Source organism: Magallana gigas, chromosome 1 (genome assembly GCF_963853765.1).
Source record: "Magallana gigas chromosome 1, xbMagGiga1.1, whole genome shotgun sequence".
NCBI classification, from domain to species: domain Eukaryota; kingdom Metazoa; phylum Mollusca; class Bivalvia; order Ostreida; family Ostreidae; genus Magallana; species Magallana gigas.
In genome coordinates, this window is record NC_088853.1 from 72,408,657 (window position 1) to 72,480,745 (window position 72,089).

The 72,089-nt window shown below is 34.7% G+C and overlaps 1 long non-coding RNA gene across 1 annotated transcript; it reads left to right on the forward strand.

Moving 5' to 3' along the window:
• The first annotated feature begins 28,931 nt into the window (after window positions 1–28,931).
• LOC136274128 (uncharacterized) lies at window positions 28,932–57,108 on the forward strand. Its single transcript, XR_010712423.1, has 6 exons — window positions 28,932–29,023; window positions 37,383–37,550; window positions 52,297–52,470; window positions 54,391–54,503; window positions 54,841–54,973; window positions 56,647–57,108. It is a non-coding gene; the product is annotated as an uncharacterized lncRNA (long non-coding RNA).
• The last annotated feature ends 14,981 nt before the right edge of the window (window positions 57,109–72,089 follow it).

The window sequence follows — 72,089 nt, forward strand, 5'->3', positions numbered from 1 at the left end:
TTACTTTCTCTCACATTCACTGTTTAACATACTCTTGCTCTTTCTCTCACTCTCACTCTCTCTCCAAAATATCTACTTTCTCTTATTCTTTTTCTAATTCCCTTTTTCTCAGCAACATGTACTCTTGCTCTCTTTGTCTTACTAACTTTGACATTCTTCATTAATCTCTCTCTCTCTCTCTCTCTCTCTCTCTCTCTCATAGACATTAATATTTTCAGACATTCACTGCTAGGGAAATACAAGTGCTCTTTCTTTCAGTCTTTCCCACATATGTATGCCAGCTTTCTGTGTATATTTCTCCCCCTTGCAGACTTATGTACTTTCTCTCTTTCTTTTCCTCTCTCATGCGCTCTTACAACTTTCCCTCATAACATTTATTAACCATGTAATTGCTGCTAAATATACATGCTCTTGCTCTTCTTTATCTTTTTTCTTTTTATCTCTTTCACTTTTTCCCATCAACATTTACTTTCTCTTTTTTCTTGTTATCTTCTCTCTCTCTCTCTCTCTCTCTCTCTCTCTCTCTCTCTCTCTCTCTCTCTCTCTCTCTCTCTCTTCACCTTTTCTTCCTCTGCTAAACATTTACTCTTGCTACTCACTTTTACTTCTTCTTTGCTTCACCAGCACTTTTGCTCTTTCTCTCTTTCACTTCTGTTTTTTAAACATGTTCTCTTTATATTTGCACTTGATCTCTCGCTCGCTCTCTCTCTCCTCTCTCTTTCTCTCTCTCTCTCTCTCTCTCTCTCTCTCTCTCTCTCTCTCAAAGATTTACTTTGCCTCTCCTACACATGTACTCTAATTCTCTGTGTTATATCACCATTCTCTCTCCATCCCTCTGCTAAACATGCACTTTTGTTTTTAGTCTACTGAGGAATCATTAGAATTCGTGGTGTCTCAATTTCCATGGTATTTGTGCGTAGCCCTCCCCCACATATTTAAATCCTGAATGTAAACAAAGTTATCTTTGATACTAAAACAGTAGGCTACACATCTACGAAATTACATCCCCGCGAATGAGCAAAAAAATCACAATCCATGAAAATTGGCGGCCACGAATTTAAATGATTCTACAGTATCTCTCTTTCTATTTCTCATTCCCTTTTTTGCAACAGGTTCATGAACTCTTGCTCTGTCTCACTAACATGAACTCTCTCTCTCTCTTTCTCTCTCTCTCTCTCTCTCTCTCTCTCTCTCTCTCTCAGATATTTACTATTTTCAGACATTCTCTGCTAAAGAAATACAAGTGCTATTCTAGTCTTTCCCACATGTATGCCAGCTTTCTGTGTCTATTTTTCTCTCATGGAGACGTATGTACATACTCTCTCTCTCTCTTTCTACTTTCTATCATTTGCTGTTAAACATGTGCTGTTGCTTTTTCTCTCACACTCTCTTCACCTCACTCCCTCTCCGTAATATGTACTTTCTCCTTCTCTCTTTCATTTACTTTTGTAAGGAACATACACTGTTGCTCTCTTTGTCTCTCTATCTCTGACATTCTTTATTAAACATTCTCTCTTTCTCTTTCTTTCAGACATTTACTATTTTCAGGCATTCTCTGCTAAGGAAATACATGTGTTCTTTCTTCCAGTCTTTCCATATTTTCCATATTTACTTTGCCTCTCCAACACATTTACTCTCTTTCTCTGTGTTATACCACCATTCTCTCTTCATCCCTCTGCTTAACATACACTTTTGTTTTTAGTCTCTCTCTCTCTCTCTTTAGCTAAACTCTTGTACTCTTACTGCTCTGTCTTTTACTTCTTTAATATATTTAAAATGGGAGCTTTCAAAATTAAATATGAGGTCATTTATATTAACTGCTGGCTTATGACATATCATTGGTTATCCCTCTTACCCTGGTTGATTATTTGAATCTCTCCAAGGAAGATAATCAGACATTATCCCAGCCCTGAAATTACCACAAGAATAAGTTTTTCTTGTTTACATATCAACTATCAAATGGGGATGAGGGCAATAGTTATATTGTCAGTCCATTGATAAAAAATAGATGTAGTCCTCGACCTAGGCCTTCGGGCAACAGTTCTTACCCCAGGACTGACGCAATGACTACTGACATCATACCCTTTTAAGAGATGAATGTCTATGAATGACACACGACAACAAACTTGTGATAGCAATAGGTCTCCTGAGTGACTCAGGTGACCTAAAAATACAGAGTTTAGCTACATAATAATAGTGATAACACATGACTACTAACCACATATAGTCTTTCTTTAGTCAATTAGTTTACTGCATCCCAATACACAATGAACCTGTAAAGAGATCACAAAATATTACATACTGGTATATTTTAGATAAATATTTCAGTGCCAATTTCATATTAATTTCCACTTTTCGAAATCCGATATTTTAATAAGTAATAAAGGTCAACATTAATTTATGAATGTATTAACATAAACACTGAAGTTGATATTGTCCTTAAGTTCAACCTCAATACTGTAGATTCCTAATTAATAGCGAGAAATTAATAGACCATCTCACGGATTTCAAAATTTTCCTCTTGTTTTATGAGCAGATGTAAACAAAATGGAACTATGATAAAGATTTGGCGTTCACAATTTTTTACTCTTACAATTTGATGCAAAACGGTTCATTTGCGAAATTAAATATGCAAAATAAGGAATTTACAGTATATCATGCACACAGTGTTATAATAATTATATACATGTAACTTTATTGTTTAGCATCTTCGCTAGCCAAGGATTTTCAGTCCACTTTGCTCCCCGTAAACACTTGGCGGATTTCATTACGAAAACTCAGTGATGTGATGGCGTTACTTGAGTTGCGCCCCTTGCATATTTACATTTTAATCAAATTAAACAACGGGTTATATTACTTATATATATATATATATATATATATATATATATATATATATATATATATATATATATATATACGACAATCCTGTATAAGGTCAACACTGCGTCGGATAATCATAGCATCAATGTCGACCTGGAAGAATGTCAACACATCGGTGTTGACATTGTTCCGCACCCTTCTGGTTTGGTATGATCTGCTTACTGAATGTCGTTTTTCTTGTTATTATTCGAAAGATTGACATTTAATTGTAAAAAAAACTTTGCTTTGGCTTCTTTAAACTTATCTGCTTTCGTGTTTTTATCTTTGGAAGGAGGGTACCCTCATAGGAAGTATATATCGCCACCTTGATAATCATAGTGAGAATGTCGACACGCATGTTTTTTGACTTTCTTTTAATAATTCTAACTATATAAGAATAAAGGAATGAGTGCATACGTTTAAGCAGTAAAGAATTGATATAACCTGAAGATATCACAATGATTTTTTCAGTAGTGTTTAAAAGACTTCGGAATTTCTATTTTAACAGGCTCTAAAACCGGCATTCAAACTGTATATACATTTTGTGACGTCAGGCGGTTTATTTAGCTGGAAAACAATGGCGGACTAGGCTAGTTCGCTTCAGGAGAATTTTTGTTGTTTTCATGAATTGTGCAAGTTCAATGGAGTATTTTAAGGTTACTTTTTGTTCATTGGTGTTGTTAACGTAAGTATCTTCATTACTTGTATTCTTGTGATCATGCTTTTAGCCATATTATTCGTACTTTCGGTAGGTAATACCTCCTTTGTTTACACATGAACTACACGCTAGAAAGTAACAGTTATTTTTCTGGGTTAGATTTTCTCTTTATCACCACTGTTCCTCATTTGAATCTGCTGTTAAAAAAAAAAAAAAAAAAAAAAAAAAAAAAACTTAGTATGAAATTGTGTACCGTGAATTACATCGATTTGCGTCGTTTAATTAATTTTAAAATATAATATGTGTGTCAATAGCATACTTTGTTTACCAATAATATTGGAATGGAAATAGTTGAAGTTGTCATACAAATAACAAAACACAAGAGATCTAAAATAGGATTTTTACCGATCAATATTTTCTGATTTTGCAATTTTGTTTGAATACAAGAATGTATTTCAGATGCAAGAAAATTATTCGATGCACTGTCCTAGGTACAGAAAAATTATCATTTTCATGTGACAATTATCTTTAAGGACCAAAGAACGGTTCAATTTTTTCTTTACTTGTCATACATTTATCTATCGTCTTAATTTGCCAAATATATGAAATATAAACCCTCAGCTTTTAATATTTCACGTCTAATTTTCAAGAATATGAACCATTTAAAATATTCCATACATGCATTTTGCGTGAAATCAATATGATATAAAAACATTAAATGGATTGTTTTGTGATAAATATACTCTCACAAGACGTGTTTATTTTGTTATTCATTGTAAAAGAAATATCTTCAATTAATATTAAAACATAGGTGAATGTAAGTTTTTTTCTTCATTTACAGTTTTTACAAAAATATAATGACGTTCTTAACAGAATAAGTTTTCATTCGCAAAAACGTAGTCTATTTTTTGAAAAAACTAAAAATGTTCATTCAATGAGAGGAGAAAAAAATTCTGGGTTTTTTTTTTTTTTTTACTTTTTGTTGTTGAAGCAGGGTGTTGCTGAAAATTTTAAGTCAAGTTTTTTTTTATTGGGTATAACTGATTTAATTTTGATTATTTAAAATCGGAGTTTGATTATTTAAAATCGGAGTATAGATACCCACTAAATCTAACCAGAAACTAGGAATAGTACATGTTCTTAATTCCTGTTTTTAAAATGTAAACAAACGAGTTGCAGTCCTTGTAAATGGAATGCCGTAGTCTAAAAATAACCTGTAAACAAAGTGGCAAACCACGTGAATTATCTTCCCTTCACCATTCTTAGCACACATGTTTTGGCCGGTGAAAATAATGTGGCATGTACAACATTTTTCTGGGTTTTCTTTATTATGGCAAGTAAAATATCCAAATTCCTTTAAAAAAAAAAAGGCGAGGAAACTTCAAATACATTTAAAGCCGTCACAAAACCAATATTCACTAAATGTTTATCATCACCATAACCACCATAATCACCAGAAGGACTTCAGCAAAAATTAATTGCTTAAGAGAAATATTGTGATGACTGGGGTATGCAAGTTAATTCTAATAAAACCAAAGTTATCATATTTAACAAAGCCGGGAGAACAATAAAACATAAATTTTTGCTTCAAAATTTTCAATATTGAATGTGTACCAAGTTACAAATACTTATAGGCATTCATTTCACAGCTTCAGGGACTTTCTCACTGGCTAAGGTTGAGTTACACAAAAAGGGATTGTAAGATTATTTCAAACTACGGAAAGATTTCCTGAGTCTAAACCCCGGGATATCCACTAGCTTAAATGTATTTGACCACACTATAAAGCCAGTTTTACTTGATGGCTTTGAAATATGGGGAATCTTTAATGTCAATAACATAAAAATAAAACAGTCTAATGATATATTGATACAACAGTGTTATAACAACTTAATAGCTGAAACTTTACATCTCAAATTTTGTAAAACCATATTGGGTTTGAATACGAAAAGTATGAACCATGCTTCACATAGCTAAACAGTCTTAATATTCAAAATATTATGACATATTCTAATCAATCTGTAGACTGCGGATATCAGCGCATATACTTATCATTGATTTGGGCAGATATAATCACACACCTAGAACAGAAAGAATATGTAAAAAGTGTACACTTAATAGAATTGAAGATAAAGAACATTTTCTTATCCAATGCAGCAAAGTTACAAAGGAAAGAGAGGAACTTCTTATTTCATTTCATCTAAAGCAAAACATTTTACTAGTTTGCAAGCATTGCCTTAATTTGTATTTCCTGGTCAAATATTGGTTTTTAACTTTTTAATCATATGATAAACTATTTCATATTTGTATGTACATTTGTATTTTGACATATTTATGTATGGTGTTAAACATAAATATACAGAGGACATTGTATTGAGTGTATAGAAACATACATATATATATATATATATATATATACTAATAAAATGTTTATGTCTGTCCTAGCTCTTTCAATCATCCAACTCTTTCCCTCTTGCACATGTTTATTGAATGTTTAATGTACATTGGATGCTGTATGTACAATCTTCATGTTGCCCCTTGAGGGCCTTAATTGGTAAATAAAGAAATTAAAATTGTTTTGTACGATTTTTATACCGTACGAATTCTATACCGGGAATCATGTATGTAGAAAATTAAATATTTTTAAAAAACATTTCTGTCCGGTTTCTTGCATATTGATTTCTGGTTGTTTTTTTAATTTTAAAAAACCCTATTTTATTTCAGATAGTTGATCCTGTCATATGGTGTGGCTATTGATTGAAGTACTTGATGAGTCTTGAAATTAAGCAAGCTGATTTTGTACTACAGTCTGTTGCTACTGAGTTTTCCAACACCAGAAATGAGTTCCAATTCCTGATTTTGATACATTCGATGACCAACGGATTTTTTGAACTTGTTTTATTAAAAAAGGTGAAGGCACATTTTTGCACCTGAATAAATTCTTCATTATTACAGTTCAATTTTTTCTGTAATATATTGTTCTGAGATATCATTTTTAAGAAGACTAAAGATAAACCAGCAGACATATTCACAAAACTTTCCTAAGTTGTGACTTAAGAGTGTTACTCACATATGACTTAGATAAAAAGTTAGAAAAATCCTTAGATCAGCTTAAGACATACCTTATGATGTAGATCGACGGTATCCTATAAAAACCTTATCAAAAAAATCATTTTATAATATTATATTCAGTACTTTAATTTAAGAGACTTTTATGGGGAAAAATCACTATGAATTTGACAGAAAAAAATTAATTAACACGAAAAAAAAACCAGTATATTTCAATTTGTATACATTTTTAAAATAAAAGTATCTATTGAGATTTACAAGGAAATTAGTAGCTAGTAAAACATGAGAATATAATACAATCCAATGATTATTTTAACAAGAAATTTTCCTGAAATTAGACACTCTTACCATACGGGTAATACACGAGAAAGCACCTTTTCATAGAATTCATGGGGGGGGGGGAGTAATAAAATCACTTTTAATTTGCAATGAATAGAATATTAATGTTAGTTACAAGTATGATTATAAAAAAATTGGTATTAATCTACCTCAAAAATACATTACACAATTCAATTTCAATTCTTTATTTCTTTAATCTTTACATTTTACTAGTATCAGTATAACATATGTATAACATGAGGTGGTAGTGTATTTACAGGAGAACTTGTGCACGTACCAATAATAACATATACTATACTATATATACCGGTTGAGAATACAAAACAAAAGACTAACAATTATGTAATACAAATAGCATTCTTTTAGAGATGAATTTGCCAAGATCTTTAACATTTTCAGTATTAAAAGTTGAATTAATTTAAACATAGAAGGTTTTTTTAATAATAATATTCTTTCATGTATAATATGCGCAATGTTCTGTTTAAAGGACAAAGAAATATAAAATGGAATTCATCTTCAACACTTGTTTTGCAATGTGGAAAAAATCTATTTTCTCTATTTGTGATATTATATCTGCCAGTTTCAATAGCGAGGCGATGTGACGATAGTCGTAATTGAATTATATATTTCTGTAATTTAATGGGAATAGGTTTTCCTAAATAGTATTGAAGATGCATATCATCGATAAGATATTTGTAAAAGGAACACTTTTTCAAATTTTCAGCATTTGCAAAAATATCTTGTTTGGCCTGATCAAAAATTCGTTGTTATACAAGTAGTAAAATACCATTGTTTATTTTTTGGTTAGTCCATATATAAAAGAAACCGGGGTCAATGAGAATTTCCTTTACATCGAAAACCCAGTTTTTATAACCGTGTTCTTCACAATTAATATAGATAACTTCGTAGCAATGTCTAATTATACAATTGTCAATAATTAGACATTTTTCCAAAACATAATAATGTTAAACATTCTATAATGTACAAGGGGCACATGGCCTAATCCAGCATATAAATAAGCAGTATTTGTATTTTTCTTAACTCCGAGAATTTGTTTATAGAAATTCTGTATGAAGTTTTTCGATATTGCAACCTATATTATTTCCCCATATTTCTGAACAATAATTAACAATTCCGCCAATAAAACATCCCCCGTATATTTTTTCTAAGCGCAAACAATGCTTTTCTACCTTGTTCAGAAAATTGTTTTTTCAGCTTTAGTAAAGTTGTTGTTAAAGTTGAAAAGTATTCCTAAGTAAGTGAATTGATTTACAATTTCTCAAACATCATTACCAATGTGCCACCACTCACTATCTTTTACTCTGTCGTTGTTTCTGAAAAACACAATTTTTCTACTTAATTCATCAAACAAAGCTGCAAGTCTCTTCCAATTATTTTTCAGGAATAAAATGAAAATGTGAAAATCATCTTGCATGGCTTATACTAATTAAAGTAAATTAACTCTTTAGCAAAAAATATTTTCATAATTTATTGGTCAATTTGCAAAGCAATAAATGTAACATACTTTTATCAGTGTCATGATTAAATAGATGAACAATTTTCATTTTCGCCACACAGAGACAATATTTGTAAATAAAACAAAAAACAAATTGATTAATTCATGAACTCACAGTAAGGCACGTAGCAACGGGGGAGGGGGGGGGGTGGTGGTCCTTCTTTTTATTTTTGTCAATGTACTTTTTTGTTATATTCATTATTAGAAAAATATACGTACAATGCTAATATGCTGTATAATTTTAAAAAGTATCTATAAAAGGGTTGTTAGGTTCAGAGAATAAAGATTTGATCGCCCTATTCTGCCGATCTTTACAAATAACATCAAAAAACACCAATAGTTCGTGAAATCGTGATTTAGACTAATGCTGATCTAAAGCTAGGACGACGAAATGCAGGTTCCTGAATTTAGGAGAGCTTAGAGAAACTGATTTAAAACTAAGACTAACGTTTGTTAAGAGCATGGTCCTAGGATAGATTCATGAACATGTCTGCATATTCTTGATAGCTATATATTAACTCTTCTACTACCATATCATAATGGTCCGCTAGTGTGTCATATGGAGTGTTATAATATTTATGAAATAGATCCCCGAGATCTCATTACCAATTTGCCCACACCTGGCGGTGTCCTTGCCAAGGTGTTACTGAAAAGTATCTTCCTCTACATGGGGAGTAGCCTATGTCTTAATCTGTATAGAAAGAGGAAGCAGAAAGACAGCTTCCATTTGAGTATCTTTTATTCAGATACAACATTTTAACAATAGATATTCATATTAATTACAATGAAGTTTATCAACATTAATATTCAATACAAAAATCTCTGAAAATCAAATATTAGTTGAACCCCATGGATCTCTTAACATTACTTGTGAGAATGCGCACAGGTGTAATAATCTTAGCTGTAAAAAAAAAAAGGAGACTACTGGAGAGCTGTGTTTTCCTCACCTCCATTTTATACGCACGGACATTCGTATCCTAATAAGTAAATGCGTCCATACTAATGATTTGACGCAACGTAGTCAGCGATAGACGTTTATTTTTATTTTATGACCCAGCGTTAACAAACTCATCACAGCACTTCATTTTACATTTCTTAATGAGCAAAAACAATTATACGCTATCTATATAACGCGTGTTCTTTAACCAATTTCTATACAATTTCCGTTATGATAACTACATGAAGCTATAGCATTGTCACAGGACTTCCAATTTAGCTTCTACTGAATCATTATTTTAAAACGGGATGAGAATCTTTAGTTAAAAGGTGGGAATTTGCTAAGTAAATCTTGTGCAACAATATCTCATATACATTGCTGAATGTTTTCGAAAAGATACCAATTTCTGGATAACGGGTCTTCCAACAATTTTTTGGAATTGCCATGGGTACCAATTGCGCCCCATTGTTAGCAAAACTATTTTTATATTCATATGAAGCAGAATTTGTACACGAGAAGAAGAAATAACTTGCTGTGTCCTTCAACTCGAAATTTGTGTAAATCGATATACCCCAGTAAACTCTCCATACAGTACTTTTTATCAAGATACAATTCCTAGAACTAAATCTGATTCATATTGAAAAAAATCTTTAATATTTTAGATGCTATTTACTTATAAAAATAATTTGCAACTGATATTTAAAAATCAACATCTTTTTGTCAGTTTTGAAGAAACATTTCTAGTAATAGCAATAATACAAAGGTTCCGAAATATCTTCTTCATGACAACGGGAAAAAAAAATATAATTCATACAAAATGAAATAAGACACAGTTGTTCAGTAAATGTTTATTTACGCATGCTACCTAAACTGTGTTTGGGAAAGGAAAGAAGATACGTACGAATCACTTTCATGCTTGTTTGTTTCTTTTGTTTTTTGGGGTTTTTTTTTGTAATTAGAGAATCTTCATAATTGGGTTTTAAAATCTTTATTATGGATACAGTGATCATGTTCATAAAAGTATCTTAAGATATTAAAAATGTCTTAGGATATATCTTATGACATAATTTTGATAAATTTCTTTTTTTCTTAAATAAGATATCAACAAAATATAATGTGAAGTGAAATCAAACTACTCAAATTTCAAATAGTATTGTGTCTATCATAGATATATTGAATATTCAGCTACTCTATAAAATGTGGCATTTGATCTACCAATGACGTTTAGTCATTTTATGCGCGCCGATTTCGTATTAACATTACATTTACGTATACATTCAGTGAATATGCTCCCTAAAAAGTATTTTTTCCACTCAGTTTAGATATCAACGTGGCATTCTCACCTTATACTTGGAATCGAAGTTCTATGGTCTGAGACATAATGTTAAACACTCCTTCTAGTAGTTATTAGATACAAAATCCAACCTTTGTAACTTCAGAGTTGGGGAAGGGAGGGGATTTCTAAAGAACTTGAAGAGGAACCGTCTTGGAGTTAAAGAGGAAACATTCGATTTCAAGCTTTCAAGTTTTTGTCTTGATATATGTACATGTTATGATATTTGTTACGTGATCATTAATTTTAAATTGTGTCCAACTGACCGCTATTCATCAAATAAATATAGATTAATTGTTATATTAATATACGAATTTTCTCTCCCGATTAGATATTAATATTGATACTCATATTATTATCATTTTACTGATACATTGAATCAGATAAAAAATGTTTATTTAGATCTTGAGTGATTCATAAAAACTGAAAATCTTCTGAAATTTTTCTGAGATTTTGCTCTTAATAATACATAATCCATGTGCAAACATAGATGGGGTGTGGAGTCGGGTCGGTTAAAATTCAAACCAATTAAAATCAATAGGTAGAATTACAAAAAATAGGTCTTTGAACCATCCACCCCACTCCCAGAAAACAAATTCAAATATGATGCATCCCATATATACTCTCTCTCTCTCTCTCTCTCTCTCTCTCTCTCTCTCTCTCTCTCTCTCTCTCTCTCTCTCTCTCTCTTGCAACCACTATTGAAATAATTATTTCCATTACAGATGAAAATGAATTTCATTATAAGTATCACTTTTGAACCACTATCCATAGGTGCTAGGCCTCCGACCGTTACTGCAGTAGCCGTCATTCAATACGGCGATGACCAGATAAAAAATGTTTATTTAGATCTTGAGTGATTCATAAAACTGAAAATCTTCTGAAATTTTCAAAACAGATTTTGCACTCAATAATACATTAGCCATGTGCAAACATAGATGGGGTGTGGAGTCGGGTCGTTTAAAATTCAAACCAATTACAATCACTAGGTAGAGTTACTAAAAATAGGTCTTTGAACCACCCACCCCACTCCCAGAAAGCAAATTCAAATATGATGCATCCCATACACTCTCTCTCTCTCTCTCTCTCTCTCTCTCTCTCTCTCTCTCTCTCTCTCTCTGTGCAACTACTATTGAAATAATTATTTCCGTTACAGATGAGAATGAATTTCATTATAAGTATCACTTTTGAAGCACTATTCATAGGTGTTAAGCCTCCGACCGTTACTGCAGTAGCCGTCATTCAATATGGCGATGACCACAAAAGGCATAACATTTTCAAGACGATAACTTGCTAAGCAGAAATATTAGAACACGTTTTTCGCCGTTGACGAATTGAAAATATGAAGTGATGACAGGTCATTAGTACTTACATATTGAGTTTTATCGACGTTTAAAATGTGACGATGGCAGAAACTATACCATTTGATGACGGTAATGAACTACTGATTGATTAACAAAAGGATTGTTTGCAACTGCCTAAATGATTGTATTGATACCATTATTGTTGCAGTTGAATATATATTTTTTATTGGAGATAAAGTTACATTACATCAATTATTATTATTGATATTCAATTTCAATACGGGGAGCAATTGTGATACATCAAGTAAAATTAAGCAGACAGCCGCTATAGTAATATATTACATACAGGAACAATAATAGAGTTCAAGTCTTATTATAAGCGCATTTATAATAGTTTACATTTTCTTTAAACACATTAGCACACTGTATGTTTAAACCCCATCCCCCTCACCAACCAAACCGATGGAAACAGTATGCATATGTATTGGAATTCAATAAATATGTTTTACATGTATGTCAATTTTTCAACTTTGAATTCAATTATATTGAGTAAACTACTAGTATATATACGGTAAGAGTTAAACATGCCAACAAATCTGAACAGAATTCCACAATCATTATGAATACAAGTAAATTAAATTATTAACACTTTTAAACATGTGACCAGGTTCATAAAAGATCTTAAGATCTATCTGAAGGCTTGTCATGGGATTTGTCTTAAGACATATCTTATTACCACGCTTAGAAAGGATGTAAACTGAAGCTATTCTAAATTAAAATATCTTAGATAAACTGTATCCTTTTTAAAATGAAAATATCAACAAAATATGTGAACAATTAATGTGATTCTCAATCATAAACATACTTGAATATTAAGCAAATACATTTTCAAAGATCCCTAGTGTGGTATTTGATTCACTAATGCTCTATTTTGTATCACTCATTACATATTTATCATTCTCATTTATGTGACTCGATTTTGAAATATCACTGTCGCTCAAGTTAAGATCGTTCTTTCTTAAAGTGAAGGGATAATATTATACATGTTTTGCAGTACATGTAAATGATTTTGGAAGTTTCCTTCCAATTCATATATAATAAAAAAAATATTTTTTTCATTTCATTTTTTTTTTTTTTTTGCTATTGAAGTAGACAAAGGAAAAAAATGAAAATATATATTTTTGATGTAATAAAACTCCATCATTTAGAGACTAAAGTTTTTGCCATTTGTCAATATTTTTTAATCAAGGATTGATAAAACTTGTCGCAATGTTAGCATTAACTAGCGTTACTAAAACTTACCTATGATAGAAACTAAGCCAAAAACGATATTGTGTGAATAAAGTTTCATTCGAATATATCTTTTTTGTAGGTATTTAAATATATGATCAGTCTTTACTGTATGACATTTGCGTTGTTAAAAAAATCGCCATCTTCCGATTCTTTTCACTGTAATATGAATATGGGTTAACAAGTGTTACCGCTTTTTCTCTGCGTAAACAATACACTCTGAATAATCCTATCCTATCTATCCATTGGGTAGTTATATAGCTTAATTTTTGGCGATATTCAAAGTTAATAAAGATATGATGTAAAGAAAAACAATAAAATATATGACTTTTTGTTAACAAGTGTTACCGTGAACAAGCGTTGTTTTCTTTTATTTTCGAAACGAATATTACTAATCGAGAATTTCAAATATCTAGGCACCCATGACGTAACAGTAAAGTAAAAACCACTAGTAAGAAAAAAATTACCACAACAGCAGCATTTTTGAAAGATCACAACATTTGATACTTAAAGTTTTTATCTTCATGTGCACTAGTACATTCGAGTATCGATCATATGACGTATATGACTTTTTTTTTTGACAATGCCCATACAAGTATTAAGAACATGAGTATACCACTCATTATAACGGCACCCATTAAAAGCTGTATATATAATTTCTTTTTGGTAAAAATATGCACTGACTCTAAGAGCAATGGTAACAGATTATAAGGAGCTTTGTTATGTATAAAGAAGTTATAATACAACGCCCGTTACCGCCTTTATTACACAAAGATACAGTTTTAAGTTATTTCTTTATCGTGTAGATCTTTTTCATTGTTTAAATATGTAAAGACACATTTCAGTATTTATCTTGTATAATGATTTATAAGCAATTTATTCAACATGAAAAGTTTATTGAATGAAATTATTGGTCACGGTGTATGTGCGGTTCTATATGGAAGAGAGAGGGGTCCGGATCCCACCTGAAAATTATATATACCGTACAAAATAAATTTATCGAAAATAGGCCCCTTCCCCCAGCAAACGAAGATAATCCTCGGATTCCCCTCTTAAAAAAATCTATATTAATATTCTTAAAGCAGTAAAACCTTTCCTAATTTAATTTAACATGATTTTTTTCCTCAGCGGTACTTTACACAGCAGAAATGCAACCGCCGGTATTGGGAAAAATCAAGGGCAAAAATAATAAAATGAGAGAGGAAAAGTAAATTTTATATGTTTTACATTTTTTGTCAATGAACGTTATTATTAGGAATATTGAATAACCTATTGAAGATATACCTAAATAGTATCATATAGAGGAATATAGTTTGAAGTTTCATCTAACATCCATTACTTTATCTTTTCATTTTGCACCACTCAGACATATATATGTTTCTCACATTAAAGTAACAATCTTTGAAATGGGTCTTTGTATGTAAGCAAATTTGCTTCAATTTCCATGCGTGCTGGGCATTCAATTTTTTTGCAGTTTTATAAAAAGTGTCCTCGAATTTAAAATTTTTAGCAAAAGACTGCTCTATAATTTGAAAGATATATAGAATTAGTGAATTTTTAAACTATTTATTTTTTTATTGCTGAAAAAAACCACAGCTTTTATAAGATTAACATCCGTTACTGTGATTTCACCCCCACACCCCACACCCCCAATGCAAAGAATCTGAGCTAGATTTGTAAATAAAAAAAATTATGTGGGGAATATTTTAAGAAAAAGTATCATAGATGATGTTCTTTTGAAAAACCAAATTATTAAAACAATCTGGCAAACTTACTTTATTAACAACGTAACCAGTGTAATGGAGTAGCAATTCTGAGAATGACTGTTATACGTTTTGTAAAAAGGTGTGTCCCTTTTTGTATTTAAATTTTATCTCCCATTTCAAAAATCAGCAAGGCTTGGTCACCTTATTTAGAATCCAAATCCTCCGAGACCCGAGACAGAGTTTCAAAACCTCCTACAAGTAATGATAACATACACATTTAAACTCTTGTAACTTTATATATTATATTATATTATATGCCGATCATGTATAATTCGCCGCATATTATTATTTTAATAAAATACAAATTACAAAAACGGCTCATTTAGATCTACATGTAAATATATAAGATGGAAAACTTTCTTGAAATATAGAAAACGGATTTTATACCTAAGGATATAACATGAGCCATGTGTGGATTGGCGGAGAATCACATATTCAGTTTAATGAAAATAGGCCTCGCACCCTCCCAAAAAGCAAAGTAAATATTATTAGATGTTATCCCTGGTTACCAACCACCCTCCTCCCGCAAATATTTCCGCATATATTCCATTCATATGTTGTTTGTATTATATTTAGACTCAAATACAAGTAAAGAAAAATGTATACATGTAGGTAGGTGTATTCAGTGAACCCATCAACTGTATCTCCCAATAACATCCAAATGCATGTACATCTAGATTTATTGTTTGTGTGCTTATTTATATCCCAAAGTAATATGACATGATGTATATATTAGTTCATCTTAGTTTTGGAAGTGCTGGTTCACAATCTACATATTTACTGTTGAGTTTATTGAGAATAAGATAGCTGGTGGGATGTCTTAAATAAAGTGGATTAAATATAAAGGTTTACATAATATTTTGTTCTGATATACGACGCAAAAAAGCACTTTTCCTGAATTAATGCCTAAATGTATAAACTGTTACTGCATTATTTATTTTAATGCAGTTTACATTTCTACACAGATTTGATTTGAACATATTTTATTGTGTAATTACACAACAGGATTGGAAACAAGTTCTACTCTGCTGATTGCAACAGTATAATTTTTGCTATTTCTTGTGTGATATTTTGAAACATTTTTGGTTACAGGAGGAATAATGTTGCTCAAGTACTCAGGTACTTGATTTGTTTGAATTTTAAACATGGTTATTAATTTAGCCTTATTACGTCGACTAACAAGAGGTTCCCAGCCAGTTTTTGTGTAGAGAGATTCTGTAGGTGCTAAAATGGGTAACCCAGTAACTATCCTTGAAGCACTTAACTGAACTTTTTCTAATCTCTCCATGTCAAACATATTACAACCGCCCCATACTACAGAAGAATATTCAAGAACTGGTCTAATGAATGTGATATACATTTTTTAATAAATTTGTTCTACCTTATAAAGTAAACTTTAGTTTTTTCTACACAGGAAATAAATGTCAAAGTTAAAACTCTTTGTTAAAAATATGATTGTACTTTTTATAAATGATTTTACTAATGCTTATTTACTTATTTATTAAACCTTCATTTGATTTAATTATTCAATTTATTCAAATTATAGTAGCTGACACCAGTCTCCGAAGTAACTGACATCTTTTTCTTAACTTCGTGTTAGTATTCAACATCGTCCACTTATAAACACCGCTTGCATTGGATTTAAGTTAAATGTAAGAACATGCTATCGCTTCATATTTCACTAAAAATGTGTCCTTTCTGATATATTTCATTTTATCAAATAAAATATACAACATGACTACTTCAGAATATATCAGAAAGGACAAATTTATGTACAAAAAGAACGAAAATAACTAGAAAGCAATAAAAATATCAATAATTAGCAAATTATCAACATGAGAACTTCGTGTCTTTTTGGTCATCGTCATGTTGGAAGACGGTAGCTGAAGTAACGGTCAGTCCTCAATACCAGTAACTATTAAATTTCACAACCTGTGTTGTCTATAATTCAATTTTAAAATTCATGAGAAGTGTTTTTTTTCTTACAAACTTACTTATTTCAGTTTGGTATAAATATCTTTATAACAAGCTAATTATTTTGTGTTAATAGAGGCTAAATATCTTTTATACAAGTTATCTATTTAGTTTTGATCAAGCACTCATTTCATGTCAGCCTAAATAACCAGTTCGGTCACACATTTGTCAATTCTCTTCCATCCTGTTTGATGACTGCCTCAAACATCTATGCTAGTCTTTTTAATTTTGAATTTTTAGTTTGTCGGTGTTGTATCATATTTTAAAAGAATAATTACGAGGGTTGATCCAAAAGTAATGTCACAGATGCAATAAAATCGTCAAAAATCGACAAAAAACTTGTGCTTTAAGATATCTACCTAATTCAGTTCAGATCTAAAAAAAACTACTGCATTATGATAAATATTTCTGAAGCAACTAATTACTCTTTTTGTAATCGATGGGGTAATATGATGGATATTATTTAATGTGCGATCAGTTTGTCGATCTCTCTTCAAGAAGTCATGAACGAAGCTTTATGATACAGCTCATAACGTAAGAACCTAGTTTTAACTTTCCTTCAGAGCGAATACCTTCTTTCTATTAACGTGACATATGCTTTTATTAAATATTGGAACCACTTTAAGGGAACCCTTTTCATTCGCTCTCAATTTTAGATTGATATGTCAGTTCCAGTACATTTTCTAATGATTTCTATCCATCGAAGCAAAGAATGCCTCGTATCACTATTCACATGTCGAGTATTTTTATTCCTTGATATAGAGACAAAGGGCATTGTGTATATGTCCGAAATGGACGGTAACGGTCCTTAAATTTTTAAAACAGTTAGGAAAAGTATATGAGATATCTGTTTCAAAATATTGTGTTGTTTTTGGTCTTTTTCAAATTTTGGAAGCATGTAGTTTATGCATAAATACAAACCTTAAAAAATACGTAAATTCATGACGCGTCGATGTCACGTATATATCATCCTACAAAGTGTTAAGTGTTCAATGAAATTTAATCAAAATTTTACTTTAAATCAGAATTTTGATAAGGAAAGTTTTGATGTATCATTTTATACAATACAGCGCTAGCGCGAAACGTGGTGCATAGTGTCACGGTGTGAAATTCAATCTTTCGGACTATATTTAATTATTGTGTAAATTAACTTTTTCGGACTTTGTGTTAATTGCTACAAAAACTTTTTATCTATTTCGACAACTGTTTTATAAACGTTATAAATTCCGCGCAGCATTAATCCCACCTGAGGCACAATCAGTGATGGACAGCTAATCTTTTAATTGACTTCTGTTTATGTTTATTGACACTTAAGATTCTTTCATCTTATTAATCCTTTTATGTACATGCTGCTAAAATGTCCCGAGTTACTCAATAGCTGTTTGATAATTGATTTACTTACATCTGTACTTATTATGTTAATCCTTCATTGTGTTGTTCCATCGTTCATTATATATTATTCTGAATTGTAATATATGGTCAGTTGGAATCGGACCTTCGGTGCTGATGCATACCAAACTCACGTAAAAGTATATTTCATGTAAAGTTTATATAAAAGTCTAAATCTAAAACGCGTGTTGGCTTCTCTGAGGTTTCATGAGGCAGGGTCCAACAACAAGAGAAAAAGCTCACGGTTGGCCCAGTGTTAGTCCTGTACGAGAGAGAGCGCCCCGTAATATTGCGTAGTATGACATTACTTTTGGATCAACCCTTGTTCATATGGAAATGGACGTATCATCTTATACAATACAGCGTCAGCGTGAAACGTGGTGCATAGTATGACATTACTTTTGGCTCATTTCTTGTACATATGGAAATCTATTAATATACAGAAAAAACATTCTTAAAAGTATGGCACGTCATTATGGTCTTTCATGGTAATTCACATATTTTATATCAAAGTCCAGGCTTTTTAACATCATCGATGCCTGGTTTTTCAAGAAAAGTGGATCACGTAGATTTATTACCTTGTCACATCGGTCATTTGCAAAATTGTTTTGTTTAAAACCATTCGGATTGTGTATATAAGTACTCTGAAGTGGATATTATAAAGATGCTTGAGTTTCTGAAAGACAACATCTATGAAGTTTTTGGAAATCAAGTCTTCCAACAATCTGTTTGAATTCCCATGGGTACTAATTTCGCCCTATTGTTAGCAGACCTATTTTTGTATTCATATGAAGCAGAATTTATTCAAAAACGTGTACGTGGAAAAATAAAACACTCACCGTGGTCTTCAACTCAGCATTCAGGTATATCGACAATTAGTTGTCATATCAGTTGTTACTTCCATACTTGCATCGACTCAATATATTCCAAAGATTTTGAAACAAAAGATACCACAGAGTTTGCATCACCTGTTTCATAATTGGATATTTTACTGGAAAAGGACATTTAATTGATGGTAACCTAACAACAAAACTTAATGAAAAACGTGATGTCTTCAATTTTTCTATAGTCATGCAACTTTCCTTACTTATTATGAACAGTTTCTAAGGCGAGGCAAGATACTGACAAACAAGTTGATAAAACATGGCTATCAACAATCTCGTTTGAAGTCATCTTTTCGTAAGTTCTATGGTCGATACAACGACCTTGTCAGCAAATACAATCTTCCACTTGGTTGCAGGCTGACTGACGTTTTTCATACTTTTGTTAGGCCATAATTGAAAAACCTTTCAACGGATTTTTCTGTTTTTCTCGATTGCAACAAAAAGCAACCGGTGGGTGTGATCGGTCAGAAGAGGATGCTCACTCCTCCATTGTACCTGACACTACCTCTATTTTTTAAGATTTCCGTGTTTCCTCTGCTCCTGTCTTGTACTTTTCCTTTGAACTTTTGATTTTGAACATTGTTCGTTATCACCACATGTCATTTCTTAGGTATAAAGCAATGAGTCTACATTTTCAAGTATTGTTATTTATTAACGTGAAAATAACATGTTTTCCATATATATGGTGTTTATTTGTTCATTTTTTGGACAGTGAGTGGTTCGCATGCCATAAACACAGCATAAACACAATATGACCTAACAATTTATTAACGATCCTAACTTTTCCTACACGATCTATGCAGCCGGCATGGACAATACAAGGTCCAGTCTCCAACTGATGATGAATGTGAATAACGACCACTTTATAGGCAAGACATACATGAGTGAATAAAGAGAGTTACTCTTGCCATAATAGATAATTAATTAAAAGGATTACTAAGGATTTAGTATTGCTTTCACAACAGGTGGCACGTTAATGTCTGGCGGTCAAGGTCTAAGTGATCAAGATGAAACTTTTCAATCACCAATTATTAAACATCATCAAAACGACTTCCTCCAAATCATATACCACATTCCAATCAACACTATATAGCTGAAAGGTCTTTTCATTTCTAAAGAACAACAGTTTTGTTGAATTTCACAAATCAATAACAAAAAGGTCCTGTTTTCAACACATTGAATTGTGTGTTAAGGTCGGTCGCGCGTTTGAAATTTTGAGCCCCCTACGCAGGGTATTGCTCATTACTGTCGTAAAACGCAATAGCAGAGTAAAGTGTGCAAATATACGGTTATCATGCAACGTTTTTGTTTTAAAAAGATTGCTTATCATAATTTTTTTTAGTGAAATGAATCCTTAGAATAATGTTCAGGGTCCGGTTTTTCGAAAGGTAGTTAAATTTAACACTGTGTGAAGGATAACAACGTGATAAATCCTAATCAAATGATTAGCTATCGCAGTGGTTAAATTCTGTTGATCAAAAGAAATTTAACGCATTGGTTAGCTAACGCTGTGTTAACTGAGTTAACCACTTGGCAATCACTTGGTTACCCATCATTCAATTTTACTGCCTATATATGAAGAAAAAGATTTTGCTTTGGGATTTCAATAAGTTTGAATTTAGTGAAATATTATTAATATAATTATATGTTGAACATCTATATAATTTCAGGGTTCCATCTTATAAAGTCTGCAATTTTCCAAATCCTTTCTTTTCTTGTTGTCTATATAACACTGTTAAAGTACAATGTAATAGCTTCAAAATACCATTATAAATTCCTTTCAATATGTAAATTGATAAGGTACAAGTATCATAAAACACAGTCCAAGGCTAAAAAAATGTTTCTGATAAATTTATAGGTTTTACCTTACACTAACATTCTATGAAAAGACATCCTGTCCCAGAATAAGAAAGCTTATGCAATTCTTAAAAAAAGTATACCCCATATTGCCAATTCCATTGAGGTTTAAGAAATATATATATGGTCATTTAAGTGAATCCACCATTTCCACTTTACTCTATTTAACATAGATTCATATAGTTCTTCTTTAGCAAAACATATTTACTTAATCTTTTAGAGGTCAATTGTTGTTCAATCTCTTGTAATAAGAAACCTTATTCAGTACTGCATGTATCTACATGATATTTTCATTATAAAAGCACCACATCACTTAGAAATACCCTTGCATGTATACCATTCCTTCCATGTATTGTTTTTCATTAAAAGCAGTGGGTTGACATCTTTCACCTAATATTATGAAACTTGTGGCAAATTCCTTGTGTCAGTTCTCATACATATCTAAAAACAATTATCACAGACACTAAAAATTGACCTATTTTGATAAATTGGATGAATTGAAGCATTTTTAGTGACAAATATACATGCCGTTCTGCATGTAATTTCTTGTTTTTATAAAAAATTAAGCTTAACAGTCATATTTCATGAAAATCTTATCTAATATTCTGGTTTCTAATTCTCCTCCCTTTTCAACCATTAAAAAAAATTTAGACTTACCAGTGTGATGCCTGCCTTTAATAAAAAAAAATCAAACACACCGGGGTAGCTGGAGACGGATAAGAAATCAACGAAAAATGTTAAAATGTTACATGTTTTTCTACTTATTTGATGCATAAATACAATACAAAGGTAAAAATAGTGTTGCTTCTTGTTCATTTCAAAAGTAGTTAATTTAGCAGATGTTATTTTAATTTATGTAAAATGTACATTACATATCCTACATATAATGTAAATTGAGACAATTGGAAGGAGTGGGTGATTTTTCAACTATGTAAATATATATATAAAATTTCATTTGGACAGGAAGGAGCTAAAAAATTGGATTTTTTTTTTTTTTACATTTTTGTATTATAACAGAGGCTTACTAGTATTAATGCATATTTTTATACAAGGACATTATAGACAAAACATAAAAAATAAATGTATTAAATATTTAATCTAACATGGGTAATTAAAGACTACTATTTGTTGTTAAAAAAACCACAACAATATAACATTTACACCTAAAACTGTGATAAACAAAAATTGAGTCATCTATATGTAACATTCTGTATATACTTTAGTTTATTTATTGAGTATTTCATATTTGGATGAAAATCTCAACTTTTATATTATAAAAGTACAAATATAAACTAACCAACAAACAAGAGAGAGAGAGAGAGAGAGAGAGAGAGAGAGAGAGAGAGAGAGAGTGTGCAAAGGCGTATATTCGTATTGTTTTACATACTTTAATGATTATCATTTCCAGTTTATGGTACTTTAAACAATTTCATAATAAGAACATGTTAGACATGTTAATAGCCCACTTTCTTTTTCTTTGGCACATAGCGTTAGGGAGGGTCCAACCCCCCAACCCCGCCCCCCCCCCTCCACCCCCACTTTTTCTTGCAGCAAACAAAATTGTTCCTAAATTAACCTTAAGGTATCTCACTCCTCATGTTTTGATTTCATTGCGCAGATGATCATTATATTTAAAATGAATATGATTTTATTTATTTAATCATCACAGATAGATTATTTTTTCATAATTACACAACATTCATAAAGAAAATCCATTTGAATTCAAGAAACAAACAAGTTTTTTGGGGAACTATTTTTTCGTGCAGAAGGTTTTTTAGACGAAAATGACAGAAACAAGCAATTTTATGAATTTTCAATATACTTTTCTTTTTATTATACTTTAATCATTATTCACATTTTTAACATTTGATAGGTTTGTAACATATTTTATAGGTTCTGTGTGACATGTACAAAATCAAATCTTGAGAATGTGATAGCCGTTTAGCATAAAATCATGCATATATATAGAACATGTCTGAATTTTTTTAGGCCAAATTTTGCGAGAATTTTACCTTTGAAGCCCTATATCTAAAATTTGACATCACTGACCCCCATGTTATATCATGTCAAAATGATACTGAATACATATTTAGGCAAACTGGATTAATCTTATAAAATTCTTGATATTCAAAAAGTTTTTATTTCAAATCCAATTGTAACTATTAAAGAAATTGTCTATTTTAAGTGCAAAAAGGTCACAAAAAAATTAATTCAGCTTATTACAAATTTTTTTTCGTAATCCCTCTATTCAGTGTGACCATTGTGCATAATTAAAAACAATATTTGAAGAAATAAGTTTGCTTAATCAAAAATACTGACAACAAATCCTAATCAGGATGAAATTGCATTTTAGGTGCAAAAAGGTCAAATTAAATGGGCCATAACTCAGAGGGATGGATACTGATCCCCCATTATCTTTGTATTTTTAAAGTTTGTTTTGTCTACAGATTTCAATGATATACTTCTCAAGAAAATCTTGATACAACAACATTGAGGAGTGGGTTACCTTAAAAGATTGAAATATTAATAGCGATATTTAAAATTGGAGTCATTTATATACCAGCTCCCCTTCCCCCTCCCTGGATTTGGGGGGAATTTTACAGGTGAGATCTTTTTTTATTTTTAGAGTACTAGGCATACTGGCCCCCCACCACCACCACACACACACACACGGATTAGGATTTTCATGATTTTGGGAAATAGGTGTCTTTGTTTTTTTTTGTTTTTGATTTTTTTGCTTGTCAAGATTTTTGATGATTAGTCTAGCCCCCCCCTCCCCCCCCCCTTTCAATTTGTTTCCCTTTTAAGTTAACCTTTTACTGGAAAAAATATAGGACAAGGTATAATTGAAACATTCTCCCTGAGACTAACGATTAACTACCCTATTGATGTGTTCCATTCCATAAACACATCTTAAAAAAATATCTCATACACTGCCAGTTTCCATGTACTATCCGTGTCCTCCTCATAAGCAGATGGGAGTTTAGACTTAGAGGGAAAATGTTAAAATCCTATCTGATTCAAATTAAATTTTAAGTTTTTTGGTCAATTTTCATTTCTAATAAGCACAATTTCTCTGCATTGGAAAAGTGATCAAGATGACCTTACTTTACATTACCAACTATTACACATCATCAAAATTTATTCCTCAGAAATGACATCACATTCCAATCAACACTAGATAGCTGGCAGGTCTCTTCATTAATCCTAAAAGGAACTGTGTCTATCAAATTATACAATTTAATCATTACAAACTCATCTTATTAAGATGAATAACACAAATCGACTATCAAATATCATTATATTATATCACATTGAATTGTATGTTAAGGACCATTTAATTAATGGCTTTTTTCTTATAAATGGCATGCAAAATCCCATTTTGAATTTATATTTTAGCAATGAGTGGTTTACAGGCGATTCACACACAGAGTGTTGCATTCTTTTAATGAACACATTTTGGAAACTATCTCATACACTGCCTATTGCCATGCACTAGCCGTGTGCGCACGTGCAGATGGGAGCTTGGAGGGAAAATAAACGTTTAAGTCCCATCAGATTCAACGTTTTCATTTTTTTTTAGTCAAATCTTTCAGATTCTTTATTTCTTATAAGCACAATTTCTCTGCATTGGAAATGTGATGAAGATGACATTTTACATTTACCAATCATTACACATCATCAAAATTTCTTCCTCTTAACCAGATACCAAAGAAAATTGCGTCTATAATGTTATAAGATTTAATCATTACAAACTCATCAGAATAAGATGAATTTCACAATGTGACTATAAAAATATCATATTTTATCACATTGGATCATTCTCTCCTGTTTTTTTTTCTTCATAAAAATGACATGCAAAATCCCATTTTGTGTTCATGTTTTAGTGATGAATGGTTTTCAGGCGATTAACTATACCCAGAGTGTTTAATTCCATGAACACATCTTGGTGGAAACTACATGTATCTCATACACTGATTTTTTAAATGCTATATCTGTGTGCTCATGTGCAGATGGGAGTTTGCAGGAAAAATGATTAAGTCCTTTAGAGTTTTGGGGTAATTCTTTCATATTCCTTATTTCTAATAAGCACTATTCCTCTGCTATTGCAAAAGTGATCAAGAACACTTTACATTCATCAATCATTACACATCATCGAAATTTATTCTTTAAAATCACATACCACATTGTGATCAACACTAAATAGCTGGCATGTCTCTTCATTAATCCTAAAGGGAACTGTGTCTATCAAATTATGGGATTTAATCATTACAAACCCATAACAATAAGATGAATTTTTCAAATCACCAATAAAAAAAGTCATGTTTTAACACATAAGATTGAGTGTTGAGGATCAATTTCTAATATGTTTTTTCATATATGGAATGGCATAACAGATCCCATCTTGAATTCATATTTTAACAATGAGTAGTTTTGGGCTATTAACTACCCTAAGTGCATTCCATTCCATAAACACATCATAGAAAATATCTCATACACTGCCTGTTTCCATGCACTATCCATGCATGTGCTCAGAGAGAGAGAGAGAGAGAGAGAGAGAGAGAGAGAGAGAGAGAGAGAGAGAGAGAGAGAGATACATGCACTTATATTTATAAAAATAATGAGATATATAAACAGTGATAAATTAGGTTATATTTTGATTCTGTTTAGGTGTGTTAATAAACCTGAATGGTACGTCTTTATTTTTTTAGTTTCTTGTTCTTAATGATATATTAATCCGAGATTCCATATGACCTTGATTGCTAATTTAATTCAGTCAGGATAAATCAAATGCAGATTAATTAATGGTTATATATAAACATGTATTTATTCATTTTCATTAAATAATTTATGTACTACATCATTATTTTTTTAAACTTGATCCTTTGTCATATTTTACAATAGTTTTCTTTGAACTTTCATTTCATTTTGAACAGATCTATTTTATAATGTAACATGAAATTTCTTTATGTAATAGCTAGCTGAATAAATTCGGAGAGGGGGGGGTGGTCCATGAACTCTCTGGTGTGATAGCAAGCCTAGTTGGGGAGTTAAAACCACATTGGAATGTCATGCCAGAGCTGAGTCAGATTAGAAATATGATACTCCAGTGAAACACATATGCAGCATTTATCAAGCCTGGGACAGAGAAACAAGTGAAGAAAAGGGGCCCAAGAGAGGATGAGGTTAAATTAAAAATCACATGAAATGAAAAAATATAAAGAGAGAGAGAGATCAAATCATACAGAATAAATTTTAAAAAAGTCATTTAAAGCTTTTTTTACACAGGGTTAAGACATTATACAGACATGTACTGAGAGAGAGAGAGAGAGAGAGAGAGAGAGAGAGATAAAGACATGTACATAAAAAAGATATATATATATATATAAATACAGAGTGGGATAGAGAGAGAATGAGAATTTTAAAGAAAGGGGAATAAAATAAGTGATAAAAAGTTAAAAGATACAGATAAATAACATTGACAGAAACATCTGTCAAAGAAAAAGATATGATAAACTGTCAGATTAACAGACATTTAGCAAGAAAACAGTGGAGAGAGAGAGAGAGAGAGAGAGAGAGAGAGAGAGAGAGAGAGAGAGAGAGAATGAGAGATATTGATTGGAGACCAAAAAAAGCTCATGCAGAAGCTCAGAAAGAGAGATAGAGTGATAGAGAATGAAACACAGAGATAAAGAGAGAGAGAAAGCAAATAAGAGAGAGAAAGAGAGAGAAGTTATAAAAATAGAAAAAAATATGAAAGTCAGAGAGACAGAAAGATCAGACAGATGAAAAGCAGATAGAGAGCGGTTTTTATATGTATATACATAAGGAGAGAGAGAGAGATAGAGAGAGAGAGAGAGAGAGAGAGAGAGAGACAGACAGACAGACAGACAGATAGACAGACAGACAGACAGACAGACAATGAGAGAGACAGAAAATTAGAGATTGATTGGAGACCAAAAAAGCAGATACAGGGCCCGGGAGAGAGAATGAAACAGAGAGATAGAAAGACAGAGAGAGAGAGAGAGAGAGAGAGAGAGAGAGAGAGAGAGAGATTATAGAAATAGGAAAAACATGAAAAACAGAGACAGAAAGATCAAACAAAAGCAGAGCAGTATAAAAAATAGAGAGAGAGGTTTTGAGATAAATGTATATAAATTAGTAGAGGAGAGACAGCTTTTCATTACAGACAGGGGGACTTGAACCAATTCATGCCTAATTTTAATCAAAATTAAATTTACATCCTGTGGTATTGAATACATCAATATACTTATGAAATAATTAAAAAAACAAGTCTGGATAGATGCATTTAAAGCATGGGTTGACCTGCATAATACAATAGAGTCTGGTGTACCTGCAGACTCACCTTTATTTTATTTAACCCTTTGATCCATATTGGAGGGAAATCTTTTTTTAATAAACAACTACTATTTAAGGAATGAATTCAATATGTATTTGTTTTATACGATATAATATGGTTTGGGGCAGTTTACGCTTTATAAACCGCGAAGCGGTTTATAAAAACGCGTAAACTGTTTCAAACCATTTTATATCGTATAAAACTAATAAATATTGAATTCATTGCTTATAATTTAATTTTTTACTCTTAATTGTAGATAAAAACAGTCATTTGACCTTTAAAATGACGTAAAATTGTACAAAATTCAAACGTAACGTCAGGCGTATTGATACGTTTTTGACGTTAGTCTTACTATGACGTAGGCAACATTCTTTATACGATATAAAATAATTTTTTAGCCAATCAGAAAGCGCGTTACAACCAGAATTAAATTATTTGACAATAATATTAGTTTAGATATATATCAATGATATCATTGAAGAAGATGGTACTTTTTTAGTTTTGATAAGTTTTGTGATATTTATTTAAGGAATGAATTCAATATTTATTTGTTTTATACGATATAAAATGGTTTGGGGCAGTTTACGCTTTATAAACCGCGAAGCGGTTTATAAAAAAGCGTAAACTGTTTCAAACCATTTTATATCGTATAAAACAAATAAATATTGAATTCATTGCTTATAATTTAATTTTTTTATTCTTCATTGTAGATAAAAACGGTCATTTGACCCTTAAAATGACGTAAAATTGTACAAAATTCAAACGTAACGTCAAGCGGATTGATATGTTTTTGACGTTAGTCTTACTATGACGTAGGCAACATTCTTTATACGATATAAAATAATTTTTTAGCCAATCAGAAAGCGCGTTACAACCAGAATTAAATTATACAGATGTAAAGGTCAACTTTTTAGAATAGAAAATTGGGCAAAAACCAAACTTTAAGAAAATTAGCAAACCCGCTTATTAGAGAAAACAATATATACAGTAATGAAATGTAATGAATGAAATTTATTTTTTTTATAAAAATGGTAAAAATGAGATTTTTGATACTCATTGGAACATCTGGAATCCAATTTTTACTCTTCTCTCTCTCTCTCTCTCTCTCTCTCTCTCTCTCTCTCTCTCTCTCTCTCTCTCTCTCTCATAAATATGCATTGTATCTCATGAGAGAGAGAGAGAGAGAGAGAGAGAGAGAGAGAGAGAGATTTTATTTTATGTAATGATTGGTTGAGTGGTCACCTCATTTGAAATTCGTGAAAAAAAATATGTTTTAGACTACACAATAGATATAAAAAATATTACATTGATTCACATTGATAATGACAAGTTTTTTGGTATGAAACTTTAATTAGATCGGGCTCGTAAACCGGAAGTCTTCAAGAAATCCTTGTCGATGGCGGGGAAGCTGAACGTAGACCATGGTAGACGTCGTATACTATTGGGCCTATTGAATCGAAAAGTAATCCAAGCTAAGGCATTGAAGGTAATACGTATTTCGTAGGCACTACTATGCATGCTTGTATTTATTTTTTATTGGTATGGTTCATAAGGTTTCATTTATCGATCGAATTTTGCATCTTCAAGTTGATTTCTTCATTGACGCCACCGGTGGACATGCAGTCTGATATGAGAACCTATTCCGAATCCGATCACTATTCCATCGTGTTTTGGGTTGCATATTACGAACTTCTTGACAAATTATTTTGGCAAGATGGTGAAGGGTTGAATTTGAGCTGTGATCATATTGACATGATAACTTTACCTTATTCATAATTGACATGATGACTTTATCACCTGGGTTTTACACTAACTTGATTATTTTGCTAGCCATGTGGGCTACTAATCTTCATCATTCCAGGGACCCACATCAAAATTTACTTGCCCACACTTTTATTTTAAAAAAAGAAAGAAAAATATTTCTATTCTCTTTTAATTATCACCGAGTACCCAAACTCCGTCACCATAAGCAGAAAACATTTTGCGTTTCTCTGCAAATTATTTTTTGCGGTTTTTATCATTTGCAATCACTAAATATAACCTGAAACGTTATAATTTATAAAAATTATTAACAAAAATATTTTTTTTATTGTTCAAATAAGCCCTCTGAATACAACGTTTATCACACGTGCTATCATAACTTATGAACCTAACTCCGTCACCCACATGATCTAAGATACGCCAGGGAATGAAGACACATTAACAATTTAGTTTAAACTCAACTTGTATCTAGGCCAAGTTATAATAAGTAAAATTGGTGTATACAATTTAAATTGTATATCATTTCACAGTGAAATGATCGCCAGAAAAAAAAAAATTGGCCCTTGTAACAAAAATCACAATGACCTTTTCAGAATGTATGGATGCCGTTTGATTTCTGTCCTTACATATTTCAAATATATCATATCAATAATGAGTATATTAATGATTATATTATTTATTTATTACATTTTTAATAAATGTAGCATATTCTCAATACCGACATGCCGTATATATCTGTAACCCTGTATAAGGCAAAAATTACGGCATGAGCGATTTGACGTTATCATCAAGTGTAGTGCATAAACGATATTGCGGACTGAAAAAATGTATTAATAACCTTAATAAAAAATAAATTACATGTGAAATGTTTCATCTTGACCTCTCTTAAAATGACTGACCACGGTAAATAATCAAAAAGGCCCAGCGTGTCAGAAATATCGTTATTTTAGTGCACCCGTGAAAAGGTGTTAGCTGATTTCACGCAATTATTGTTACATAAAATGAACAAGGTGTAATTTTGTTATGTTTTAACACACTCTTAATTTTAACCGTTGTAAATTGTTGACATTTGAGTGAAGATTTTTGACATACAAAAAATGACGTCATAATCGCACTTGATTTCAAACGGCGAGGAGTTTCCCGAAAGTGATGGAGTTAGGGTAGTGACGGAGTTAGGGGGCTATGCGATACATGTATATATAAATTAAAATTCAATTTCTATTTTTCTTAGATTTTCAAACACTTCATTTTCTAAAATCTAATAACTCAGATCAACCACATCTCTTGTTGTTCCTTTACAGCTGTTTTATTTGATCTATCTCTATTCTCTTTTGAGAAGTGGACAGGCATAGCCTACATCCACTCCCTCATATTTTGATTCTGGAAAATGTGTTAATGTTGGAACCGAAGACGTTCTACGCTTCTCCCCATGTTTCGACTCCAGTTTCCCTGAATTTTTGAACAGACCTATTATTTCTACATTTTAACATTATTGCAGCCATATATCACAAATAATCAACACTTACCCACTGTCAAATCATTTTCACAACTTTAATTAACACTTAGGCTGCTGCTTTAATTTTCGCCAAGATGGCCGCCACTGCTGAATTACAATTCATGGTAATTGACCATCGAGTTTAAAAATAATGTATCTCAGCAACTATTTATTCAACAGTTACCAACATGCAAGAGAAAATGTTGAAGATTTCAATGCAATGCTCATTCATTTTCCTCATTTTACTTGTATTTATCAATCTAGGTACGTTCAAATGTGAAAATCAATTAAAACTAGTACTAGACTAATTGTTCACGGAACAATTAGAGGCATTTCCACCTTTCAAAATGATTTTAAAAAATTCCAGAAAATGTTGATAATTAGAGAAAAATCAATATCCGAGAATTTAAAAAAAAAAAAAATTGGTTCCGCACATCGGTATCGATCTGAGAACCCTAAGAATAATAGGCGAGAGTGTTACCACTACACTATGTCGCTTGTTTCTTGAGTGAAGGTAAAAATTGTTGAGTTGTGTAGTCAATTTGGATGATGATAGAAAGAAGAGATGGAGCATTCTTCTGTCCATCTGAAGTTGATACCCAATGTAGGGAAACCTTTAGAATAGAGAGGGGCTTAGCAATTGGTTGAGAGGACAGTATTTGTTCATCAGTTTATTAATAAAAATCAGTGCTGCTTGTTAACAATGTGACCAGACACAGTACAGGTCACAAGTATCCCGACACCCACCACGTAAAAAACACGGTGAAAAACGGTCTGTGTCACATCGTGTACACTGTGTGACACCATGTATGTGTATTGGAAAATTCAAGAAAATGTACCGTGTCACACCGTGGCCGCGCATGTAACTCCGTGGCCAATGTGTCACCCTGTGGATATTGTTACCTGAGATGTTGATGGAAACAGCGTATGTTTAGAAATAAATAGGTTATGGCTAAACAATGGTTGAAACATATATCTTTTTGAAATTAAAAAAAAGGAATGTCGACTTAATTACGTGGACCCAGAAATTGTCAGGGCTTTCAAAATAAAGTTAATTTTTTGTGATCTGAAAACTCAACGTGAATCGGTACCTTTTAATTCATTTGCTTTTAAATGAATTAAAAAAAAAATCATCAAATATATTTATTAATCATTTGATATATAATCAAAATTCAAATCAATTAAAATGATCGTTTTTTTTTTTCTAAACACACGTGATGTTGTTACTGACGATCCGATTAAAATGTCAGGAGCTTAAACGTCTTATTTTCTGTTATCTGAAAACTCATATAAATTAATATTAATTAATTTACAACCTTACTTTAAACCAATAAGAAAAGAGAAACTAGACACGATCTCGTTGCGAGCAACGAGTGGGTCTTCCGTCTGATTTTTGAATAGATTAGATTAAACTTATCACTTCAAAGATAAAATCGTAGATCTAAGCGAAAAATAGTAAAAAAAAATTTGCGGCAATCGGGGCTTGAACCCGGGTCACCTGGGCCATGTCCACGACTCTATCGACTGAGCTACTCAGACTCTCACTTCAGAACTTTGACGCTTAATTTCTGGAGAATGCCTGAATTACCTGAAAGCACCTTGTTGCGAGCAACAAGTGGGTCTTTCGTTTGTTTTGAATTGATAGGGTTAGATTAAACTGTTGACATTTGGTACGATTTAGTATCATATTAACTTCCTTTTAAACTAATTTTTCAACCTACACTGCGAAATGCAGATTTTGGAAAACGTCATTTTTAAACTTCAATATCTCTGCAATGCGTTGTTCGATTTTAAAACGGTTTTTAGTTTTGTATTCAGTACAAAAATGTCAACAAAACGCATATGCTTTCAAATTCCAAAAATCGAAATATTAGAATCACTTCCGGTGACGACCGGAAGTGACGGACGACCTGCTCATATTAAAATTTGATAAGTTTAAAACATATTCTGATGGGAAAAAAATTGTAGATTATTTGATTTAAAAAATTTTTAAAACACAATTTTCCAAAAATGCTGTTTGAGCGGACCGGACGTGACGGACGATCGTAGTTTTACCTGATATGCCCTAGAAATTCAAAAATCTATCATTCCTGAAACTTTCAATTTTCTATCTTTAATCGTTTTTGCGAAAAAGGGAGGACAGGATCACTTTTTACAAAAAGAAAAACGAATATAACGGCCGACCGGAAGTGACATCATCAACAAAAATGTACATGATAAAAGACCTTGATATTATGTATTATTCGTGAAATTTTCATAAAAATCCATTGAAGCATATTTGAGATATTTGAGTTTTAAGAAAAATGTTAAGAAAAAAAAGAATAATAATAGTGAAAAATAGAGAAAAAGAAACCTAACAAAAACAATAGGGTCTTCCGTTGGAAACGGAAGACCCTAATAAAAACATTTCGGATGATTTTTTTTTAAAAATTCATGTGGATGTGCTGTAGTAAGTGACAACCCTATATTACCGGTGACTCGAATGATTAGTACTTTGATATGCTACATGTATTAAATTATGTAGCAATAAATAAACAAAAAATCCCTTTTATATGATAGATTATAGATAAATACATGTACAAACTCTTGTTAAATTATATTCAAGCATTGTACATGTACTAAAAATATACCCGAATTTCATAAAATAACTTTCAACTTTATTTCCCGTAAAGCTGGTAATGGCGCCGTGATTTCGCATGAACAAAAAATCATTCATGCAATACACCTATACGGAAGCTGATCCAATACACAGCATTGTCATTGTATTTTTCCGACGATTAGTTTTTTTAGCTCACCTGAGCCAAAGGCTCAAGTGAGCTTTTCTGATCACAATTTGTCCGTTGTCTGTCGTTGTCGTCGTCGTCGTTGTTGTTGTCGTTGTAAACTTTTTACATTTTCATCTTCTTCTCACGAACCACTGGGCAGATTTCAACCAAATTTGGCACAAAACATCACTAGGTGAAGGGGATTCAAGTTTGTTCAAATGAAGTGCCATGACCTCTTTAAAGGGGAGATAATTGAGAATTTTTGTAAATTTGTTGGTATTTTTCAAAAATCTTCTTCTCAAAAACTATTCGGCCTGAAAAGCTTAAACTTGTGTGGAGGCATCATCAGGCAGTGTAGATTCAAGGTTGTTCAAATCATGGTCCCCGGGGGAAGAGAGGGGCCACAAGAGGGGATCAAGTTTTACATAGGAATATATAGAGAAAATCTTTAAAAATCTTCTTCTCAAAAACTATCAGGCCAGAAAAGCTCAAATTAAAATGGGAGCATCCTCAGGTAGTGTAGATTCAAGTTTGTTCAAATCATGGTCCCCGGGGGTAGGGTGGGGCCACAATGGGGGGATCAAGTTTTACATAGGAATATATAGAGAAAATCTTTAAAAATCTTCTTCTCAAAAACTATTAGGCCAGGAAAGCTCAAATTTGAGTGGAAGCATCCTCAGATAGTGTAGATTCAAGTTTGTTCAAATAATGATCCCTGGAGGTACAATGTGGCCACAATTGGGGGATTTAGTTTTACATAGGAATATATAGAGAAAATCTTTAAAAATCTTCTTCTCAAAAACTATTAGGCCAGGAAAGCTCAAATTAAAATGGAAGCATCCTCAGATAGTGTAGATTCAAGTTTGTTCAAATCATGGTTCCCGGGGGTAGGGCGGGGCCACAATTGGGGGATTTAGTTTTACATAGGAATATATAGAGAAAATCTTTAAAAATCTTCTTCTCATAAACTATTAGGCCAGGAAAGCTCAAATTTGAGTGGAAGCATCCTCAGATAGTATAGATTCAAGTTTGTTCAAATCATGGTTCCCGGGGGTAGGGTGGGGCCACAATTGGGGGATAAACTTTTATATAGGAATTTATAGAGAAAATCTAAAAATCTTCTTCTCAAAAACTATTTTAGCCAAGAAAACTCAAATTGGCGTGTAACCATCCTCAGATAATGTAGATTCAAATTTGTTCAAATCATGTTCCCTGGGGGTAGGGCGGGGCCACAATGGGGGATAAATTTTTATATATAGAGAAAATATTTAAAAGTCTTCTTTTCAAAACTATTTTCTCTGAAGCAGAGCACCGGACTTATCATCGACTTGTCTAAGGCTTGAGGTCAGAAAATTGTTTAAAAAAAGCATTAGTGACGGGCCGATTATCGCCGACAATCGAAAGTCGGTCGCTAAATGACTCCCGATGTTGATGATCGATTAAGATTTTCATAATCGATTGTTTAAAAATTTGTTGGCATTCTTTAAAATCTTCTCAAAAATCATTTGGCCAATGTGTGGAAGCATCCTTAAGTAGTGTAGACTCAAGTTTGTTCAACTTATGATTCCTAGGGGTAGGGTGAGCCCACAATCTGGGGGGGGGGTGAATTTTTACATAGAAATAAAAAGAAAAAATTCAAAATGTTCGAAGAAAAAAAAAAAACCTGACGTTTAACATGTGCAGAAAATTTTAAAGACCTTTTTTAAACAAGAATTACTTCACTAACTTGTCAAGATACAGTGTTCTAATTTCATCAGAGTTATGGCTACAGTTGATTAGGTGAGCCATAAGGCCCTCAGGCCTCTTGTTTGCATAACTGAATGCTTTGGTAATATTTTATTATATGGTAGGAAAGATCATGATGCTAAATGTACATGTATTCATTTAGTGCGAAAAAAACAGTTGACTTCTTCCTTGATGTTAAATTTTCATTCAAATAATTTAATGATTAAGATACCAAAATATATTATGATAATCATGGTTATTATTACTCATACCAGTTATAAATAGTATTCTAATATAAATGGTCATGACATCCTTTGCCATCTTCTTTTTCTTTAATGAATTACAAAAAAATGCATAAAGATGAGAATGCTGAAATTAATTAATTTTTAAAATCAAGTGTATATATATATATATGTAAAAATATAATCATGCAAATGTACTTGTAAGAAATAATCCATGTGTTGATTACATGTATACTATGTTTATGAATGCTTGCATATTTCCTAGCTGCAAAATAAAAATAAATTTAAAGTACTTCTGAATATAAATATGCTGGTCAGAATCCCAATTGTTGTAGTTTCCATTGCTTAAAATGCCAACAACTTAAATTTTTAATTCATGGATGAACCCAAATGCTTATAACCATGCAGTTTGAAGAACAGTTTAAAGAATTCTTAAAAATTTATCTGGAAACTGTTACTCAGCATACAAGGTTATTTTTCAGTTACCAGATATACACTTTTTATACCAAATAAGTCCTTGTAACAGAACTGTATTTGAAACACTCTATTCCCCTTAGATCAATGTATTACATGGCTGCTAATTTCATTCCATATTTCCAGTTTAACTGTAATCAAGGATCAGGAATTTTCAAATCATCTTCTTTAAATCTTTACAATCTATATTATACAGGTACCAGATATGATGTTATAGCTATTAATTTAAATGCATTATTTACAAAAATACAATTCCTGCAATTTAACAATGCAGAGAATTTTTAAACATGTTCATCCAAATAGCAAGTTGGTATTTAAAGTTATGTTTACATTCCTAATGCATAATATATCATTCCTTTCATTGTTTCATACCAATTAACAGTTTTGGTTGAATCAGAATGGCTCATTATTTAATATATAGAAATCAGCATAGGAGTTATGCATGAAATATAATATCTCAGCAGAAAAAAATATTACTTTCATCAAGTAAGCTATAAATTCATTACTTATCCCAAATGTCATAAAATTTGATGCTGATTTCAAAAGTTTATAATATTAATTATAAATCTTATGGTATATGAACTTCAATAGAAAATAAAAGTAAATTCAGGTAACAATGGACCCCACAATACATTTTAAGAAACATGATTTTTAAGTGTTGTCTTGGGTAGGCGGGATTCAATGTCATTTTTTAGTTCTCTTTATGGTAATTTTAAATACAACAGGGGAATTCAGTGACCCTGACTCCCGACACCCCAATAGATCAGTGCGTGTAATGACAAATTATTTATACTCAAATTTTGAAGAAATAAAAAGTTAAAAGATCTGCGAATCTTGATATTTACAGTCCTATTCCTATATCCCAATGACAATTACTGGCATATAGACCAGTAAACACAAGCCTATTTTAAACAATACCTGTCAATACAATACCTACATGCATTTTTATTCATTGATGTGAGTATGCTTGAAAAAATAATCCCCTCAAACAGTATAAAAGTTAGTTTGGTAACATGTTTCAACTTTCTTAATAGCTAGCAGGAAACTTATAAAAGTAACAAAATTCTCTACCAAAAAATTTAGAAACTACCTCTGACTGTTGATTGTATCCCCTACATATATGAATGGATCCTACATAAATGTACATGCAACAAACAGTTGTAATACATGTATTTTAAAAATAAATACATGTACATATTAGCATATGTGAAAAGTGTTTGTTTTTTTTACAATAAATTTTCTAACTTTCAAATGATACATATGTGATTTTGTGTGTATTTTCCAAGCTTTTGTGGTGAGGGAGGGGATAGTTTTTATATTAATAATAGAATATGGTAATAGCTGTATCTTTGCACACATTTTTTTTTTTTTTTTTGCTTACAGATTTAATAAGTTTGAATTTCTTGTGTGTGTGGTGTTTGTGGAATCGTTTCCCGTACGGGCTATCTAATAGCCCGTGACGTCACATGGTGGGAACCCCTGCGCAAGCTAAAAGGGATTTGGACCCAATCGCCTTTCTAGCAGTTGACAGCAACGGATAGAGATGCACAGGTGAGTTCGGGTAACCCACGGTTAATATCATAGGCAGTGTTAGGTATATAAACACCATATTGGCGCCCAACTCACTGCCCTGAACTCATGGTATATATAAGACAGGAAAAAAATTTTTCCCGCAAAGTGTCAAAGCTGTTTATTAAGCGTTTTTTCTGTAGATATACGGGTGTAGCCGCCATTTTGGGGGCCACCACGTGGTTAGGATTGTAGGGTTAATTCATGAATTTATTTTCACCTCTGCATATTTTGTGCATAGTTTTTCCCCATTTAAAGTTTTCATTCCATTGTTGATAGGTATTGTTTGTTGCATTTAGCACATATTTTTGCATTTTGTTGCATAGTCTGTGTTGATTTTGACTTTGAACTTTTTGTGTATTGTACCATTCCCTCATCATGAATGTTTTATTTGAAGAGGCTTTGCAAGCCTTGGGGTTAGACGACACTTTAACACCCGATGAGGAGTTTGAGTATATTAGTGGCAGACATCTTTGCCCAGATACAGTAGGTGTTAGAACTCCGCGCAATATTGGTTACTGTGTTCCTAGCACTTGTAGGGTAGGTCAGGCTGCCGGCCCATCCCGCTTTCCAGGGGGGCAGGCAGACTATCCCCAGTGTGGGAGGGGGGTTTGGCAGGGTACAGTAAGGAAGCCAGAGGTCAAGGTGGCACACTCTGTTGTGCCTTGGCCAGCCAGTAGTACTGTGGTTTCATTAATTTTCGTGGGTATCAATTTTCGTGGATTTTCTGAAAACCACAGTTTCAAGGATACGTAATTTCGTGGCCAATGATCCTATCAATACAAATGTTAGTTGAAATTGAACTTCAATGAACATTTAATTTCGTGGATCAACTTAACAACGAAATCCACGAAAATTGGTGTTCAACGAATATTTATGAAACCACAGTATTCAGCCAGGGGTGTCCCCCGGCTCTTCAGTAAGATGCAGTTCACCAGTTTGTTGTAGGGAATTTGTCCCGCCTAGCGATTATGTAGGGGTCCCCATGTCACGTCTTTCCCATGTGACCCTTACCCGTAAGTGTGACCCAACTGTTAGGGATGTTCCTGTCAACCGAGGGCCTTAGGATACCATTGGAGTCACCCCGCTGCATCCGCCTAATGTTCAAGGGGACTTGAGACCCCACCTGCTAGACCTTGATCCTCCCATCACCCCGTCCCCCTCCAACCCCCATGCCCGGTGGGCATTTCAGGCCCACATACCAGCCCACACCCCAGCCCTGTAGCTATTGCCATACTAGTTCAACTTACCAACCCCAGGACCCTGCTAGTGTAAACCAAGGGCAGCTTGTTGATTTGCCACATGCATCTCAAATTGTTGATTCTCAACCCCAAGCTTCACTTGCTCAGCCTAGCCCTGCCCCAGGGAATAGTAACTCCATGCCAGGTAGTAGGCCCCCTCATTGGGTGCCTCGCCATCCTTCCCCTGGGGGGGAGTACCTTGCCATAAGGGTCCAGGAGTCCTTGGTCCATACCTCACAGGGATCCTTTGGTCTGCGTATGTGCACTGCTGTAACCCAGCTGGTCGCACCCAGCGGTTATTACCCCACACCCCAGCCCCGGGATGATCAGTATGTTACTATGCAGGGGGGGACAATGTTGGGCAGCACCAGTATTTTACAGGTTATGCGGTCCCAACGCCTGAGCCCTCCCCCCAGCCTTACATTCCTGAGGGAGAGGGAAGTAGAATAGCACAAGTCCAGCCACAATATCATGAGCCCTTGTCTGGGGAACCCTATCTCCCGGGTGACCATTCATACATCCCAGTACCCCATGTATATGAGCCCCCCGCTAGAGATGTACCTCCCCATACAAGTCACGCGCAGACTCCCGCTGCGCCTTGCAGTCTCCCTGAAAATGCGCGGATATCCGCAGCATCTCACCATACCCATGAAGATGTGCTGTTATCCGCAGCGCCTCATCATCCCCATGAACACGCGTGGTTATCCGCAGCGCCTCATTATCCCCTTGAACACGCGGGGTTATCCGCAGCGCCTCATCATCCCCATGAGCATGCGCGGTTATCCGCAGGGTCTCGCCATGCCCCGGAGATGCGACCTATGGCTCACCTGGAGATGTGCAGCTTCCTGCGGTGCAGTACAATCCTCAAGACTATGCTGCACTACCAGCCAGTTCCAGCCACCCGACCGTCTGGAATAGACCTAGATATAAGGATCTCCGCTACGATGGCAAGTCGAACTGGAAAGCCTTCCTTCATAAATTTGTTCACCTTTCGTGACACACAGTGGAATGAGACCGAGCAACATGATCAATTCTGTTTCTTCCTGGAGGGCCCGGCCAGTGAGTATTACACTTTGATGCTGGAGACTTCCCCCTGCCTGAGGTTCAGCGAAATACTCAGGAAGTTTGACAAGCGCTTTCGCTCATCAGCACACGACCTCACTCATCAACTTAATTTCCAATCGGCGACTCAGAATAGTGGTGAATCCCTGCGACAGTTGTCTGACTGAGTGCTCACCTTGGCTACTCGTGCATTCCCCCAGCTACCGGATGTTCATGCCCAGGCTTAACCGCGTCTGTGTTATGGAGCGGAGGACCGGGAGGCGGGTTTGTATGCTTTGGATGGCCAACCCAAGACTGATGGGAAGCTGTCAACCGCATGCAGTACTTCTAGCATTCGCGTCAGAGCAGACCCCCAAAGCCTAAGCGGGAGGTGGTTAGGGCCATGGCGGATAAGGACAAGGTATCTGTAGATAGCCAGAAGGATGGTGAAGGGGAGAGTGAGATTAAGGAACTCAAGAGCCGCATACAGCAGTTTGAGAATTGAGGGAGAGTGGCAGGGCCCCAGCAGACCCGATGTCTCCGTCGCTGCCACCTCCTCCACAAGGAGGGCTGGGGGCACCCAGAGCTAGCCAATGTTTTAAATGTGGTGAGACCGGGCACTTCTGGAGGAAGTGCCCCACCAATGTAGGGAGGAGGACTGAAGTAGGTGCTGGTGTGGGTGGGGACTGCCCCCTCAATACCGTGGTGGATGTCAAGAGGATATGAGTCATGGAGGATCCAGATCTAGCTTCAGGGAAGGGAGAGACAACCAGCCACCAAGGACTGTGCGTACACCGACGCCAGACCAAGATGTTGGGTTGGAGAGACAGAGAACAAATGACAATCAAGAGGACCTGCAGAGTGTGAAGCCAGAGTTTGGTTAGTCAGGGGAAACCCGTTGCTCCTGTCTTAAGCATTCCAAGCAGCGTGGTGGATTTGGAGTGCGTTTCAGGAATCAGCCCATACCTGAACCGTTTTCTGAGGAGAAGCTGCTGACTGAAGAGGAGGAACCTCTGGTTCCTAGTGATGAGATCCTGACTCCAGTAGACCACAGTCTGGAGCTGCAGGAGCCACCGAGGGTGGATACGACCTCAGAGTCTGGGCCCCTGGAAACAGCGAGAATGGAAGTCGGATGCCTTTGAACCCACAGGCAGTCCCTACGGAGGGGGAGTTGTGTCACAGTAAGCCAGCATTGCCCACGGACTGCATTTACCATAAAGCTGATGATCCAGGGAGCCCCCATTGAAGCTGTGGTGGATATCGGGGCAGAAGTGAGTGTACTTGGGAGGAAGTTCTATGACAATTTGGAGTCAAAGCCCCCCATTAAGAGACAGGTCACTTTGCTGCAAACCGGAAGTGGAGCCCATCTCCAGGGATTTGTTGCCGGCCCATTTGACCTTGGTGTAGGCCAGCACACTCATCAGGTGGATCTCTATGTGGCCCCTCTTAAGGACAGGATGTTGTTGGTAGTGATGTTCCAATCATCGATTATGATCGAAAATCGATTGATTGTTATCGCATTCTAAGCGCTCGATCATAAAAGGTTTCATTACGATTAATCGGTTAAGGTTTTTTCCCTTTCAACGAGCACATATCATAAACAGAATATTCCAGACGCGAACTATCCAAACCCTAAAAAGGCACGCGGTCTGAAAATAGCTGACATGACAGACGAGCTCGATATTCTTACTCGGGAAATATAGCACATTCTAGAATTTGGACGCATTTTGGTTTCAAGAAAATTAATGTTGGACTGCCTACAAAGGAAAATCTTTTGAATATAGTTTTTTTATCGCTAAACATAATAAGTAAATCAAATTGTGAAAGCCTAGTAATGAGTCTGTTTATTGTAACTTGTTTATTTACATTTATTTAGCACTACACTATAAAATATAAAAATTTCTGATTATAATCGATAATTAGTTAGTTGCGGGAAACCGATTATCGATTATGAAAATCTCACCCATCACTAGTTGTTGGGAATGGACATCCTATGGGAACACAAGGCTAAGATGGGCCTGGAGCTCGTGGTGATAAACTTGTGTGGGGAAGAGATGCAGATGACCTTTGGTAGAGGTGAGACGCAGAGCGTTGCTCGCATGACGCTAGTACGCGAGGTCTGCGTTCGTGCTGGCTCTGCTGTATTGTGCCCCTTCAAGTTGGACAGGAGTCTGTCTGAATTCATGACCATCCCAGGGATAGAGAAGTTGTCAGAGGCGTTGCTTATGCCCCATACTTACCATGCCGCTGGAGATGCCTTCGTGGCTTGCATGGTGAACGCTTCGGAAAAGGATATTATTCTGAAGGAGGGGAGCCTCCTGGGAGAGATAGTTGAGGCTGATTTGCATGTGCCTGTGCCCTACCCTAGGAGAGTGGCCCGGAGTTTAGCTGAGTGTGAGCCTGGGGGATCCCACCCTAAGGTGCCCGCCCATTTGCAGGACCTGCTAGAACGATCCTCTGGGGAGCTGAGTGAGGAGGAGCAATCCCAGCTCACTGAATTGTTGTCAGAATTTCAGGATGTATTTGCCTGGAGCGAGTTCGACTTTGGAAACTTTACTGCTCTAGAGAATGATATCGATACTGGCAGTGCGGCGCCTATCAAGGAGAGGGTGCGGCATACACCAGCATTCTTTTTGGATGAAGAAGAGGCGCATCTCAAGAAAATGCTGGATGCTGGGGTGATTCAGCCCTCTATGTCTGATTGGGCGTCAGCGCTGGTGCTCATCGGTAAGAAGGATTGACAAGTTCGATGGTGCCTGGACTACCGCAGGCTGAACAACGTTACCAGGAAGGATGTATTCCCTCTCCCATTGATCGACGAGTGTTTGGACACTTTGTCAGGGAACATTTGGTTCTCTAAGCTGGATGCGAACTCCGCCTTCCATCAAGTTATGATAAGCCCTTAGGACCGGAAGAAGACTGCCTTCGTCACCCGATATGGCCTGTTCGAGTTTCGGCGAAGCCTTTTGTATGAGGACCAGAGCAGCGGACTGGTTTTAAGGCCCTCCGGAAAGCTCTCACTTCACCCCCAATCTTAGCCCTCCCAACTGCCGAGGGCGAGTTTGTACTGGACACTGACGCGTCAGTGGAGGCGATAGGTGCTGAGCTCTCACAGATCCAGGAGGGGCAAGAAAAGCTGATAGCCTACAGTAGTCTCAGCCTGTCAGCAGAACAGAGGAGGAATTGCACTACCCGGAAGGAGCTCCTAACAGTTGTCAGATTCACGCACATGTACAGACATTACTTGCTTGGCCGTAAATTTGTCGTTCGCACGGATCACCATAGCCGTATTTAGTTGCTCAACTTCAAGTACCCTCAAGATCAGCTTGCTCGCTGGCTCGAGGAGCTTAGTCAGTACGATATGGTGATCCAGCATAGACCAGGAAGGCACCATGTGAACGCTGATGCACTGTACAGACCGCCACCCCCATCCAGGTGTAGGGGGGTGGATTTCACCGTTAACCTTAGTGATTTGCCTTGTGGTGGCTGCATTAAGTGTACTAGAGCCCACCAGTCCTGGATTGCTTTTGCGGATGAAGTTGACAATGTGGCCCCTCTAGCTAGGCCTGGTAGTTGGACATATTCCCCCTTGTTGGGGGAAGAATCTAGCCTTACGGAGGATCAGAGCCCCATCATCATTGACCGAGAAGAAGCCTGGCCCTCAATCAGCGAGGCAGCTCTGGGCTATGTCTCCAAGAAGCTTATGGGCCGGATCCTTGAAGACGACTGTGAGGGTCAGAGCAGTCCAAATGGCCCATGCCAGTCTCAGATCCAGATAAGTCATTACCCCCAGTTTCGCCTGTATCATGGGAATTTCCTCAGAAGGCTTGGTTGGCCCGCCTTCCTTGGTGGGCCTTACCCCCGAGGAGATGAGCCATAGCCAGTTAAATGACCCAGAGCTTAGTCTAATCTTGGATTGACTGCAGGGAGATGTGGAGCCGGAGGAAGACAAATTGTTCCTAGCCAGTCCAGCTGTCAAACATGACTATATCAACAGGATTTTGTTGCAGTTTGACAACGACGGGGTCCTTTGGAAAGAGACAGAGGAGGGGGGAGAGAAAAGGAAAGTTCTCGTCGTCCCCATAGAGCTGAGGAGAGAGGTTCTGCCACTCTGCTACGATGTACCGGCGGCTGGACATCAAGGGATCGAGTGCACCAAGGCCATGATGAGAGAGTATTTGAATTGGTACGGGATGATGTGGGGGGCCGGATGATGTGGGGGGCCGAGAGGTTTGTTAGCACTTGTGGCCCCTGCAGTAGAAAAAAGCGCCCACAGTGCCACGCCAGGGCAGAAATGATTAAGTATCATGCCGGGGCACCCATGGAGAGGGTGCACCTTGACTTCCTGGGACCGCGCCTCGCCCTAAGACTCCAAAGGGGAATGAGTATGTCCTAGTCATGGTGGACCAGTTTACTAAGTGGGTGGATTGTGTCCCCCTCCCCTCCCAGACAGCTGAGGTTACTGCCACAGCGGCAGTGGACTAATTCTTTGTTAGGTTCCGCTGCCCCCTTGAGATATTTACAGATCAGGGGCGCAACTTTGAAAGTAAGTTGTTTACTGCTGCGTGCGACCTCCTCGAAATACATAAGGCCCCCACCACCCCCTACTGTCTGTCTGCCAATGGACAGGTGGAGCGCTACTGTACAATAGAACCCTTATGGATGCGGTAAGGTGTTACAGACCCTGAAACGTACTACTACACCACACGCTCGCTGCACGCTCGCTACACGCTCGCTAAACGGTTCACACGAAACGCTGAACGGTTTACACGAAACGCTGCATGCTTTGCCCGAAACGCTGAACGATTTACACGAAACTCTGAACGGTTTACATGATACGATTCTCGCACGAAACGATTTGCTCGCTTTTCACACGCTTTGGACACGCTTTTATCCTGATCGATTCTGTTCCTCTCGGATTTTTACCCTGACTCTGTTAGTAAGAATTAATTTGAAGAAAACACGAAATAATTGAAATTCCGATATTAGAAACATATATGTACATAAGTGTTGAATTGATTAATTAAATTAATTTGGTACTTATATTTAAAGGACAGGTGACACAAAATCATTTTCTTCTAAAAACATTTTCTTTCATAAATATAAATCAGTTTATAACAATTTTTCCATTTGACTAGCATGAGATAAGAACACACAGCTCAATTAAGTGTGCTGAAAATCCCAGCTGCAGCAGATCTCCGAGTTTTGCCGATCTTTAATGAGATAAGAAACCCCTGTGCGTTATTCGTCAAAGATGATATAGTCAGCTATCGGCTACATAGTAAACAGAGCAATGGACAAGTATTTATTTACACGTACAAGATAGTGTATTTGTGTTGCAAATAATGATTTCGAAATAAAGCACTATCAGATTAGAGTGAATTTATTAAAAGCATATTTTATTAAAAAGTTTAGTGTATGAACCCTCTCCTGAAAACAAAGAAGTAAGATTATAGAATGTCCAAGATTACATGTTGTATTATTAGTTAATGGAGTTTTTGAGAAATTTTGTGTACATAAGATAGTGGTAATAGAAATTTAAAAAAAGTAATTAAATTAGAATGAATCTGAAGATTCTGTGATTGATAATCATTTATAGCAGATTATCATCCTGTCAGCCAGACAGGCAACCACTTGTTCAGATTGTCAGTATTCAGTAAAGTTTGAAATATATTGTTTGAATATGCATATTAATCCAATCTTGCAGATCCAAATCATTGATTTGAATAAGTTGATATACATGTATTAATCTAAATATTTTTTTTTTCTATAAAAAAAAGCTCAACTGGGAGCATGATGAACTAGATTTTTATTATATCACATATAAATCCTTTTTTGTGTACTATTTGTATCAATTGGTGTTGCTGTAAAAAAAATAATTCATCGTCCATCTGAATCTAATGTCAATATATAAGAAGTCATCAGTGTGCTTAACAGCTCGTTTTTGGGCTTTTTTTTTTTTTTTTTTTTTTTTTTTAGGTTTGATCAATAGAGAACAGATTATACACAACTCAGAAGTACTACCAAAAAATGATCTTCATAAACTATTAAAAGAAAGATCAAATTACATTTGGATAAAATTCAAGGAGTCTGAGATTAACAGGTTTTTAAAACCGGAATACTATGTTAAAAAACAACTGTTTCAGTCTTTACTGATTATGAAAAGTTGTAGTTCTTTTAATTAAATTTCAATAAACAAACATGATCAAATACCATACTAAAAATGAAATTAAAAGATGTTTGGGCTATAAGTATTGAGATTAAGGTAGACCCCTGATTTTGTGGAACTAAAGAAATGTACAAACATATTTGCTTACAGGTACCAGGATTTCTGCTAATACTTCTTAAATAAAAATATCCTTTATTAAGTCCAATTAACTTAATTAGGGTTTATTTAGGGTTTAAGATCTGGTGGAATTCTTGGTTACGAAAAGTCTCTATACATTATCACTTACTATGTGTTGACAAAACAAAATCCTTTCTTTAGAAACAATGATTCCATGTTTTTGATGATTTTTATCTTTTAAAAATCCAACATCTGACATATTTTTTCCAGCATGAAGCACATAGATCAATGAAAAGTTAATAGAACAGGTCACAATTTTTACTCCTATTCATAATTGCTGAGGAAACAGAAATGGGGTTTATAAGCTTAGAATAACTCTGTTTATGTACTTGGTCTTAAACTTTTAATAGCAATGAGCAAAAGTTAATGACTTCAGATTTTAGATAAGAGCAAGTAAGAAATCCCTATGGGTGAGAGATACAGCGAATGGGCAGTGTGTCGGCTATTACGTCGCACCGAAGGTTTCCGATCTCAGAGGCTTCAGATATGCATATTGAGGTCACGCGTCTTATCAGCTCAGTAATTCAGCAATAGCTGTGAAACAGATGGGAGTAGTAAGGAAAATTTTGCAAAAATTGTGTCCCACTCACAATTTAACTTGTTGGTCAATGTTTTTGTGATTGTGTCACCTGTCCTTTAAAGCAAAAAATTATTTATTCCCAGAATTAGCCAAAAATATTACTTCTTTAAATATATTTATTGCTCAAAAGAAATATCCATGATTTTTATTAGTGCCGTTAAAGGACATATCGCATGTTTCTAAAGTATACGACATTTTACATTTTTTGGCCTCCTTGTGTATCTAATAATTACTCCTAACGGTTTGTTAACGGTATAAAAGAGGTATTTAGCCATAATATCAATTTAAATTATAGCCCCGATCGTTTAAAAACTCGTTAATTAGATAGCGTGTCACGTGGTACAGTGACGTCACATGCGACTTTCTTCGAACAGCTGATTGTAAACAAATTGTAGGATTAGCATTATCTTCTTTAATTTTGACATTCATTCACCATGTAAGTTGTTTTTTTTTACATGCTGACTAAATAAAAAGAATCTTATAATTCAGTCGTATATGTTTGAGCCACTAGTACGGATAAAAAACGATGATATTGCCGAAAAAGCGACGATGAAGTCGGCAATTACGATCAAATTGATCGACGTGTAAACATTGTAAACACAACTTAGTAAGGATTGTAGCTCAAATAAATCTGTTAAAGGTGTTTATTTATTAAAATCTACAACAGTCTTGGTTTTTGGCGTTCCTTACGATTCAGAATGTTCATTATTGTAAAACTGTGGTGCACAAGAAGTTTGTTTCTTCGGCAGTAACTGATCAACTTTCTAAGGTTGTTTACTCTATATTACACTGGATTATAAAAGCAGGCAAGAACGTTTTCCTTAATTATTGTTTATTTCTGTAAGATCCCATCTCCGTAATTGTTTTATCCATTTACGTATAAATGTATATTGACAAACTTTGTCTACTTCTCGCGTAAACAATCAATATCGACAACTCGATCCATGACTTCTCCCACAAAAAAATAAAACTCACAGAAATCTCACCTACCGTACTAAAATTATGATTTCTGCAGAGATGAGCTACATGTATTAATGAAGAAGTCATGTATACAAAACCGATGCATACATGAACGAATGTTTAACAATAAGAAAAAGAAAACAGCTAATGAAGCGAGGCGGTATCCAAAATGGCGTCCCCTCTCGTTATTTTTCTCCAATGAACTTGCGTTTTGTACACAGGCCCCTGTGCATAAACTTTTCTTTTTTTCTTTTTGAGAAATGAATACGATTTATTTATGAAAATGTAATTACAAAAATGTACCATATAATTAATAATATATGAATTGAATGTTTATTTATAAATCCTCTCGTCGACAGATAGACCCCTATTTGTCACAAGATTTCTGCATACTTTCGTAAGGGAAACTTAAAAAAACAAGTCCAAATCCCCATTTTCGGTGCCTAAATCACCCGCAGGAGGCACAGAACACCGTCATGTCCCGTTATCGGCAATTTATTATGTGATAATTAGTTTAATTGTCGTTTAAATTTAATCCGATTACAAAGATGGCTAACAGCACCTTCTCGCTCGAGGTCGCATATGACGTCACACATCATGGCGGGTAGATCGAGAGAGAAAATATGCATATCGCGACATTTGAATTTCATCGCTTTCAAACTCACGAATTAGGCAGAATATTTTATGAAAACGTTAATAAACTTCATTTTTAATAAGTATAGATTGGTTTTATTTAAAAAATTCCGAAAATTGAAAAACATGCGATATGTCCTTTAATAATAAAAATTCCAGAGAAAAAAGTTACCGTAACACAATGTTCAATACCAAAAATAAAATCCGTATGATTACAAACTGAAATCGGGTTTTCAGCATTCGGCGGGATTTTTTTTTCTTCTCACATTAATATTTTTATTGGTTTCAGAGAATACGATGTACATGTAAAAATACTAACAGTAAATAAACCTGTAATTATTTACATTGATAATTTTGAAAGTTATGTAAAATAAAATTAGTCACATGAGTTAGAAAAATGCTATAAAACAACCGATTAATTTTTTTCTTATGTCAAATCATTCGCGTAAATAAATGTTCCGTACATACATGTAATATCACAGAAAAAAATCAATCGATTAAACAATAAAAAAAGTTGTCATTACTGTTTCGGATAGAACAAAAAATAAAAATGATTTAATTTTTTGTCTCAATATTCGTATACATAACGGGCGCCCCGCATAACAGTGTACAATATACATCTATCTATCACGATCTATTTGAATTTAGTACACTGCATATAGATTCACATAATAATTAATTGCATGTGTATATTTTAGGGAAATTTTAATGTGTAAATTACTTGTTGTTTTCCGTTATCAGTGTTTAAATAATTAAAATAATAACTTGTACAAATATTTTTAATCGGGATTCAGAAGAATTTACTTTCCGCATTTCAAAGAAATGAACAGAATATTTCCTTTCTATGTTTACATTTAATTTTGTTCAGATTAATGTTAAATAATCTACCATTGAAATTGTGTGCACCATCAAATACTGATTCCGACTATCTTGAAGTCATTAAATTTCTATTGGCTATTGACAAAAAAAGAGACGAGTGACCATCCAATGAAAACGAATACACAGAGTTTGATTGACAGGTTCAGCCAGGTGCAGGTCTTACCCATGTGTACTGGTTGTACACAGCCGAATAGTCTCAGTAACTAGTCTTCTTTCAATACGCGTTCTTTTCTTTTGTTTGTTAAAAATTAATTCAATTTTGTAAAAAGATAAGTATATCATTTCTTATATTTTTTTTCACGAAAATATCTCATAGGAGTTTTGCCAATCACAAACAGTTTAAAGTAATGTTTACCACGAGCGCTATTTTGAAACAAATTGTCAGCGAGTTCCGAATGAAATCTGAAGAACGTTTCACACGGTTCTCGCACGCTTTGCCCGAAACGATTTACACGCTTTGCCCGAAACGCTGCACGCTTTGCCCGAAACGCTAAACGGTTTACACGAAACGCTTCACGATTCACACGAAACGCTAAATGGTTTACACGAAACGCTAAACGGTTTACACGAAACGTTTCTCGCACGAAAGTCGCACGCTTTTTTGGTGTAGTAGTACGTTTCAGGGTCTGTATATTGATAAGGCCCAAGACTGTTGGGACGAGCATCTGGCCCAGATAGCGGGGGCCTTCCGCTCTGCAGTCAATCGTAATTCAAGGTTCACCGCCAACAAACTCATGCTTTGTAGAGAGGTCAATACGCCAGCTAGCCTGATGTACAGGTCCCCCCTGCAGGAGGGCCCTGCAGATATGGAGACGTGAGGGACCTTGAAGACAAAATACTGACTGTTCACAGGACAGCCAGGAGGCGCCTGCACACCCCTTAGGAGGGATGAAAAGAGATTATGACATCAAGGCCACTACCCGCCCCTTTGAGGAAGGAGATGTTGTGTATGTGCTGGACACCGCGACGGTGAAGGGGAAGTGTTGCAAGCGTAGGCTGTCCTGGAAGGGCCCAGGTATCATAGTCAAGAAGCTGACCCCCCACCTGTACCAAGTAAAGACCAAGTCAGCAGTCATGGTGGCAAATCACGACCGCTTGAAGAAGTGCGTTGACAGGGACATCCCCCCATGGCTCATTCGGTTTAGGGAGAACTTTGAGAACTCTGAGAGTGCCAAGCAGGAGACCGGGAGCGTCTTGGCTTCCAGCCCCCCTGCAGGGGCAGCGGGTGCCTGCAAGCTTCCCGAATCCCCCTCAGGCAGCAGCCACGCCGAGGTCGGCCCCCAAAACACTCTCCTGCTGCCAGAGGGCCTCCTGACAGTTCTCCCAAGCCCCCCCCAGACATCAGGGGCGTCCCATGGCATGGCAGGCGTGCCCCCTAAGGGGCCACCATTGTGGCACGAATGCAGCGCTGGGGTGCCTACCGAGCAGGCCGGCGGAGACAGAGGAGACCCGATGGCTGGCCCCCACAGCAGGAGGAGACGATTGCCACTCTCTTCCTGCCCCTTTCCCAATTGTGCCGAGAGGACGAACAAGTTGAGGGATCATGTGACGCTCTCCCACCTTCACCCTGTGTTTAGGAGGTCCATGCCCTTGGGGGATGACGCCACGGCTATGCGACTAAGAGTGTGCGAGTGGTTGACTGACCAACTCCTTCGAAGTTTGGCCACATTGACAGACCTGATCCAGAGTGTTCCCACCTTCAGGTTTTCAGGGAACCTGGCGCAGGTATCCCAGGCGACTTGCGAAGGCCAGTCTTTCAAATCTATTGTTTAGCTAATTAAATGTCAGCTTTTGCTTAAGTAACTATAATAGATAAGTTTCCCTTTTTTTTCATACGGAAAATACAAAGAAGTTACCATATGTTATGATATGGTACAAAAGAAAATTACATAATGGAGCAGGTGCCCTCTGATGATTATATCTTAGTTATTACTGGTCCTTACTTTAGTTTCTGTTCATTTTCTTTTCATAGGTTGCAATGAAATTTGGTATACAGAAGTATCATAATATCTCGGTCAAGTTTGATTTTGGGTACGATTGAGCAATTTTTGACAGAGTTATGTCCCCATACTTCGGGCCTGCAGCCTCAGGCTGTATGGAATACAACCCAGGATAAATCCTCATACCCATTGTTTGGACCTGGATACTATAATAACATTGATTTGGTACTATACACTTTAATAAGTTCAAATGATGTATAAATGGGGCGCGAGATAATTCAGAATTATAAAAAAAATTGTTGGTATTTTAAAAAATCTTCTCCTCAAAAAATCCTTGGGTAGTGTAGATTTAAGTTTTTCAAATCATGGTCCCCGATGGTAGGATGGGGCCACCATGGGGGGATCAAATTTTACATGGGAATATATAGAGAAAATCTTTAAAAATCTCCTTCTTAAAAACTATTTGGCCAGAAAAGCTAAAACTTGTGTGGACGCATTCTCAGGTTGTTTAATCATGAACTTGTTGTTTCTGGTTGTAAAGTTATCGTCTACTATAAATCTCAGCGAGAGTCGTCAGGGCTGAAAAAATTAGACGGAAGTCTCTTAAAGGTGTTACACAAGGATTTAGCCAATCAAACTGTGTACTTAATCAATTGTAGTTCCATTCATATAGAGACAATTTCTTTTCTTTTATTTCTTTTTTGGCACAATTTTTTTTAGGCCTACAGTATTAAATTTGGACTCATTTGCTAGGAAAATTATTACTTGAGTGGAATTGTCACACTTAATTAAATGGAACTGTTATTTATGGTAGATGCGTATGATGCAACTTCCTGAATGGTGCCGAGTCTGTTTGTCAACATGTGGGTATATCCCTTTAACTATTTTTAGAATGTGTGTAGGACAACAAAGTAGTGCTTTGTGTATGTACATTTATTGGGACATTTTAAATCAGAATGCGTGACACATGTAAGAAAAGAGTATTTGCAATTTTAAAAGCAAGTGTCAAAATTGAATTATTATTATCATTTGAAGGAAGGAATTGAAATTGTTTGATGTACACCCTTTCCCAAACTGTAAAATTCCCTACTTTTACTTTCATTTTCAGAGTTTTTCAATACACATGCATTTTGCCGGAAAATGAATCTGACTTCACACCACGAAATTTTAACAGGAAAGAGACAATTTGATGAGCTTTCATTCCAGAGGTCTGTCGTTGCTGAACGAAAATTCAGGCTGGAACATAAACATTACCACCTATGGAAAATGAAGCTCCATGCTGGTAGGGCATATTCGTTGTTTACTTGCAACTATAATGATAAACGTGTGTTTCTCTTTCGTACATCCTCTCATTTATGTGAACAAACTAAATTTCCAACAAGTTTCATCATTTAGATAACAACTTCTATAGAAAAAAAAAATCATCACTTGTTCATGTAAACCAAAAGTTTCTATCATTATTAGGAAATAAATATTATCATTATTTATAAAGAAGTTAACTATTTTTATTCAAGTAAATTGATGAAATGACCCTATAAGGCATTGATTTAGATGAAATTCAAAATTACTGATAAGATTGTAGTGTTTTTGCAATTTTAAAATTGTTTGTACTATTAAATTTTCTTTTTTACATATTTTTACATAGTATGGTAATTATGATAATGTTTTGAGAGTTTTTTAAATTTAACAAGCTCATCAAAGAAAATCATAGTCCAATGGGATCAATTTTCTGATATGGAGTTCCATTGTACCATAAGAGAAAGTGAGGAAAATTTGAAACAACTAATTGCATCTGTTTCAGGTGCTGGAGTAGGTTAAGGTTTTTAGCTCACTTGAGCTGAAAGCTCTAGTGAGCTTTCCTGATCACTTTTTTTCCGGCGTCTGTCTGTCTGTCCGTCCATCCGCCTGTCTGTCTGTAAACTTTTTACATTTTCGACTTCTTCTCCGAAACCACTGGGCCAGTTTTAACCAAACTAGCCACAAAGCATCATCATTGGGTGAAGGGGATTCAAGTTTGTTAAAATCTGGGGCCCTGCTCTCTTTCAATGGGAGATCATTAGGATTTAATGAAATTTTGTCAATATTTTTCAAAAATCTTCTTCTCAGAAACCATTTGGCCAGGAAACTGAAACTTGTGTGGAAGCATCCTCAGATAGTGTAGATTCAAGTTTGTTCAAATCATTGTCCCTGGTGGTAAGGTGGGGCCACAATGGGAGGTGGGGGGTTTGGAGTTTTACATACAATATATAGAATGAATCTTTAAAATACTTCTTCTCAGCAACCAATCAGCCAGGAAATGTGAAACTTGTGTGAAAGCTTCCTCATGTAGTGTAGATTTAAAGTAGTGAAAATCATGACCCTCAGGGGTAGGGTGAGGCCACAATGGAGGGTCGTACTTTTACATAAGAATATAGTGTAAATATTTGAAATTTTCTTCTCAAAAATCATTTATTTAAAATTTACATAGCATAGGATTATAAAAATAGAAAAAAAAATTAAATTATCTTTGTCTAAAAACCACTTGCTTAGAAAAGCTGTATCTTTACTGAAAGCACCCTCGGATAATGTAGATTTTAATTCTTTCCAATAAAAATCTTGAGGAGTAGGGTGGGGCCACATTGGAATTCCAATTTCTTTGGAAATTGGATTTCTGAAAGTAAGGAACGGGGTGGGTCAGATGAATTTGATCGTATGTGAATTGGTAGAGTTTTAATTATAAAATATTTTAAAATATATACTGTATTGACAATAATTTTGCAAAATTAATTAGCTGCTATATGGTAAACAGTACATGTTCACAAGTGGCTGTAAAGGTGTATTATACCAGTAATAGCTCTCTGGAAAATTTTAATCAACCAACTTCAATAAGTGCGTCTGTATTGAACCGACATTCAGGATGTCATAAAGATGTATTTTATCATTAGGAATACAAAAACTTATGAAAATAATTTTTATACCATATAGATTTTCTAGAATTATAATTTTTATAGAATAAAAGCAAAGGGGGACAACTCTTCAAGAAAAGGGAACGGTCATTAATAAGGACATGTTCCACTGTTACATGTTGATACTTATATATGAAAATAATGTCCAAGTATACTAATTACCGTATTAAGTCCATACATATCTGTTATGATCCCAGATTCATTGAATCTGGGGCTATTATGGATCGAATACCTTAAATGAATGACAACTCTTGCAGGAAAGTGCACAAGGCCTCCAAATCCAAAATATGACTATGGAAGTTTTATTGCCCAGACATGTGATTGTCTAGAACCAATTGGATGATGCGTTATATAGAATATTCATATTGAGGTAAAATAATATATATGAAGGTATAATAATATATGATATTGTGTCAAACCACACATTAATATATGATATAATGATAAAGATTAAAAACTATGATTTTCATAGAATATGATGAGAGTGATCTCGTAAAGGTATTGCCCCATCTCAGTGAGTTCTATGTTATGTTCTGATGTTGATACAACCACTTTGGTCCCTATTTGCATTTCACGCGCAAAATCGTCGTTTATGCAAATTCTCCCCCATAGCCAAGTTGGTTAGGGGGAGTTTCTCCCACATAGCAGCAGTGAAAGGTTAACAGGTATATATTTTGTAAACTTTCATCCTGTTTATTATATTTTAGAGCTGCCATGTCTTCTAAGAGAAACTCCATTCTTTGATGACTGATGGAAAAGCCTCATCACTTCCTTTGCTAAAGAACTTGTTATCTTAATCACTAGCCATTAATCAGTGACCACCGTTATCAAAGCTTCCAGGTACATTATGGAAGTCTCTTCTGGCACCATTTTTTTTTGCAGTCCCTGACTTTGTCTTAGAATTGAAATTATTAACTTTTGCTATTTAATTCCTTTAGTAAACTTCTTGTTTCATATTTAATTCTATTAATTAATGTTGAATTGGTACTTATAAGTTCAAACATTTCAGATTTAATTTAATTTAAATTTTTTTCTCAACATTTCACTGATTCAATTTTATTGGACATTAAATTATTTACTATACAGAAGATGAATTTTAAAAGACATTTTCTCCAGAGTTCAGCAATATCTTAATAGAAGATCAGAATACTTTTTCATCCCTTAGAGCCAGAAGTAGATTTCTTACACTAGCATACTGTAAATTCCTAATTAAATGTGAGAAATTGATATCTGCATAAAATCGGGAGGAGCACATCTTGCGGAATTTAAAATTTCATTTTCATTTTTCGGATGAACTTAGATAATTAGAAATCGGGATACAAATTTGCTATTTCATATTCTCGTGTCTTCAATAAAATACAATTGAATCGCAGAATGAAGTACTTGCATAAAATATGGAATCTACAGTATGACATTTATAAATAATTGATAAATATTTTCTGCAAATTTCATTTAATTTCATAAAATTTTAGTTGACTTCTTAAAGGTCTTTAGCAAGGAAATAGCCAATCAAAGTAAACTTTGTTAATTACAGTTATTAGTCATTCCATATATATGTATATAGTCACAATTTCTTCGTATATCTTACCTTCTGCTGAATTGTAAAGAAATCATTGGCTAACAGCAGTCACGTGGAGACCGTGTATATTCCATACACAGTCAGTACAAAATATACCGGGGTATCTTCCCTTTGAGCATTATGACATCATTCTTAGAGTATTGTGACATCAGGTTTCGTACCCAGATTGAAACTTGTAACTTTGTTATAAGACGCTTGATTTTCATTGTTTAATTAATTTTATGTCATTAACACAAAGGCAGTCGGTAAGATATAATCATTACATAGTCATGTAGTGACCGGGTATGGGATGATACCTGGTTAGTAAATTTGCCTCACCAGGTATGAAATTTACTAACCATGTATTATCCCGTTCCCGGTCACTATATGACTATTAACTAATAATACCCCCGCTCGGAAGGAGAGGGGGTAAACTGTTTACCCTTGTGTGTCTATCTGTCCTTCTCTGTGTATGTCCATATTATTAACAATTTTTTTTATCGCAGATGCTTGAAATTTTAACACACTTTTTGTTTAGGCATGCCTTATGGTGGGATTCATTTTTGTACTAATGAGATGTCAACTTCCTGTTAAATGACACCTTTATTTTTTTGTAGCCTTACTTTTCAAACAAATAGTCATCAGAGATTTCTCAGCAACTATTCATCAGAGCTGCTTGACATTTTATAACAATCTTTGTTTAGACATGCTATATGGTATGATTTGGTTTTTTTTTTACAAAACAGACATCAACCTCCTGTTAAATGATGACCTTGCCTTTATGTATTTTCACATTAGAGCCGGGTATCACTAGCGGTTATCACAGATATCTCGTTTCCTTTTATGGTATCTTATCTTAGGCCTATAGTATTGATTCTGGAATCATTTGCTAGGAAAACTATCACTTTAGTGGAATGATCACATTGAATTAAATGGAACGATTTTTTTTTTTTAGACACGCATAATGATACAGCTTCCTGGATCGTGTTGAGTTTGTTTTTCAACCTGTGAAACCCATTTGTTTTTAGGGGTGGGTATGCTTATATTTAATTTTCTCTCTTAGAAACCAAGCAAGTCATTATTTTCCTGGTCTCAAGTTAGTCTCAAAGCATTTAACAATAATTTCTATTTCATTTATAATATACTGAGAGTTTAGTTAATGAACTAAGGCCACATAAAGTTGAAATAATGGTTCTCGGGTCAAATTTTCTAGAAATGGATGTGAGAGGGAAGCATTTTTGCCCTTTTTATTGTTGATGAAATAGATGAGGGAGGCTTTTTTTAATAATCATCGCCCATCTTGGGTTCCAAAAGCGTATGTTTTATAAAACTGTTAAAATACAGGTTTCGTTGATGCCACTTATTCGTTTTCATCACGATGTAGCTCATTTGTGGTCTTGCCTAAGTCTACAGAGACCGGAATACTTAGAGTATCCAACCTTTTTTTATGATTTCATGTCTTTGTAAAGGTGTAAGAAATTATAACCCTCCAATTACCCTCCCTTCATTTTTATCGATGGGAAAATCACTCAATGAAACCGGGTCTAATTTGTTCTGTCCTAGCTTTTTTAATGAAACTTCTTATCTGAATTTCTACTACTTATACCTCATCTCAAAGTTTGTTAATTTTCAACATAAAATTCCATAGGATTTGAAATTTGATTTGGTTTGAAATGTGTCAATTTTGCAAATTTTTTTCAATTTTTTTTACTTTCTGCCCTAGGGAATTTTTTTCTGCTCCACATATAAAAGTTATCGCTAAAAGGCATCAAATGGTCGAATAAAAAAGACCTTTTACCTCTTGGTTTGTTCCAGGGGTCTTATCAAAGTTTATATTTCATGCCCAGTTGATGAATACCAGTGATATAGCTGTAAAGTTGCTCTCGGTGGACTATAGCAATTGACCAGTTCATATTAATAAATATAATGTTGCTCCCATATTGACAGTTTCAATATCCTGAGTACAGGTACAAAGCTGTTGGGTTGCTCTCAGTGGAAAAAATGAATTGTGTCGGGTATGAATGAATGACTGTTTTGTTGCTCTTAGTATACCATAACATAATATGGTTTTCTGAGGTGAACATATGTTTAGCCTACTGTACTAAGGTGCAATGGTTATGTTCTTACCAGAAGGTTTATGAATAGACAAGTTATATTAATGTATAGATGTTGTGTTGCTCTCAGAAGACTACCAATTGCCTTAGGTACCACTATTGATGTTAAGTTTCTCTCAGAGACATTATCAATAGACAAAAAATACTAATGTGTAGCTGTTTTATTTCACTCAATAGACAGTATTCATAGGTCAGTGTACTGAATAATACCAGGTAAATAGGTGCTAAGTTGTTGGGTTGCTCTCAGTGGAAAGTTTGAATTGTGTCGGGTAGGAATGTATGACTGTTTTGTTGTTCTTAGTAGACCGTACCAATAGCATTGGATACTTGGTATCAACTGCATCATCATTTGCCTTGAGTACTGTTATGAAACTGGATTGTACAACTGTACAGTAGCTTTTAGTATAGCTACCAATTGGTTTTGTTCTTTAGAATAATGTGTTGCTCTGAGTTGACCATATGGATGGCTTAGAGTTCTGATGTATTACTATTATGTTGCTCTCAAAGGACAGTGTGAATCGTATTGTGTAACATACGTGTAACTTGCATGTTGCTCTGATTAGACTGTATCAATTGCCTGAGTTACTGTTGTACAATTGGTAGCTCTTCCAATGACATTTGATCAAAAGGCTAGATTACTTATTGAAAACTGTTGTGTTAATCCTAGTGAACTGTATTATTGCCTAAGATGTTATTATGAAATGCCAGGTTGGTCTCATTGGATGATAGGAATTTGTTCTTAGTGATTCACACCAATACCCTAGTGTACTATTTTAGAATTATTATGTTTCTCTCAGAGGACGTTATGAATAAGCTAGGGTATCATGCATAACATAATATGGTTTTCTTAGGTGAACATATGTTTAGCCTACTGTACTAAGGTGCAATGGTTATGTTCTTACCAGGAGGTTTATTAATAGTCAAGTTATATTAATGTATAGATGTTGTGTTGCTCTCAGAAGACTACCAATTGCCTTAGGTACCACTAGTGATGTTTAGTTTCTCTCAGTGACATTATCAATAGACAAAAAATACTAATGTGTAGCTGTTTTATTTCACTAAATAGACAGTATTCATAGGTCAGTGTACTGAATAATACCAGGTAAATAGGTGCTAAGTTGTTGGGTTGCTCTCAGTGGAAAGTTTGAATTGTGTCGGGTAGGAATGTATGACTGTTTTGTTGTTCTTAGTAGACCGTACCAATAGCATTGGATACTTGGTATCAACTGCATCATCATTTGATTTGAGTACTGTTATAAAACTGGATTGTACAACTGTTCAGTTGCTTTTAGTATAGCTACCAATTGGTTTGGTTCTTTAGAATAATGTTGTGTTGCTCTCAGTTGACCATATGGATGGCTTAGGGTTCTGATGTATTACTATTATGTTGCTCTCAAAGGACAGTGTGAATCGTATTGTGTAACATATGTGTAACTTACGTGTTTCCCTGATTAGACGGTATCAATTGCCCTAGTTACTGTTGTACAATTGGTAGCTCTTCCAATGACATTTGATCAAAAGGCTAGATTACTTATTGAAAAATGTTGTGTTAATCCTAGTGAACTGTATCATTGCCTAAGATGTTATTATGAAATGCCATGTTGGTCTCATTGGATGATAGGAATTTGTTCTTAGTGATTCACACCAATTGCCTAGTGTACTATTTTACAATTATTATGTTTCTCTCAGAGGACCTTATCAATAAGCTAGGGTATCATGCATAAGATAATATGGTTTTTTTAGGTGAACATATGTTTAGCCTACTGTACTAAGGTGAAATGGTTATGTTCTTACCAGGAGGTTTATGAATACGCGGCTATGTTAAGGCTGCCCGATTAATTTCACAGCGCTATGTAGAAATTCACTTGTCTGTACTTCATAAGATATGACGTCATAGTTAACTTTGACGTCACGATCTGCATTCCTTTCGATCGTTCTTAGGGAATGTATCGTAACGTAATAAGTGATATTCATTGTGCATAATAAAACCGCTTCATTCCTTTACATAGACACTGTTGTAAATACTAGTGATACTAAATTCAATATCACCGATATGGAGTATAAAAAAATCAACAGTTTTAAAGCTTCGTAATAGGTAAATAACTATTCATAAACTAATGGTTTTGAGACTCCCCCTGCTACGTGTAATCTAATGAATGGTGATATGTATGTGCATATAAAAAACGGCTTGCCACAAATGAAAGATAAAGACAATCTTAGTATATTTTAAGTGAAATCGGGAGAGAAAATAAGTACCACTGTGAATCTTGCTGGGGGAAACCTACCGATTGACCCGATTGTGTGTAAATCGAGCCTAAAAGGTAAAAATATGCCTAATTTCGATGGCGGTGCGAAATGTTTTGACAATATTTCAAATAAACGAAATATTTATATGAACCCCCAGCAAGAAATGCAAAATACATTACTTATCGAAGGATTTCTCATAAAAATATGTTTGATTTAATGTCATTATTCACTTGTGCCGATGCGATTTTTATAGATTATTTACCGTGTTAGAATACACCCGTCACGTACTTAAGAAAAATATATGACGTCACAAAAATACATCAAATATAGTGTTGGATGCCACTGTTAACTTATGTAATAAAAGTTTAAAGAAACTCACTCGGTTAAAGCATTTTTCGATAATTAAAATAGTATCATTTTTCGATATATATTTAGCTTCGGACAGCCTTAACATAGCCGCGTAGACAAGTTATATTAATGTATAGATGTTGTGTTGCTCTCAGAAGACTACCAATTGCCTTAGGTACCACTATTGATGTTTAGTTTCTCTCAGTGACATTATCAATAGACAAAAAATACTAATGTGTAGCTGTTTTATTTCACTCAATAGACAGTATTCATAGGTCAGTGTACTGAATAATACCAGGTAAATAGGTGCTAAGTTGTTGGGTTGCTCTCAGTAGAAAGTTTGAATTGTGTCGGGTACTAATGTATGACTGTTTTGTTGCTCTTAGTAGACCGAACCAATAGCATTGGATACTTGGTATCAACTGCATCATCATTTGCCTTGAGTACTGTTATGAAGCTGGATTGTACAAATGTTCAGTTGCTTTTAGTATAGCTACCAATGGGTTTGGTTCTTTAGAATAATGTTGTGTTGCTCTCAGTTGACCATATGGATGGCTTAGGGTTCTGATGTATTACTATTATGTTGCTCTCAAAGGACAGTGTGAATCGTTTTGTGTAACATTATGTTACTTAGGTGTTTCCCTGATTAGACGGTATCAATTGCCTGAGTTACTGTTGTACAATTGGTAGCTCTTCTAATGGCATTTGATCAAAAGGCTAGATTACTTATTGAAAACTGTTGTGTTAATCCTAGTGAACTGTATCATTGCCTAAGATGTTATTATGAAATGCCATGTTGGTGTCATTGGATGATAGGAATTTGTTCTTAGTGATTCACATCAATAGCCTAGTGTACTATTTTACAATTATTATGTTTCTCTTAGAGGACCTTATCAATAAGCTAGGGTATCATGCATAAGATAATTTGGTTTTCTTAGGTGAACATATGTTTAGCCTACTGTACTAAGGTGCAATGGTTATGTTCTTACCAGAAGGTTTATGAATAGACAAGTTATATTAATGTATAGATGTTGTGTTGCTCTCAGAAGACTACCAATTGCCTTAGGTACCACTATTGATGTTAAGTTTCTCTCAGTGGCATTATCAATAGACAAAAAATACTAATGTGAAGCTGCTTTATTTCACTCAATAGACAGTATTCATAGGTCAGTGTACTGAATAATACCAGGTAAATAGGTGCTAAGTTGTTGGGTTGCTCTCAGTGGAAAGTTTGAATTGTGTCGGGTACGAATGTTTGACTGTTTTGTTGTTCTTAGTAGACCGTACCAATAGCATTGGATACTTGGTATCAACTGCATCATCATTTGCCTTGAGTACTGTTATGAAACTGGATTGTACAACTGTTCGGTTGCTTTTAGTATACCTACCAATTGGTTTGGTTCTTTAGAATAATGTTGTGTTGCTCTCAGTTGACCATATCGATGGCTTAGGGTTCTGATGTATTATATTTTTGTTGCTCTCAAAGGACAGTGTGAATCGTATTGTGTAACATATGTTTAACTTACGTGTTGCTCTGATTAGACGGTATCAATTGCCTGAGTTACTGTTGTACAATTGGTAGCTCTTCCAATGACATTTGATTAAAAGGCTAGATTACTTATTGAAAACTGTTGTGTTAATCCTAGTGAACTGTATCATTGCCTAAGATGTTATTATGAAATGCCATGTTGGTCTCATTGGATGATAGGAATTTGTTCTTAGTGATTCACATCAATAGCCTAGTGTACAATTGTACAATTATTATGTTTCTCTCAGAGGACCTTATCAATAAGCTAGGGTATCATGCATAACATTATATGGATTTCTTAGGTGAACATATGTTTAGCCTACTGTACTAAGGTGCAATGGTTATGTTCTTACCAGAAGGTTTATGAATAGACAAGTTATATTAATGTATAGATGTTGTGTTGCTCTCAGAAGACTACCAATTGCCTTAAGTACCACTGTTGATGTTAAGTTTCTCTCAGTGACATTATCAATAGACAAAAAATACTAATGTGTAGCTGTTTTATTTCACTCAATAGACAGTATTCATAGGTCAGTGTACTGAATAATACCAGGTAAATAGGTGCTAAGTTGTTGGGTTGCTCTCAGTGGAAAGTTTGAATTGTGTCGGGTACTAATGTATGACTGTTTTGTTGCTCTTAGTAGACTGTACCAATGGCATTGTATACTTGGTATCAACTGCATCATCATTTGCCTTGAGTACTATTTTGAAACTGGATTGTACAACTGTTCAGTTGCTTTTAGTATAGCTACCAATTGGTTTGGTTCTTTAGAATAATGTTGTGTTGCTCTCAGTTGACCATATGGATGGCTTAGGGTTCTGATGTATTACTATTATGTTGCTCTCAAAGGACAGTGTGAATCGTATTGTGTAACATATGTGTACAGTAACTTACGTGTTTCTCTGATTAGACGGTATCAAATGCCTGAGTTACTGTTGTACAATTGGTAGCTCTTCTAATGACATTTGATCAAAAGGCTTGATTACTTATTGAAAACTGTTGTGTTAATCCTAGTGAACTGTATCATTGCCTAAGATGTTATTATGAAATGCCATGTTGGTCTCATTGGATGAAAGGAATTTGTTCTTAGTGATTCACACCAATACCCTATTGTACTATTGTACAATTATTATGTTTCTCTCAGAGGACCTTATCAATAAGCTAGGGTATCATGCATAACATAATATGGTTTTCCTAGGTGAACATATGTTTAGCCTACTGTACTAAGGTGCAATGGTTATGTTCTTACCAGAAGGTTTATGAATAGACAAGTTATATTAATGTATAGATGTTGTGTTGCTCTCAGAAGACTACCAATTGCTTTAGGTACCACTATTGATGTTAAGTTTCTCTCAGTGACATTATCAATAGACAAAAAATACTAATGTGTAGCTTGTTTATTTCACTCAATAGACAGTATTCATAGGTCATTGTACTGAATAATACCAGGTAAATAGGTGCTAAGTTGTTGGGTTGCTCTCAGTGGAAAGTTTGAATTGTGTCGGGTACGAATGTATGACTGTTTTGTTGTTCTTAGTAGACCGTACCAATAGCATTGGATACTTGGTATCAACTGCATCATCATTTGCCTTGAGTACTGTTATAAAACTGGATTGTACAACTGTTCAGTTGCTTTTAGTATAGCTACCAATTGGTTTGGTTCTTTAGAATAATGTTATGTTGCTCTCAGTTGACCATATGGATGGCTTAGGGTTCTGATGTATTACTATTATGTTGCTCTCAAAGGACAGTGTGAATCGTATTGTGTAACATATGTGTAACTTACGTGTTTCTCTGATTAGACGGTATCAATTGCCCTAGTTACTGTTTTACGATTGGTAGCTCCTCTTATGACATTTGATCAAAAGGTTAGATTACTTATTGAAAACTATTGTGTAAATCCTAGTGAACTGTATCATTACCTAAGATGTTATTATGAAATGCCATGTTGGTCTCATTGGATGATAGGAATTTGTTCTTAGTGATTCACATCAATAGCCTAGTGTACTATTGTACAATTATTATGTTTCTCTCAGAGGACCTTATCAATAAGCTAGGGTATCATGCATAAGATAATTTGGTATTCTTAGGTGAACCTATGTTTAGCCTACTGTACTAAGGTGCAATGGTTATGTTCTTACCAGAAGGTTTATGAATAGACAAGTTATATTAATGTATAGATGTTGTGTTTCTCTCAGAAGACTACCAATTGCCTTAGGTACCACTATTGATGTTTAGTTTCTTTCAGTGACATTAGTAGCTTTAATGAAAAATGACAAAAAATACTAATGTGTAGCTGTTTTATTTCACTCAATAGACAGTATTTAGAGGTCAGTGTACTGAATAATACCAGGTAAATAGGTGCTAAGTTGTTGGGTTGCTCTCAGTGGAAAGTTTGAATTGTGTGGGGTACGAATGTTTGACTGTTTTATTGTTCTTAGTAGTCCGTACCAATAGCATTGGATACTTGGTATCAACTGCATCATCATTTGCCTTGAGTACTGTTATGAAGCTGGATTGTACAACTGTTCAGTTGCTTTTAGTTTAGCTACCAATTGGTTTGGTTCTTTAGAATAATGTTGTGTTGCTCTCAGTTGACCATATCGATGACTTAGGGTTCTGATGTATTACTATTATGTTGCTCTCAAAGGACAGTGTGAATCGTTTTGTGTAACATATGTGTAACTTAGGTGTTTCCCTGATTAGACGGTATCAATTGCCTGAGTTACTGTTGTACAATTGGTAGCTCTTCCAATGACATTTGATCAAAAGGCTAGATTACTTATTGAAAACTGTTGTGTTAATCCTAGTGAACTGTATCATTGCCTAAGATGTTATTATGAAATGCCATGTTGGTCTCATTGGATGATAGGAATTTGTTCTTAGTGATTCACACCAATAGCCTAGTGTACTATTTTACAATTATTATGTTTCTCTCAGAGGACCTTATCAATAAGCTAGGGTATCATGCATAAGATAATTTGGTATTCTTAGGTGAACCTATGTTTAGCCTACTGTACTAAGGTGCAATGGTTATGTTCTTACCAGAAGGTTTATGAATAGACAAGTTATATTAATGTATAGATGTTGTGTTGCTCTCAGAAGACTACCAATTGCCTTAGGTACCACTATTGATGTTTAGTTTCTTTCAGTGACATTAGTAGCTTTAATGAAAAATGACAAAAAATACTAATGTGTAGCTGTTTTATTTCACTCAATAGACAGTATTTAGAGGTCAGTGTACTGAATAATACCAGGTAAATAGGTGCTAAGTTGTTGGGTTGCTCTCAGTGGAAAGTTTGAATTGTGTCGGGTACGAATGTTTGACTGTTTTATTGTTCTTAGTAGTCCGTACCAATAGCATTGGATACTTGGTATCAACTGCATCATCATTTGCCTTGAGTACTGTTATGAAGCTGGATTGTACAACTGTTGAGTTGCTTTTAGTTTAGCTACCAATTGGTTTGGTTCTTTAGAATAATGTTGTGTTGCTCTCAGTTGACCATATCGATGACTTAGGGTTCTGATGTATTACTATTATGTTGCTCTCAAAGGACAGTGTGAATCGTATTGTGTAACATATGTGTAACTTAGGTGTTTCCCTGATTAGATGGTATCAATTGCCTGAGTTACTGTTGTACAATTGGTAGCTCTTCTAAAGACATTTGATCAAAAGGCTAGATTACTTTTGAAAACTGTTGTGTTAATCCTAGTGAACTGTATCATTGCCTAAGATGTTATTATGAAATGCCATGTTGGTGTCATTGGATGATAGGAATTTGTTCTTAGTGATTCACATCAATAGCCTAGTGTACAATTGTACAATTATTATGTTTCTCTCAGAGGACCTTATCAATAAGCTAGGGTATCATGCATAAGATAATTTGGTTTTCTTAGGTGAACATATGTTTAGCCTACTGTACTAAGGTGCAATGGTTATGTTCTTACCAGAAGGTTTATGAATAGACAAGTTATATTAATGTATAGATGTTGTGTTGCTCTCAGAAGACTACCAATTGCTTTAGGTACCACTATTGATGTTAAGTTTCTCTCAGTGACATTATCAATAGACAAAAAATACTAATGTGTAGCTGGTTTATTTCACTCAATAGACAGTATTCATAGGTCAGTGTACTGATTAATACCAGGTAAATCGGTGCTTAGTTGTTGGGTTGCTCTCAGTGGAAAGTTTGAATTGTGTCGGATACGAATGTATAACTGTTTTGTTGTTCTTAGTAGACCGTACCAATAGCATTGGATACTTGGTATCAACTGCATCATCATTTGCCTTGAGTACTGTTATGAAGCTGGATTGTACAACTGTTGAGTTGCTTTTAGTATAGCTACCAATTGGTTTGGTTCTATAGAATAATGTTATGTTGCTCTCAGTTGACCATATCGATGGCTTAGGGTTCTGATGTATTACTATTATGTTGCTCTCAAAGGACAGTGTGAATCGTATTGTGTAACATATGTGTAACTTAGGTGTTTCCCTGATTAGACGGTATCAATTGCCCTAGTTACTGTTGTACAATTGGTAGCTCTTCCAATGACATTTGATCAAAAGGCTAGATTACTTATTGAAAACTGTTGTGTTAATCCTAGTGAACTGTATCATTGCCTAAGATGTTATTATGAAATGCCATGTTGGTCTCATTGGATGATAGGAATTTGTTCTTAGAGGACCTTATCAATAAGCTAGGGTATCATGCATAACATAATATGGATTTCTTAGGTGAACATATGTTTAGCCTACTGTACTAAGGTGCAATGGTTATGTTCTTACCAGAAGGTTTATGAATAGACAAGTTATATTAATGTATAGATGTTGTGTTGCTCTCAGAAGACTACCAATTGCCTTAGGTACCACTATTGATGTTTAGTTTCTCTCAGTGACATTATCAATAGACAAAAAATACTAATGTGTAGCTGTTTTATTTCACTCAATAGACAGTATTCATAGGTCAGTGTACTGTATCATTGCCAGGAAAATAGGTGCTAAGTTTTTGGGTTGCTCTCAGTGGAAAGTTTGAATTGTGTCGGGTAGGAATGTATGACTGTTTTGTTGTTCTTAGTAGACCGTACCAATAGCATTGGATACTTGGTATCAACTGCATCATCATTTGATTTGAGTACTGTTATAAAACTGGATTGTACAACTGTTCAGTTGCTTTTAGTATAGCTACCAATTGGTTTGGTTCTTTAGAATAATGTTGTGTTGCTCTCAGTTGACCATATCGATGGCTTAGGGTTCTGATGTATTACTATTATGTTGCTCTCAAAGGACAGTGTGAATCGTATTGTGTAACATATGTGTAACTTAGGTGTTTCCCTGATTAGACGGTATCAATTGCCCTAGTTACTGTTTTACGATTGGTAGCTCCTCTAATGACATTTGATCAAAAGGTTAGATTACTTATTGAAAACTATTGTGTAAATCCTAGTGAACTGTATCATTACCTAAGATGTTATTATGAAATGCCATGTTGGTCTCATTGGATGATAGGAATTTGTTCTTAGTGATTCACATCAATAGCCTAGTGTACTATTGTACAATTATTATGTTTCTCTCAGAGGACCTTATCAATAAGCTAGGGTATCATGCATAAAATAATATGGTGTTCCTAGGTGAACATATGTTTAGCCTACTGTATTAAGGTGCAATGGTTATGTTCTTACCAGAAGGTTTATGAATAGACAAGTTATATTAATGTAAAGATGTTGTGTTGCTCTCAGAAGACTACCAATTGCCTTAGGTACCACTATTGATGTTAAGTTTCTCTCAGTGACATTATCAATAGACAAAAAATACTAATGTGTAGCTGTTTTATTTCACTCAATAGACAGTATTCATAGGTCAGTGTACTGAATAATACCAGGTAAATAGGTGCTAAGTTGTTGGGTTGCTCTCAGTGGAAAGTTTGAATTGTGTCGGGTACGAATGTTTGACTGTTTTATTGTTCTTAGTAGACCGTACCAATAGCATTGGATACTTGGTATCAACTGCATCATCATTTGCCTTGAGTACTGTTATGAAGCTGGATTGTACAACTGTTCAGTTGCTTTTAGTATAGCTACCAATGGGTTTGGTTCTTTAGAATAATGTTGTGTTGCTCTCAGTTGACCATATCGATGACTTAGGGTTCTGATGTATTACTATTATGTTGCTCTCAAAGGACAGTGTGAATCGTATTGTGTAACATATGTGTAACTTAGGTGTTTCCCTGATTAGACGGTATCAATTGCCTGAGTTACTGTTGTACAATTGGTAGCTCTTCCAATGACATTTGATCAAAAGGCTAGATTACTTATTGAAAACTGTTGTGTTAATCCTAGTGAACTGTATCATTGCCTAAGATGTTATTATGAAATGCCATGTTGGTCTCATTGGATGATAGGAATTTGTTCTTAGTAATTCACACCAATAGCCTAGTGTACTATTTTACAATTATTATGTTTCTCTCAGAGGACCTTATCAATAAGCTAGGGTATCATGCATAAGATAATTTGGTATTCTTAGGTGAACCTATGTTTAGCCTACTGTACTAAGGTGCAATGGTTATGTTCTTACCAGAAGGTTTATGAATAGACAAGTTATATTAATGTATAGATGTTGTGTTTCTCTCAGAAGACTACCAATTGCCTTAGGTACCACTATTGATGTTTAGTTTCTTTCAGTGACATTAGTAGCTTTAATGAAAAATGACAAAAAATACTAATGTGTAGCTGTTTTATTTCACTCAATAGACAGTATTTAGAGGTCAGTGTACTGAATAATACCAGGTAAATAGGTGCTAAGTTGTTGGGTTGCTCTCAGTGGAAAGTTTGAATTGTGTGGGGTACGAATGTTTGACTGTTTTATTGTTCTTAGTAGTCCGTACCAATAGCATTGGATACTTGGTATCAACTGCATCATCATTTGCCTTGAGTACTGTTATGAAGCTGGATTGTACAACTGTTGAGTTGCTTTTAGTTTAGCTACCAATTGGTTTGGTTCTTTAGAATAATGTTGTGTTGCTCTCAGTTGACCATATCGATGACTTAGGGTTCTGATGTATTACTATTATGTTGCTCTCAAAGGACAGTGTGAATCGTTTTGTGTAACATATGTGTAACTTAGGTGTTTCCCTGATTAGACGGTATCAATTGCCTGAGTTACTGTTGTACAATTGGTAGCTCTTCCAATGACATTTGATCAAAAGGCTAGATTACTTATTGAAAACTGTTGTGTTAATCCTAGTGAACTGTATCATTGCCTAAGATGTTATTATGAAATGCCATGTTGGTCTCATTGGATGATAGGAATTTGTTCTTAGTGATTCACACCAATAGCCTAGTGTACTATTTTACAATTATTATGTTTCTCTCAGAGGACCTTATCAATAAGCTAGGGTATCATGCATAAGATAATTTGGTATTCTTAGGTGAACCTATGTTTAGCCTACTGTACTAAGGTGCAATGGTTATGTTCTTACCAGAAGGTTTATGAATAGACAAGTTATATTAATGTATAGATGTTGTGTTGCTCTCAGAAGACTACCAATTGCCTTAGGTACCACTATTGATGTTTAGTTTCTTTCAGTGACATTAGTAGCTTTAATGAAAAATGACAAAAAATACTAATGTGTAGCTGTTTTATTTCACTCAATAGACAGTATTTAGAGGTCAGTGTACTGAATAATACCAGGTAAATAGGTGCTAAGTTGTTGGGTTGCTCTCAGTGGAAAGTTTGAATTGTGTCGGGTACGAATGTTTGACTGTTTTATTGTTCTTAGTAGTCCGTACCAATAGCATTGGATACTTGGTATCAACTGCATCATCATTTGCCTTGAGTACTGTTATGAAGCTGGATTGTACAACTGTTGAGTTGCTTTTAGTTTAGCTACCAATTGGTTTGGTTCTTTAGAATAATGTTGTGTTGCTCTCAGTTGACCATATCGATGACTTAGGGTTCTGATGTATTACTATTATGTTGCTCTCAAAGGACAGTGTGAATCGTATTGTGTAACATATGTGTAACTTAGGTGTTTCCCTGATTAGATGGTATCAATTGCCTGAGTTACTGTTGTACAATTGGTAGCTCTTCTAAAGACATTTGATCAAAAGGCTAGATTACTTTTGAAAACTGTTGTGTTAATCCTAGTGAACTGTATCATTGCCTAAGATGTTATTATGAAATGCCATGTTGGTGTCATTGGATGATAGGAATTTGTTCTTAGTGATTCACATCAATAGCCTAGTGTACAATTGTACAATTATTATGTTTCTCTCAGAGGACCTTATCAATAAGCTAGGGTATCATGCATAAGATAATTTGGTTTTCTTAGGTGAACATATGTTTAGCCTACTGTACTAAGGTGCAATGGTTATGTTCTTACCAGAAGGTTTATGAATAGACAAGTTATATTAATGTATAGATGTTGTGTTGCTCTCAGAAGACTACCAATTGCTTTAGGTACCACTATTGATGTTAAGTTTCTCTCAGTGACATTATCAATAGACAAAAAATACTAATGTGTAGCTGGTTTATTTCACTCAATAGACAGTATTCATAGGTCAGTGTACTGATTAATACCAGGTAAATCGGTGCTTAGTTGTTGGGTTGCTCTCAGTGGAAAGTTTGAATTGTGTCGGATACGAATGTATAACTGTTTTGTTGTTCTTAGTAGACCGTACCAATAGCATTGGATACTTGGTATCAACTGCATCATCATTTGCCTTGAGTACTGTTATGAAGCTGGATTGTACAACTGTTGAGTTGCTTTTAGTATAGCTACCAATTGGTTTGGTTCTATAGAATAATGTTATGTTGCTCTCAGTTGACCATATCGATGGCTTAGGGTTCTGATGTATTACTATTATGTTGCTCTCAAAGGACAGTGTGAATCGTATTGTGTAACATATGTTTAACTTACGTGTTGCTCCGATTAGACGGTATCAATTGCCTGAGTTACTGTTGTACAATTGGTAGCTCTTCCAATGACATTTGATCAAAAGGCTAGATTACTTATTGAAAACTGTTGTGTTAATCCTAGTGAACTGTATCATTGCCTAAGATGTTATTATGAAATGCCATGTTGGTCTCATTGGATGATAGGAATTTGTTCTTAGTGATTCACATCAATAGCCTAGTGTACAATTGTACAATTATTATGTTTCTCTCAGAGGACCTTATCAATAAGCTAGGGTATCATGCATAACATAATATGGATTTCTTAGGTGAACATATGTTTAGCCTACTGTACTAAGGTGCAATGGTTATGTTCTTACCAGAAGGTTTATGAATAGACAAGTTATATTAATGTATAGATGTTGTGTTGCTCTCAGAAGACTACCAATTGCCTTAGGTACCACTATTGATGTTTAGTTTCTCTCAGTGACATTATCAATAGACAAAAAATACTAATGTGTAGCTGTTTTATTTCACTCAATAGACAGTATTCATAGGTCAGTGTACTGTATCATTGCCAGGAAAATAGGTGCTAAGTTTTTGGGTTGCTCTCAGTGGAAAGTTTGAATTGTGTCGGGTAGGAATGTATGACTGTTTTGTTGTTCTTAGTAGACCGTACCAATAGCATTGGATACTTGGTATCAACTGCATCATCATTTGATTTGAGTACTGTTATAAAACTGGATTGTACAACTGTTCAGTTGCTTTTAGTATAGCTACCAATTGGTTTGGTTCTTTAGAATAATGTTGTGTTGCTCTCAGTTGACCATATCGATGGCTTAGGGTTCTGATGTATTACTATTATGTTGCTCTCAAAGGACAGTGTGAATCGTATTGTGTAACATATGTGTAACTTAGGTGTTTCCCTGATTAGACGGTATCAATTGCCTGAGTTACTGTTGTACAATTGGTAGCTCTTCCAATGACATTTGATCAAAAGGCTAGATTACTTATTGAAAACTGTTGTGTTAATCCTAGTGAACTGTATCATTGCCTAAGATGTTATTATGAAATGCCATGTTGGTGTCATTGGATGATAGGAATTTGTTCTTAGTGATTCACACCAATTGCCTAGTGTATTATTTTACAATTATTATGTTTCTCTCAGAGGACCTTATCAATAAGCTAGGGTATCATGCATAACATAATATGGTTTTTTTAGGTGAACATATGTTTAGCCTACTGTACTAAGGTGAAATGGTTATGTTCT